This window comes from Rattus norvegicus, chromosome 1 (genome assembly GCF_021556685.1).
Source record: "Rattus norvegicus strain SHRSP/BbbUtx chromosome 1, alternate assembly SHRSP_T2T, whole genome shotgun sequence".
Classification (NCBI taxonomy): Eukaryota; Metazoa; Chordata; class Mammalia; order Rodentia; family Muridae; genus Rattus; species Rattus norvegicus.
In genome coordinates this window covers 208,066,962-208,139,050 of record NC_141534.1, presented here as the reverse complement: position 1 = coordinate 208,139,050, position 72,089 = coordinate 208,066,962, and the positions used below count along the sequence as shown (strand labels likewise).

Here is a 72,089-nt window from a genome sequence, read left to right as displayed (position 1 = left end):
CCACACAAAAAGAAGAGGTTGGCCATGCTCCCATTGAAAAACATCGTGTTTTCCTCAGAAATTAGACTAACCAGCACTTTAGGCAGCACAAAGAACATGCAGATAATGGACATGATGATCAAATTGCACAGAAAAAAGTACTTGGGGCTATAAAGTCCTGTGTGGGACTGACCAAAGGAATAATTCAAGTATTTTCCATGAACATCATGTTATGCAGGGATAAGAAGTAGTTGGTCAGGAATAGTTATAGACTAGGGTACTATAAGAAGCCCTGAGTCATGAAGTCAATGACCAGCATCTGATTAGGGTCAACATTAGTATGAGCTTTGCTCAGCACACTATAATGTCTTCAGGAATCTCAGAACAGATCACAGATCATGATTTCAAAGTTTGGTTTTCCTCCTTGATCTTTTGGAAACTTCCCCTGCTGTCTGTATTTTTCATATTTGTTTGGAACAAGGTCTCACTAAATAGCATAAGCTGACTTAACACTTATGATCTTCCTGCCTCAGACTCACAACTATTGTGATTACAAGCCTGTGTTATAGAACTTAATTTAAAGTAGATTAGGCAAATATTCTCAGACCATTTTCTGGAGAAGACCCCATGAATGAGGGATGCATGTCTATCTCAACATCCAGTCAGTCCCAGACTTCATGGTAGCACCCACAATTTTAACTTCCATAGTCATTGGGCTGGGTATTTCCAAGTGGATATAGGATCCATGTACTCACTATTAAAGGTTGGACCCAGCTCCATGAAGCCAAGCTCCACACTGGTATATCTGATAATATTGGAAAAGTAAGAAGACCAACCTATATATGGATTCCAGTAGCAAGGCTATCTGTAATTATATACCAGATGGTATAATTATAAAGAAGCACTTGAAAGGGAAGAAAGTGGATTCACAGAAATGGTTTAGAACTCCCTGACAATTAAAAGATATCAGATTAATTGTGCTCTATGAGCTAAAAGATAATACACTAAGATTAAGCAAGTTCACAAGCCAATACATAAATAAAATGTTTTTTAAAGAGCAATATACTACAATAAGGAAAAAATCATTAAATAACAAATGCAATGACTGGACCAAAATATTACATTGACAAGTTCAAAGTAGAAAACATGAAGAAGAAGAATCAGTAAACTCAAAGAAGAGCATTTGAGACAGACCTAATTTTGGATCTATAACCTAGAATCTTCTGTGCTTAAACCACCTCTATGCGATAAGGAGCTCCTTCTCATTCCCCATCCTTCTCCAAACCTTCCACTTATACACAAGCCTAGCTCTAGACCTTTCCCTCTGTGACCATTCTTTCTGGTAACTTGTTTTTCCATTTGCCATTCTTTCCCCTAAGTGCCACTATTTCCACACCTACAAGCCAAATCACATACTGTAGCCTGTGGACCCTCTTTGCTCCTGAGATAATTTTTGCTCGGTAAGTTGCTTCCTTTAATTCTAACCTCTATACTCTCATCCTTTCCTAACTCTAGCCATCTCACAAACCACAAACCTTGGTCAAGATCAGTGACCTTTGAATATATTTTCTTCGAGAGATTCCTTTCTGTGAAGAGACACCATGACAATGGTAATTATTATAAAAGAAAGTATTTGACTGAGGCTCTATTGCTTACAACTTAGTCTATTATCATAATGGTGGGAAGCACAGCAGGAAACAGGCAGACGTGGTACTAAGAAGAGGCTGAGAGATCTACATCTGGATCTGCAGATATAGGAAGAAAAAGAGCCTCAAAGTCCACTTCCAGCGGCACATTTCTTCCAACAAGACCACACCTACTCCAAAACTGCCATATTTCCTATAGTGTCACTCCCCAATGACTATACGGGCCTTCCTTATTCCAACCACCACATTCTACTCCCCTGTCTTCATCGGCTTGTAGCCATATCATAATGCAAAATGCATTCAGACTAACTTCAAAAGTACTTATGGTTTATCACAGTCTCAACACTGTTGGAGGTTGTTCTGATATATATATGTCAAATGCTAATTTCCAAACCTCAAGATCTGGCTGCTGCTGAGACAAGTTCATTCTCAAAATATCATTATATTGTATGTAAACCTTGCTCCCCAATTTAAAGTTGATTGGTTCATAAAAAGGCTGGACAACCTATTACTGGGTAGAAGAGAAGTAGATGGAGTTGAGGTTCCTGGGCTTGGGGTCAGAGGTGAATCATACAAGAGGAAAGAGAAAGGAGAGGAGAAATCTGGAGAAATAATGATGCCTGCTAGAGAAGATTCAACACAGACAGGACAAATATTGACAAGTAATTTGGGGTGTGTGGCTGGGTGCTAGTCAGACCAGCTTAGAAAATTAGTTTAAGGATACCTGCCCAGTTTTAAGCCTGTTTGAGTAGATCTCAATTATGTGAAAACTATCTAAATTATAATACATATACATATAATATTAAATATTCAATGACATTAACACTTTTTAAAAGTTCAAAGTCTCTTCTGAGATTTATGGCAAACTCTTAACCATAACCCCCTGTAAAATCTAAATTAAAAAGCAGATTGCATACTCTCAACATACAATACCATTCCACTAAATATTCAAACATATGAGTCTATAGGGGTCATTTTTTTCAGTCCACCACTATTAGTCACTCCTTTCCTCTCCTTCCTTCCTCCTGCTTATTGCTCTCTCTGTACACACAAGCCTAGTTGCAGAGTTGTGGTTTGGGAGAACTAATTTCCTAGTCCACATAAACAGCTCATTCAATAAGTGACCTGGTCTAACTCATGTTGCATATCTCCTGCACTGGCCCAATCTAAGGAACGCCAAATTATCACACCAGACAAACATATGAAGAAAGAAAGAAAGGAAGAAAGAAAGAAAGAAAGAAAGAAAGAGAGAGAAGAGAGAGAAAGAAAGAAAGAAAGAAAGAAAGAAAGGAAGAGAGAGAAGAGAGAGAAAGAAAGAAAGAAAGAAAGAAAGAAAGAAAGAAAGAAAGAAAGAAAGAAAGAAAGAAAGAGGGTTGGGGATTTAGCTCAGTGGTAGAGCGCTTGCCTAGGAAGCACAAGGCCCTGGGTTCGATCCCCAGCTCCGAAAAAAAAAAAGAAAGAAAGAAAGAAAGAAAGAAAGTTAGTTAGTTCACATGCCCAGGACAAATCAGAAAAAACAAAAATAAAAAAAAATGTGAATAACCAAGACAGCATGTCTCTGACAAAGCCCACTAATTCCTAGAGAAATAGTCCCTAACAAGATTGCAGACTGGTACAACCATTCTGGAAATCAGTCTGGAGGTTCCTCAGAAAATTGGACATTGAACTACCTGAGGACCCAGCTGTACCACTCTTAGACATATACCCAAAAGATGCCCCAACATATAACAAAGACACGTGCTCCACTATGTTCATAGCAGTCTTATTTATAATAGCCAGAAGCTGGAAAGAACCCAGATGCCCTTCAACAGAGGAATGGATACAGAAAATGTGGTACATCTACACAATGGAATATTACTCAGCTATCAAAAACAATGACTTTATGAAATTCATAGGCAAATGGTTGGAACTGGAAAATATCATCCTGAGTGAGGTAACCCAATCACAGAAAAACACACATGGTATGCACTCATTGATAAGTGGCTATTAGCCTAAATGCTTGAATTACCCTAGATGCACAGAACACATGAAACTCAAGAAGGATGACCAAAATGTGAATGCTTCACTCCTTCTTTAAAAGGGGAACAAGAATACCCTTGGGAGGGAAGAGGGAGGAAAACAGAGAACAGAGAACACCCATTCAGAACAGAGGCAGAAGAAACACCCATTCAGAGCCTGCCCCACATATGGCCCATACATATACAGCCACCCAATTAGATAAGATGGATGAAGCAAAGAAGTGCAGGCTGACAGGAACTGGAGGTAGATCTCTCCTGAGAGACACACCCAGAATACATCAAATACATAGGAGAATGCCAGCAGCAAACCACTGAACTGAGAACGGGACCCCCATTAAAGGAACCAGAGAAAAGACTGGAAGAGCTTGAAGGGGCTCGAGACCCCATATGAACAACAATGCCAACCAACCAGAGCTTCCAGGGACTAAGCCACTACCCAAAGACTATACATGGACTGACCCTGGGCTTCAACCTCATAGGTAGCAATGAATAGCCTAGTATGAGAACCAGTGTAAGGGGAAGCCCTTGGTCCTGCCAAGACTGAAACCCCAGTGAACATGATTGTTGGTGGGAGGGTGGTAATGGGGGGAGGATGGGGAGGGAAACACCCATATAAAAGGGGAGGGGGAGGGGTTAGGGGGATGTTGGCCTGGAAACTGGGAAAGGAAATAACAATCGAAATATAAATACGAAATACTCAAGTTAATAAAGATGGAAAAAATAAAGATGGAAAAAAATCTGGACTGTAAAAAAAGATTAAATAAAATAAAAATAGTCCCTAACAACAACTACCTAGATGAACCCTAAGATACAAAATTTGAAGAACAATCATAAACTTTATCATAGAATTCAAAGCAATTAAAGAAGTCATAGGTCCCCTATTGAAGGAATCAGAGAAAGAACTGGAAGAGCTTGAAGGGGCTCGAGACCCCAAAAGTACAACAATGCCAAGCAACCAGAGCTTCCAGGGACTAAGCCACTACCTAAAGACTATACATGGACTGACCCTGGACTCTGACCCCATAGGTAGCAATGAATATCCTAGTAAGAGCACCAGTGGAAGGGGAAGCCCTGGGTCCTGCTAAGACTGAACCCACAGTGAACTAGTCTATGGGGGGAGGGCGGCAATGGGGGGAGGGTTGGGAGGGGAACACCCATAAGGAAGGGGAGGGGGGAGGGGGATGTTTGCCCGGATACCGGGAAAGGGAATAACACTCGAAATGTATATAAGAAATACTCAAGTTAATAAAAAAAAAAAAATAAAGAAGTCATGAAAAAAGACCTCATTGTACCCCAGAGGATAACAATAAGTTCTTGAGGAATGTGCAAAAAATACAAATATATGGCTAAATGAAGTAATAAAGATAATTCGGGATATGAAAATGGAATTCAATAAAGAGATAGAAACAATGAAGAGGACATAAACTGAAATGAAGATAGATTAAAAAAATATTTCAACTAGAACACTCATGGAAAACCTTACATAGAATTAATCAAGCATGGATTTGAATACCAGGACTCAAAAATAAAGTAGAGGAGATAGAAAAAAAGCAAAGAAAATGGAAACTTTTGAAAAAGTCCAAGGGATAGAGAGGAAATGGAGACAATCATTAATGACAACACTATCTAATTATGAGCATAGGTAAGGGAGAAGAATGCCAGGCTAATGACATAGACTATATCTTTAACAACACCTTAGACAAAAAAGTCATTAAAACAAAGAAAAAGAACATACTCATAAATATGCGGGTCTCAAGTGTTGCTTTCAGAATTCTGTTTAGCTTTTTTTGTTAGAACAGATAACCCCCATCTAAACAATATTAAAAAAGAAACACACCCTTGGTATATCATAATCAAAATATACAAAACAAAAAAGTATTGAAAGTGGAAAGAGAAAAATCACAAATCACATGAAGGAAAACCAGTTAATAGAACACCTAACATTTCAGTAGAATCTGAAAATTAGAAGAGCCTGGAGCAATACATTCGAATTTCTTTTTCTCTTTTTATGTTTTATTTTTTAATTTTTTATTAGATATATTTCTTTACTTACATTTCAAATGTTATTCCCCTTCCCGGTTTCCTGTCCATAAGCCCCATTCCCTCACCTCCTCCTCCCCCATATGGATATTCCCCCTATACATCCCCCTTATTGCCCTCCCCATATTCCCCTGCACTGGGGGTCCATCCTTGGCAGGACCAAGGGTTTCCCTTCCCCTGGTACCCCAACAAGGCTATTCTCTGCTACATATGCAGTTGGAACCTTGGTCAGTCCATATATAGTCTTTCGGTAGTGGTTTAGTCCCTGGAAGCTCTGGTTGGTTGGCATTGTTGTTTTTATGGGGTTGCAAGCTCCTTCACCTTTTTCAATACTTCCTCTAATTCCCCCCAAGGGTGGTCCTATCTCAGTTCGGTGGTTTGCTGCTAGCATTGACTTCTTTATTGGACATGCTCTGGATGTGTGCTCAGGAGAGATCTATATCCAGCCCCTTTCAGCATGCATTTTTTAACTTCATCAGTCTTATCTAGTTTTGGTGGCTGTATATATATGGGCCACATGTGGGGCAGGCTCTGAATGGCCATTCCTTGAGTTGCTGCTCTAAACTTTGCTTCTGTATACCCTATTATGGCTATTTTCCCCTTTTAAGAAGGAGTGTGAGCATCCACATTTTGGTAATCCTTCTTCTTGAGCTTCCTGTGGTCTGTGGATTGCATCTTGGGTAATTCAAGTTTTTTTGGCTAATGTCCACTTATCAATGAGTGTATACTAAGTGTGTTTTTCTGTGACTGAGTACATTCAAATTTTTTAAGGCTCTCAATAGCCAACCAAGACTACTGTACCCAGAAAAGTTAGCTGCACAGTTAAAGGAGAAAGAAAAACTTTCCATGATCCTAACTGCCAAAAAAATCATATCTAACAACAGTAAAAAGCTAAACAGAATTCTGAAAGCAACACTTGAGACCCACATAGAATAAGCTCAACCATGTTAACCTAGAAACAAGACAAATGAAACTTAAAGTTAATTTTTTAAAGCACAAATAAGAACACAAACTAGCAAACACAATCAAATAACATTGCAATCAAAACATACCTTTAAATAATAACTCTAAATATTAATGGACTTATACATGGACTATGTGAATTAAGAAACAAAATTGGGATTGGGGTTGGGGATTTAGCTCAGTGGTAGAGTGCTTGCCTACCAAGCTCAAGGCCCTGGGTTCGGTCCTCAGCTCCGAAAGACAAAAAAACAAAAAAGCAAACAAACAACAACAACAACAACAACAAAAAGAAACAAAATTATCCATCTCTTGTTTACAAGAAACTCAACACAGCTTTAACCATAGGTGCCATCTTAAACGATGAAAAATAGCATTTCAAGCAAATGAGATCAAGAAGCAAGCAAGCATTGCCATAATAATATCTGACAAAATAAAATTCAAATAAATCTAATCACATAAGATAAAGAGGGACATTTAATCCTAATCAAGTAAACAGTTAACCAAGAAGACATTTCTATCACATATATGTGCCAAACTCTAGGGCAACCAGTTTTATAAAAAAGTACTACTGGATTTGAAGACACAGATTAAAATCAATCCATTAATAGTAGGTGATTCTAATACCCCACTTTCTCCAAAAATCAGGACACCTGAACCATTATTAAACACCAAACAATATACATACTACTCAGCAGCAGATAGAAGCTTTTTTAAAATATATCTCATCCTTAGGCAAAACATAAATCTTTACAAAATAAAAAGATGAAAATAACTCCATATATCTTATCTGACCACAATTCAATGAAACTTAAAATTGACATTTAAAAAATCTCTACTGAAATTAAATTTATGGAAGAAACAAAACAAACATAATACAAAATGCCTTCATGATAAAAGTCATAGAGAATGTAGGGAGAGAGAAAACATACATCAACATAATAAAGGTTATGTACAAGGAGTCCACAGATAACATCATCCTTATTAGAGAGAAGCAGGCATGATGCAATTCCACAGAGGTCATGAATGATATGGAGATGTCAGCTATTCCCATTTTCTTTAAATATTGTACTAGACATACTATCTGAAGCAATAAGGCAGGACAAGGAAATCAAAGGGAAAAAGTCAAGTTATCATTACTTGCTGATGACATATTATACACTAACGACCCCAAAAATTTTACCAGAAAACTTTCATAAATGGTAAATCAATTCAGCAATATGGCAGGATACAGAATCAACTTGCAGAAATCAATAGCTTTTCTGTACATAAGCAACAAAGAGAGAAGGAGCTCATGAATATACCCCAAGTCACAAAAACCTCAAAGAAAATAGAATACTTACAAGAAACCAGAAAAAAGTAGAACCTGTACAATGAAATGTGAAAACATCTGAAGAAAGACACAGAAAGACGTTTGAAAATAAGAATGAATCTCATGTCTATAGATTGGTAGGATTAATATTGTGTAAAGGACCACTTCACCAAAATCTATTTCAGATTCAATGTGCTTCCAATTAAAATTCCCATCTCAAACTTCAGCATAGATAGAAAAAACTACACTAAAATTCATATGGAACAATAAAAGATGAGGTAGCCAAAACTTTTCTGAGCAAAAAGAAAAATGCTGGAGGGATTACCATTCTACATATTAAAATACATTGTCATTTCATAGTGATAAAAGGAATGTGGTCTGGGCACAAAAACAGACAAGTAGACCAATGAAGCAAAACCCAATATCCGAACATGAGCACATGTGACTTCAACCATCTGATATTTGTCAAAAACATAAGCTGTAGAAAAGAAAACGTTTCAACAAATGATGCTTGGAAAACCATGTGCACACACAGGAGAGTAAAATCACCCCTGTGTCTATCACCCTGCACAAAAATTAACCTCAAGTGGATTAAAGACCTAGACCTGAAAACTTAAATTGTTAAGAAGAAAACACAGACAGTAGTGCATATAATATAGATGTATGAAGGGAGTTTCTGAAGAGGACTCCATTTGCCCAACAAATGACAAAAAAGACTTCATAAAACTAAAATGCTTCTGCACAACCAAAGAAAGAATCATCCAGGTAAACAGGATTAATGCTCTAGAACTTATAAAGAACTTGAAAAATGAAGTGACCTATAACGCCATATCAGTGCTCTTGACAAGGTCCCAAGGGAGAGGAAAAGGGAAGAAAATTAGATAAAAAGATAAAAAAGGAAAGAGTCAAAGACTGGGGTCAGGAGGGGTACAGTGACTAATGACCCAGATCAGAAAGTTTATTAGCAACACAGCCCACTGTAGCCCATTGTGTGTGTGTAGGGGGGGGGGTAGAAAACAAGTCAGTGAAAAGCATCAGACAGCAGAATTATAGGGAGCTAAGACATCTCAGGTTCCCCTTAGCAAGATAGATTATGGGATGGCAAACAAAGCATTTCATATCTCAGGGAACATTCAACCACATTCACAAGGGGATGGTGTCAAGGGCCAGTTTCCAGACTATAGTCCCAGAGGCCCTGGCACCAGTTCATAGCTGACCTTGCTTGACATGATCCTGGATAGGAGAGGGGCAAAATGCCCACATGCTAGCCTATTCCTAATAGCTAAGACTTCAGATGAAGTACTCTCAGCATAACACATGGAGTCAATGTAAACCATGGTGAGACCTTCCACACAAGATAGGAGAATCTCAATGATATGATACAATGTTGGTGGGAGGAGGCTATAAGAGGGATAACTGCTTCTATACACAATATGTGACTCCCCTGACCATTGTCTCCACACAAATCTGCAGGGAGCTTGGGTCATGAAGCCATGAGTCTCTGTTAATTGATCCTAAGAGTTTTCTCCTTGAATTTCTGTCCCAGGAGGCACCAGGACAAGTGCCTGCCCATGGACACAAATATGACAGGTATTTCTGAAAGACAGTGACCTCTACACAAAGGAAGACAGAGCTTCATAGGAACATTAAAGACTTGCTGTTTGCAGGAAAGGAGACTCTGTGCTCAGTACAGTGCAGAAGTCATCTGTCACCTGAATTCTCTGTGACATGGAAAGGTGAGTGAAAGCTACTCTTCCACTATGTGACTTTTCTAGCTAACAAGGGAGCTCTGAAGCAAAAGTCTCACTATAAAAGTAACATTTGTCCCACTGTTGGATGTCACCACGGAGACAGAAAGAGAATAGTTATGCTCTCAATTAGACCTGAGATTGAGGAATATCAATGGATCAGAGAACAGATTATCATAGAAAGATTTAGTTTCGTGCTCTATTGTATAAACAGCAGAATGTCCACCTTCTGGGGATCCCCCTATGTTTAAAACCTGGCTTCTTCATTCATCACACACAATACTCACACTAATTTTGAAATGAAAAGAGCAGATTTGGGTTAATCTATGATCTATTTTTATGATTAGATAAGACTTGACTGTTGTCTTTTTGGGCTGTAATATCCACAGAGGGTGGTGAGAAAATGCTATAGAAGAAAATCTCTTCCTCTGTTGTCCCACTGTTGAGGGGCAGAATATGAATTTGACCTTCCATACGGGTAGAAAACACCAGGAGAACACAGCCATCAGGATCAAGTAAGCAGGACTCCTAGGAGCTCACAGAGACTGAAGCATCAATGACAGTACCTGCATGGGTCTGCACTAGGTCCTCTGCCTATATGTTAGAGTTGTGTAAGTTTAGTGTTCTTGTGGAATTCCTAACAAAGGAAGTGAGGGTGTCTGACTCTTTTGACTGCTCTTGGGATGCTTTTCTTCCTACAGGGTTGCCTTACCCAATCTTGATATGAGAGCTTGTGCCTAGTCTTGTTGTATTTTGTTATATCATGTTTAGTTGATATCCCTGGGAGGTTGGTTCTTTTCTGAAGAGAAATAGAGGAGCAGTGAATCTGGTAGAGAAGAGAGACTGGGGGCTGATGGGAGGGATGGAGGAAGGGGAAACTATAATGAAAACAAACAAACAAACAAACAACAAAACCCATCAACCCAGCCTTGATGGTTTTAGCCATGCCCTGTCTGGTGCAAATGAGGGCTGGGATGACTGGGAATCACCTAGAGAAACCATTTCTGTTGTCTGCCTTTAAGTATCATGGAAATAGCCAAGGGAAAGAAGGGGAGGGATGTGATAGCAGGGCTGGAGGGGTAGATGCTTTCTCTATTAGTTTTTTTTTCTTTTTTGACAACCATGGTGTCTGTAGACACTCAAGTTTGTGACCTTGGTGCGTATCTTCACATGGTTGAGCCTCAGCTTCTGAAGGTTTTCAAGTAAGGCTTACTGAGATCTGGGTTACATGTAGCCATGCGTGGTTGTTGAGAATTTGCTCCCCTCAAACTCTCTACCCAGATACCAGATTCTCCAGTGTCCTCTTAGGCACAAATGGGAACACTGCCAATCAAAATTAAATTCCCGAAAGAACCAGATGGAATTATGGAAGGAGGACTTGGGTGGACACAGCTCATCTCTCTGCTTCACAGTGTGTATGGCTGAGCAGTTGGAAAACACTTACAATTTTCCCCTCTCTATAACAGTATCACATCTGAGTAAGATACAACTATCTGACATGCCTATAGGAATGACAGGCATCAAAATATGGCTTGCTAAACCTAGTGCATATAAAAAGAATATTTATGGTTTACCATAAATGCTATTATCCTCTCTGTCATGCATGAAAAATATCCCACAGAAAACCTGCATTTGACTGTTGGGTGCACCAGTGTATGGCATGCCCCAAGTGGCCAGTCCAGGCAAAACAGCAGTCATTGTCCACCAAACAAAGTCTTATAGACGTCTTTTCTTTGTAGTTTATCTTCTACAATGGTACAAATACTAAGGTTCCTCCAAGATACTCTACAGAGGATGCCTAGTTTGATCCATATGAGAAGCCACAACTGATACAGGGCGAAGTTATCTTCCTGTGAAGATAGTGCATATTCTGCAGGGAGCTGAGGCTGTCTGAAAGTCTTGGGTCTAATCCAGACTTTTCCCATCCAGGAATTCATGGTTTAACTGATCTCCTTTACACTGTTTTTTCTTCAACAACAAAGCCTCCTTCAGTTCACTATACAGTCTCAATGTGGAGTGGGGAACCCCAGAATCCCACTTATCTGACATCATTAGTTGTTTCTGTTCTACATTCTTCAAGGGTCACAAACAGGAGCCTTTCATGGGGACACCTGCTTCTCACTCAGTTCCTCCTTTTATCACATCATTACAGGATCTTTCAGGTTCCCTATATGCCTGTGCCTTGGCCTGACCAAGCCTAATTGCCTTTACCAAAGGCCTTGTTTATCAGGCTTCAGCTGTTTGTTGTAACTATTTTTTTTTATTTCTAAGTGTTCTAGGTGGATACCAGTGGGAATGTGTTAGTTTTCAATGTGGTTCTTTAGCTTTGATCAGAAAATTCAGCACACATGCTATGGAATCAGTATTTTCTTGTGTCTAGCACAGACCTGTCACCTTCGGTGTGTTCTCTCTCTCTCTCTCTCTCTCTCTCTCTCTCTCTCTCTCTCTCTCTCTCTCTCTCTCTCTCTCTCTCTCTCTCATATAATGTGAATGCCTGAGTGTAGATATGACCATGAGATTGCACCATTTGCAAAGATACCGAGTTGTGCTGGCCAACAGACCTGTCTCCATCAGACCTCTCTAGTAATAATTCTATTCCACAGGGTCACACCCCCCTTTCTGGTTGGTGACTCCTCTCCACTTTAAGATATGAGACCCCCATTATCCTTAATATCATTCCCATCTGCTCTAACACATATTTTGAGAGCTTTGATCAAAGTAAAATTAACAAGTGAAAGCAATCTTCCTTTATAGTTTTCAAGGTACACTTGAGGAAGAGAATTATAATTTTTAAATCATTTTACAGTTTTGCAGAGTGTGTTCTTTCAGGTAGCCAAGTGCCATGAAAATGCATTTCATCTCATGATCTCTGAAGTCTCACTGCTGTCTTGTTCGGGTCTCAATAATTAAGAGGTAGCATAGATGGGTATTTTCTGCTACAGATAAGGGTTTGGGTACATAACTCCATTTTGAAGTTATTTTGCACATCTTTTTCTCCTAACATAATTATTTTTATTAATTATTTGGGAATTTTATACAATTTGCCTAATCATACTTGCTTCCCATTTCTCCCAGGTCCATCCTCCCACCCTTGACCTTCCCCACAAAAGTGTAGTTCTTCACAGTTGATGGATTCTGGCTGAGGGGGTTAGGGGGTGGAAAAGGACTCAGTTTTCTTTAAGGGGCTGGCCATGAGAGTTTGACCATGATTTAGTGAGTATATGGGCAACATAAATTGGACTTGGTGGTTTGGGGTTTTGGCTTTATTTTCTTTTTTCTTCTTTTTTCTTTTCTTTCCTATTCTGCACATCTTAAATTGTCTATTACATTTGTCTTTTCTGTAATAGATTTTCTGAATTGGTGTGAGAAGAAATCTGCCATGAATGTTGTTAATCCGTGTTGCTATTTGTAACAGAAGGTCACTGCATACGTTGATGAGGCATAGGCTGATATTTCAATATGTTTACACATATTCAAAGTAAATATTTATGTTTCCATGACTTTGTCATCTCTGTCTTTTCAAGCTTTGAGCCCTTCTCTTCTTGTTATTTGGTAATACATAAAATGGTTGTGGAGAGTAGTCACTCCACTATGCAGAGCCCTAGAACTTATTTTTCTGCTCTAATGTGCTTTGCTCTTATTGTCCCGTCTTCCTTAACACGTCCTTGTCTTTGCTATTACCATGTCTATTAATTATTCTTCTATTAAAGGAGAGTTTTCTAGTTTCCATATGTGAGTGACATACAGGGTCTATCCATTTTGCTGTGCATGTGCAAGGGACCATGCTTTTATGGTTGAATAATGTTCCACTGCATGTGTATACTACCTTTCCTTTATCCCTCATCACGAGGTAGACACTGATGTTTATTATTTGTTATTCTGACCGCTTCTCGACAAGGGAATGTTGGTGTCTTTCTGCTATGCTGATTTTATTTCTTTCAGTTACATACCCAGGAGTGAAGTTCTGGTTGGCATGCAAGTTTTAAATCTAGTTAATTAAGAGACAGTCATACAGTTTCCCCAATGGCTATACTAAATTTATATCGGTGTAAGTTTGATTTTTTTTCTTTTCTTTTTTTCTTTAACTAACACTTGTTGTCTTTGATATCCTAATGGCCATTGTGCTAGGAGAGATGACATCTCCTTGTTTGATTGGCCTTCCACTGATGGCTAATGAACCTATTTCCATATATTCTGTAACAGATTGCAATTTTTAGAAATACAAAATCAGATTATGCGTTCACTTATTAAACTGGATTATTTGTCATTTTTACTTTGAAGTCTTTATTCTAGATGTTAATCTCCTATCAGATGATTACTTTGAAAATATTTGTTAGTTTTCATTTGCTCTGTTGACATTTCCTAGGCTGATATAATCTCACTTTTCTATTTTTGCTTCTGTTGTGCTTTGGGAGTCTTATCTGAAAGAATGTGGCTTATTCAGATGATTGGAAATGTTTCTTCTTTCCTTTCAGGCATTAGCTTTGATCTTTGATCCATTTTGGATTGGTTCTTGAAGAGAACAAGGGAAAGATCTTGTATCATTCTTGGGCATGTAAACATCCAGTTTTACCAGCATACACATTGAAGAGGTTGTCCCTTCTCTCCAATATGTTCATGGTAACCTATGTAAATAAAATAGTTGAGGGCATGCTTCTGTGCTTGTTCCTTGGTTCTCTTGTCTTTCTCAGGGTCCACTCTTTCAGGCTGAGATCAAGTTCTCTTGGTCAGGACAGCATGGTGGGTGTCTTGAAACCATGTATAGAAATGCTCATATGTTCTTCTGTTTAGGACTGCTACATTAAGCCCTGACTTCAGGTCTTCCGTGTTTTCATATGAATTTTGAGATTTCAGTTTTCTAGTGTTATAATGGATATTATTGCATTGACACTAAAAATAATTTGGATAATACATACATTTTAATGATATTAATTCTTCCCACCCATTTTCTTCTTTCCTTTCTATCTTTTTCCTTTTTATTATTTTATTTATTTACATTTCAAATGTTGTCCCCTTCCCAGCCCCCCTTCAACAGCCCCCCGCCCCATCCCTCCTCCTCTTAGACACTAAGAGGGTGCTCTGCCACCCTCCCACCCACCCTCACCTCACCTCACCTCACCTCTATAAGCATCCCCATTTGATGGGTTACCAAGCCTCCACAGGATCAAGCACATCCCCTCCCACTGAGGTCAGATAAGACTGTCTTCTGCTACATATCTATATTCCCTGGGAGCTCTGAGGGATCCAGTTAGTTAATACTACTGTTCTTCCTATGGGGTTGTAATCCCCTTCAGCTCCTTCAGCCCTTCCCTGAATTCTTCCTTTGAGGTTCCCAGGCTCAGTTTAAGATAGGGGCTCTCTACATAGCTCTGGCTCTCCAGAAACTCACTATGTAAAGCAGGCTAACCTCATACTCAGAGGAACCCATCCTCTTGTCTCTGCCTCTGAGTGCTTGGATTAAAGACATATGCCACCACTGCCTTCCCTGTTTTGCAATTTTCATTAAAAGTTACTCACATCCTTAGTTAAATCTATTCCTAATATATTAGGAATTTCTCTACCTATTGTGGAAATGATTCTTTTGCAACTTTGTTACTAGCAATAACATCTATTGCTTTGTGAAAATGTGACTTATTTCTTGTGCTCATCTTCTGTCCTTAACATACTTTCTGCTTTTTTGAGGTGTAGTTTGTTGGGGTTTATTTTGTTTTGTTTTTGTTTTTGGGTTTTTTGTCCACCTATTCCCTTTACTCTGTTTATGGTCAAGGTTGACATTGTCAGTGTCTTCTGTGCTGTTTCATTTTTCTCTCTTGGTTTTGAATATCTCATTATTTTCTTCCTTTCTACCATTCACCTCTGTAACTTGATGGTTTAATGTATTGACTGGCAAAGTTTTATTTTTTTAGTTCTTCTTATACATCTGTCCTTTACTGTACTTTACACTTTTTCATAGATATCATTTTTTTCATCTCAAGATATGAGACTACCTTAAAAACATTTTGTAGACTTCCCTGGTGGTTGTGAATTCTTTCAGGCTTGCTTGCATTGGGAAGTCTATATATTTCTTAATGACATTTTTGGACATATTCTTCATTGGAAGTTTTACTCTTAGTCTAGTTGGATTCCCATGAATCTAATGTGTCATTTTTCTTCTGGTTATTTTAGAATTCTCTCAGTGTTTTAGGAATTTCACCGCTTAAGTATGAGGTGCCTAGTGAGGTCATCTTCTCATTATGTCTACTTGCAGTCCTACTGTAACAAGATGTCTTTTACAACATCAAGGCTTTATACGCAATATTTCATTTAATAGGTTCTCTCTGACTTGGCCCTTATTTTATAGCCTTACCATTTGAAAATAGCTGACAGTGATATGGGGTAAAACATTCGCCTATCCTACTATGTCTATTCTTGGACAAGACTAGAAGTTGTGTAGGATCTGTGGCCTAGGTATGAAGACTTTGGTTTCTTCCTGATGCTACACCTCAACTCAGAAGACCTGGCATTGAGTTCCAAGGTGTGTTGGCTAGTTTTATGTCAATGTGACCCAAACTAGACTTATTTTGGAAGAAGAACACTCAACTGAGAAAAAAATTCTTCTATAATTGCCTGCAGGCTAGTCTGGAGTGCATTTTCCTAATAATTAATGTGGAAAGACTCAGATCACCATGGGCAGTGCCACAGAAGGGTTAGTGGTCCTAGGTGCTATAAGAAAGCAGGCTGATAATGACATTCTACTCTATTCATAGATCAGTGTCTTTTGCTTAGTTCTCTCCAGAAAAGCTTCTTCCTGTAGAATATGAAAATGAATACAGTGACCCACAACCAGCTATAATGCAGAGTGTGAGAGAACTTAAAACATTCAGTCCTAAATGGAATATCTCTATCAAATAAACACCTCCCCTCAGGGTTCAGAGAACCTCATAAAAGAGAAGAAAGAAAGGGTATCCCTGGAGAGGATGGGGAACACCAAGAAAATAAGGCCTTCTATATCAACATGATCAAAGCTTGTGTGGACTCACAGAGGTTGAGGTAGCTTGTATAGGGCCTGCATGGGTCTGTGCCATGTCCTCTGCATATGTATTATGACTTCCAACTTAGTGTTTTTATTTCATTCCTGAGTGTGGGAATGCGTGGGTGGGTTTTTATCTCTTGGCTCTTTATCTTCTGTTTGCTTGTCTTGTCCAATTTCAGTGTGTTAGTTTTGTTTTATCTTATTTTACTATAATCCCTTAGAAATCTGTTTTCTAGTAAGAGACAGAAAGGGAGTAGAACCGGATGGTAGGGGAGGTGGGGATAAACTGGGAGGATTGGTGAGAGGAGCAACTGTAATCAGGTTACATAATGTGAGAAAGATCGGTTTTTATTTTGTTCAGCTGGTGAACCAATGAATTTTATTGAGCTTATTTACAGGAATACAGGTAGTTACAGGAACAGTATTGTCTCAAACACAGCTGTATCACCAAAGCCCACCTCAGCATGGATGAAGAAAAGTCTGTTTTTAATAAATGGAATTTTTTAAAAGGTTGAGCAAACCATGGGGCAGGGTTCTTCCATGTTCCCTGCTTCAGTTCCTACCAGGTTCCTTCCTTGGGCTCCTGTCCTGATTTCCCTTGATGATGGACAGGAGTCTGGGAAGGGTGTGTGCACCAAATAAACCCTTTGTTCCCAGGTTGCTTTTCTATCACAATAGAAAGCCCAAAAACGACACAAGGCAAAGGTCTGTGCTTGCTTCCCTGTCTTGCTCCCTCATCAGGGCAATTGTCTTCTCCATTATGCTGCCCCATGTTTAAGAAGATGTAACAGTTGTGGTGCCTTAGTTCCCTAGCTAGTAGTCCAGGTGTTTAACTTTTAGGTTAAGACTGAGGAAAGAAGTCATATGGCTCTGATCTGTAAGGAATTTCATTACTGCAATCTGGTATTGAGCTAAATCCTAAGGGCTTGATTTCTCCTCTGTCTCTCAAATATGAGTCCTCTCACTGGTAACCAGGAGCTCTTTTCTCTATGTCATCTTCAGTCTATAATGTGTTATATTGTATCTATGGCATCTCTCCAGATTCCTTACTTCTTGTAAAGTTAGGTTGGTGAATAAACAGCTTTTTCAATTTGAGCATCATGGTAGATTATAATTGGTGAACCTTAGCCATCACCTTGCTAAATGGGATTTGAACTTCTGGGATTAAAAAATCTTTGTAATCAGAAAGGCTTATTATTTTATATGTTTATTATTTTATATATATTATTCATTATTTTGATGTTTTGGTCCATCTTCAGTATTTATATTACACTCTCCTGTTACATGTTTTCATGGTTTTAGTCACTTGTGCTGGTCTCATAAATGATGGTTTTCTACTGTTTAAACCTCAGTGAAGCTCAGAGCTAAGTAGAACTATATGGCCCTGGGTTTGCTCATTACCTTATTATTCTCCATTAAGTCTTTCCAGTATAACCACTGGTTGGATTTCTAAAGTAACAATTAATTTCTTATGGCTAGAGATGGTTTTGATTTTTTGTTGCTTTTCCAGTGATAGTTGTTTTCAATTAGTCTGTACCATTTTGCATCTTCAAATATGATTGATACATTTTTAAAACATTTACTTTTAATCTCTTGAAGCCCTATTAGATATTTAGACTCTTTCCTCTAATCTTATTTATGCTCATTTCTCTTATTTTAATTTTGATTAATTTCCCAGACTAATATCAGTGTTGCAAACTTTCTAAAGGAGCAATGTATTTTCTCCACTGTTTACTTTCTAGTTCATCATTTTCTTCTCTTCACTTCCTTGTACCACTTTGGATTTAATTGTCTATTATTGTTCCTTAATATGAAAACATAAATCATCGATCTATAACATTTCTCATATTCTTGGTAAATTTGTATTTGATAGACATCATGTCCATAAACTTGTATTTAAGCATTTCTTAGATTATTCCATTGATTAGTATTTCCTTTGGTTATTGTTTTTTAAAACAGTGTCTTGTTATGTAGATCTGGCAAATCTAGAACTACTCTATCTAGATCAGCCTGGCTTTGAATTTCTTGTCTTCCAATAGCTGAGACTAAAGATGTGTTACTATCATACCTAGATTTCCACCAAATTTGAAGTGTTATAATTTTTTAAATAATATTTAATTAATTCTTTGAGAATTTCATACAATGTATCTTTATCATGTTCATGATCCCTCGTAACACTTCCTAGATACACCCTACCTCCTTACTCTAACTTCTGAGATCTCTCTCTCTCTCTCTCTCTCTCTCTCTCTCTCTCTCTCTTTCTATCTCTCTCTCTCTTAAAACTCACTAAGTCCAGTTTATGCTGGCCAACAACTCTTAGGTGTGGGATCTACTTTGGAATGTGGTCTATATACCAGAATTACATCGATTAAATAAAACTGACTGTCTTTCCTACCAGCTATCAGTTGCCAATAGTTCTCAGTGAAGGGTGGAACTATGTGCCCACCTCTTCATCATGCTGGGATTTCCTCTGGATTGAGCTTGTGCAGATCTCATGTGTGCTGTAAAAATCACCATGGCATGTGCATCTGTCCTGTTGTTTCCTGAAAACTATTTCTTTGAAGTCATACACCACCTCTGGCATTTATAATCTTCTTTCCTTGCTCTCTTCCATGAAGATCCCTGAGTCTTGAGGAAAGGGTGTAGTCTCCCATTTAGGCCTGGGCACTGTGACCAGTGTGCCCATAGCTTGCTCATAGGTCTTTGTGTTAATCACCAGCTACTATATGAAGCTTCTCTAACTTTTAAATGAGATGCCTTCAGCAAACCTCTCTCCTTTAGGGTACATGCAGGAAGCTATGCAGATGAGCAGGCAGAAAGACCGTAAGAGCCAGAGGATGTGGATGACACTAAGAAAACTGTGCTCAAGACACGACAGGATTCATCACATATGAACTCAGAGACTGTGGAACCATGCACAGGTACAGGGCCTGTGTAGGCCCAAGCAAGAGGGAGTCCCAGTGCTAAGACAGGAAAGTGGCCACAGGCTCCCATCCCAAAGAAGTAATCTCCTTGACATCGCCTTGCAATAGAAAAATTATTTTTCTTCAATGGATTCTTACTGGGTATGTCAACCACACTTAGGGTAGGTCCCATGCCTAGTGCGTGCCCAACATAAAATAAATCCGTGATGCTCCTGTAGATTTGGTCTTTTGTTGTTGTTGCTGTTGTTTGGATATTTTTAATCTTAATATTCCTTTACCTGTATATTATGGTTTTTAATTTTGCGTTTTCATGGGTTCTGGTTTTGTATATATGTACATTTCTTATCCGTTTTTAAAAATTCTTGTTTATTAGTTTTATTTGCCTACTAATTTTCTAAAGAGAGAGAGATGGGCATGGAGTGGGATGGACAGGGAGTTGGGGATTATCTGGGAGAAAGATGGGAGGGGTCATGATTAGAATATATTATAAGAAAAATTACGTTCAAGTAAAACAATAAAGTAAGAGGAAAGGTTAGAAGATCCAGAGAAAGGCGAAGTAGCAGCAGTAGCTTCTCTGACAAGTATTGGGTGATGTAATTAGAAGTAATTTTAGTGCTAGTTTATTTAGTATAATAACAGTAGTAGATTTTCCCCTACAGCCTGTAACCTATCAAAGGTTATTGGCCTTGTTAAGAGTGACAAGTGTGGGATCCATCTGGGGAGTGGGCCATAAATTTAGTCATAATGTGGTTGGTTGCCCATAACATTTAACCACTATCGAACCAGAAGGCATTTCTTGCCAGGCAGGCTGTTGTAGCTCATGAGGTCCAGACCTGGGTGAGAGTTATGATGATATTTTTCTCTTTAAGTGAAAAGCATTTCAGATCAGTAGCTACTTGGTTTCCCCATGTGTGTTGTTCAAGTAGGTGTTGTCTCCAGCAATAGAATTTTATCAGAGAAATATCCAAGAGCAGTGGCAATGGCATGTAATGTCTGAGGGTCTTTAGGACCCAGGAATTAATATCTCAGGAGATTTATTTGATAGCATGTAGTGTCTAGTTGGGGTACCCCATTATATGGTAACTCCTTTTAAATTCCATTTACATTATGTGTATATATTTACTAGTATATATTACTAGTAAATATATATTAATATATATTATGCATATGTTTACCTACTATAGTAAAATATAATAATGCAATATATATTCTACTACAGTAGGCTTTCATGTGAATTTTCCAAAAGATTTTTAATGCTACCTATCCCTCCCTACGTTGCTTCTTCTACCTTTCCTCCAGCTCTCCACTCCCTTTCATAACTCTTATTTAAATTCCCCCTTTTCCTATTTATACACAGTATTACATCTTCTCTTGCTTAAAAGATCCCTTCTCCCCTATGGTGCCTTACTAGATTGTAATTTCTATAAGTATTCTAAAGGGAATACTACAACTAATGCTGAAAGTATAATATCCGCATGTGAGAGAAGTCGGGTGATGTTTGTCTTCCTAGGTTTGGATTACTTCATTCAGAATAATTGCTTCCAGCCCTATTTTCCTGCAAATTTCATAATTTCATTCTCCTTAAAAGTAGAGTGTGTCCTATTACATACATACCACAGTTTCACCATCCATTCATCCTGATTTCTGGTTTCCAAGCTCTTGTGACTAGATCAGCAATGTACATGAAACAGCACATATCTTTTTAGGAAGATATATAGTCCTTTGGATAAACGCCTAAGGGTGCTACAGCTGGGTCAGGTGGTAGATCCTAGTTCCGTCTTTGTTATGAAACTCCACAGTAATTTGAAAAGTGGTTGTACTAGTTCGCACCCCCACTCAGTGAGCAAGTGTCCCCCTTCCTGCACCTTTGCCAGCATCTGCTTTCCTTGTTGTCTTTGGCTTTGTTTTGTTTTGTTTTTTCTTTATCTTGGCCATTCTGACTGGAGCAAGATCAAATCTCAAAGGAGTTTTCATTTCCAGTTCTTGGCTGGCTAGGATGTTGACTATTTAATGAAATGGCTTTTTTAGCTATTTTTGTTTCATCTTTTGAAAACTGTTTAGTTGCATTCCTCATTTTTGTTGGGTTGTTTGTTTTCTTATTTTTTAATTTTAAATTTTATACATTCTATATATAAACCTCCTGTCAGATATACAATTGGAAAACACTTTTGGCCATTCTGTAGGCTGCTCTTATCACAAATAATGGTGTTCTCTGATCTATGGACACTTTATACTCATATGTGAGGCCATTTGTCAATTATTGATCTTAATGCTTGTGCTACCATGGTCCAGTTCAGAAAGTCCTTCCCAGTGACAATGAGTTCCAGCATATTCCATATTTTCTTCTTTATCATTTCAGGGTGCTGGGTCTTAGGTGGAGATCTTGATCCTCTTAGAGTTGAGTTTGGTCAGAGATAAGGATCCAGTTTTATTCTTCTACATGTAACTGTCCAGTTTGACCAGGATCATTCAGTGAAAATATTGTCTTAAGGTTTTTATCACTATGGTGAAGTACCATGACCAAAGCAACTTGGGGAGGAAAGGGTTTCTTTGGCTTACATTTCCATATCATTGTTCATCATCAACAAACATCAAGGCCAGTAACCTGGAGGCAAAGCTGATGCAGAGGCCATGGAGGTGTGATACTTACTGACTTGCTCCCCATGGCTTTTCTCAGCCTGCTTTCTTTTAAAACCCAGGACCACCAGCCCAGGGATGGCAGCATGTACCATGAACTGGTCTTTCCCCCATTAATCACAAATTAAGGGAATGTTTAACAGCTGGATCCTTCTTCTCTTCCTCTTCTTCCCTTAATTTTTTTAATTTTTTATTATATATTTCATTACTTACATTTCAAAGGTTATTCCCCTTCCAATTTCCGCTTCCCTTCCCTCCTCCACTTTTCCCAGTCCCTCCCTCTTCTTCACCTCTCCCTGTCTCCCCCTCTCTTTCTCTTCAGAAAAGGGAGACTTCCTATGGATATCCACCCACCTTGGTATATCAAGTTGCAGTAGGACTAGGTATGTCTTCTCCTCTTGAGACTAGACGAAGAAGTCCAGTTAAAGAAAGAGGATCCAAAAGCAGGCAACAGAGTCAGAGACAGCCCTGTTCCAGTTGTCCCATGTGAAGACTAGGCTGTACATCTGCTACACATATGTGTAAGTAGCCTAGTTCCATCCCATGAAGGCCTTTTGGTTGGTGGTTCAGTATCTGTGAGTCCCTATAAGCCCAGGTTGTAGATTCTGTAGGTTTACTTGTGGTATCCTTGACTTCTCTGGCTCCTTCAGTCCTTCCTCTTCTACAAGATTCCCCAATCTCTACCCAATATTTGGCTGTGGGTCTTTGCACATTTCTATCAGCTACTATGTGAAACCTCTCAGAGCACAGTTATGATAGAGACTACAGCTAGATCTTATGGAGGCTTTTTCTCAGTTGAGGTTTCCTCCTTTCAAATGACTACAGCTTAAATCAAGTTGACATAAGACTAGCCAGAAGAGATGCTGTCTCTCCTCTAACTTTTGTGCCTCTTTTTCTTCTTTGTAATATATCATGTGTATGTGCATGTGTGTACATATTTATGAGTTCCTAAATCATTAATATGTTTCTGTCATTTCTTTAGAGATATCATTTAAAAATGTATAACCTATTTTCCATGTATTTAGCATTGTATAGATGTGCTATTGGTGTGGTGAAAGTTCTACCAAATAGTAAACATTTTTGACAGATTTCAATTTTTCCAGCTCAGCCTAGAGTCAATCTTCATGAACACTTTCTGTATTGAGAAGCAGGTGAACCCTGGATGTGAGACTTAATACTACCTGTGGGTTATTAGTACTATCAGGAGAGTATTTCAAATTTCAAGTGTGATTTGATTAGTTAGCCAAGTAGAGAAACTGTTAAAACCATTAGAGGAATTTGCTTTTGTAATTCTGTTTCTATAGAGCCATTTGCTTTGCCAAATATTCATTAGATTCTCTAGTGGAATAGAAAGAGAGAAAGGGATGCAGAATGGGGAGAAACATGGTCTGATCTAACACTGTCAAGTGGTTGCAGAGCGAAAATATAGTATATGAACATCTCTAGTTTGAAATGGAGGCAGCTATGTTTATTTTTAATGGTTTTACAAATTTTTATATTGACATTATTCAGAATCATGGAGGAATGAATGGTCATATTATCTATAAATATTAACCCAGGTTTAGCAGGCTACTAAAGTAACCATGATATTTTTATATTCTTTCATCTTTTTTACAATACAGACTTTATCCCTCTCCTAGTCTACCACACCCCACTCCCCACCAGATGTTGCACATCCTACACCTCCTCCCCACCCCACTCCTCATCTCAAGGATGTCCTCAACCCACCCCCACCCCACCAGACCTCCTCACTCCATTGGCCCCCAAGTCTCTCCAGTATTAGATCCATTTTCTGTGACTGAGTCCAGACCCTGGCAGTCCTCTGCTGTATATGTGTTGTGGGCCTCATATCAGCTGGTGTATACTGCCTGGTTGGTGGCTCAGTGTCTGAGAGATCCCAGAGGTCCAGTTTAGTTGAGACTGCTAGTCTTCCTTCAGGGTCGCCCTCCTCTTCCTCATCTTCCTCCAGCTTTTCCCTAGTTCAACCACAAGGGTCACCAGATGCTTGGCTACTGGGGATTCCAATTATAATATTGAGATGGATGGAAGGAGCCCCCACTCCAAATAACAGAGAAGGCAAAGTTACTGAGAAGTCAGGAGGCCAGGTAAAAAAACAAGGTATAAGAGCCATGTCAGTGTGTATCCCTCAAAATGATGCCAGCATGTGGAGAATACCTGCTGTGGAGGCAAGAAGTAAATAAATACTGTGTCTCCAATCACTGTCAGATGACCACAGTGCATGGTGGTGTTGGAGAGGTAAAGCACAGGCAGGCCTGAGTGAGACATGCTCCATTATATCCATGTGTTCAAGAAGACAAGGAAAGGCAAGAATCCCGCTTGATCCAGGTCAGTTGAATGAGAGATTTCAGGGAGAAAATTAAAAGTAAATGAAATATACATGGTTTCCAAAAAGTGTGGTACAGACAAATACAGGACAAAAAAATTCCTGAAGGAAATACATTTACTCCTTTTCTTTCTGACAGCAGAGAATTTTGAGATTATCAAGATTGAAAATTAGATGTACTGATAAATCGTGATATTTTTCTCAGAAGCTGATAAACACAGAAGTGGACTGATACTCTCCATCACGATGGCAAGGCCCAACCAGACAGTAGTGACAGAGTTTGTTCTGCAAGGCTTCTCAGAGCACCCTACTCTAAGGCTGTTCCTGACAGGCTGCTTCCTGTCTCTCTACGCAATGGCTCTAATGGGCAACATTGTGATCATTGCTTTGGTCACCTCCAGCACTGGGCTCCACAGTCCCATGTACTTTTTCCTGTGCAACTTAGCGACCATGGACATTATCTGCACCTCCTCTGTTCTGCCCAAAGCGCTGGTTGGTCTACTGTCTGAGGAAAACACCATCTCCTTCAAGGGATGTATGGCCCAGCTCTTCTTCCTTGTGTGGTCGTTGTCTTCAGAACTGCTGCTGCTCACAGTCATGGCCTATGACCGTTATGTGGCCATCTGCTGTCCCCTCCACTACAGCTCTAGGATGAGCCCACAGCTGTGTGGGGTACTGGCCATGGGTGTATGGTCTGTCTGCGCACTGAATGCATCTATCAACACTGGTCTGATGACACGGCTGTCATTCTGTGGCCCCAAAGTAATCACTCACTTCTTCTGTGAGATTCCCCCACTGCTCCTGCTCTCCTGTAGCCCCACATATGTGAATAGCATTATGACTCTTATAGCAGATGTATTTTATGGAGGCATCAACTTTGTGCTCACCTTGCTATCCTATGGCTGCATCATTGTCAGCATTCTGCGCATGCGTTCTGCTGAGGGCAAGAGGAAGGCCTTTTCTACCTGCTCATCCCACCTCATCGTGGTCTCTGTGTACTATTCATCTGTGTTCTGTGCCTATGTCAGTCCTGCTTCCAGCTACAGCCCTGAAAGAAGCAAAGTTACCTCAGTGCTGTACTCACTCCTCAGTCCAACCCTGAACCCCCTCATCTATACACTGAGGAACAAGGATGTCAAGCTTGCCCTCGGAAGATTCTTACCCTCTTTCTCACATTAAGTGGAGATGTGCAGGCTGTTCTCTTGGCCTGGGCTTTTCCTAAACATGCTTTTCTGAGAGCAGCCTCATGCAGCAAAGTGTACCTATCACTTCTTCAGAAAACCTTTCTCTGATGAATGTACTGTACAATTCCACTCATTGTAACCTCCAAAACAACAGAATTCTTAGCGGCAATGTAAACAAACACTCAAGCTTTATTTTCTGACAAAAAACATCATTTAAAAAGTAATTGAAGTACATCTAAGTAGATATTCCATGTTCCTGAACTAGAAAACATTCTAGTGTCTTCTAGTCACACAGTATGTGACAATATTTGTCACAAAATAGAGCCCATTCATCCAGTGCCTTCCTATAAACATCAATGAACCTCATTTCAGAACTACAGCTAATGAATCTAAACTTCATAAGGAAGCTTGATGGGCCAGCATGATCATGGTCTCTTGGGAAATCCAATGTTGAGAAAATGTTTTTTTCTTTCTGAGCTATGGTAATAAAAGCTGGTGATATTGGCATGGAGAGAGACCTAGGCGATGGAGCAGATATTTGTTCCCCTTTCCCAACTTCTCCCAGACTTTCCATTCAGTGTTCCTCTCTCTCTCTCTCTCTCTCTCTCTCTCTCTCTCTCTCTCTCTCTCTCTCTCCCTATCTCTCTATCTCTCTCTATCTCTCTCTCTCTCTATCCTTGTGACTAAAATACTCTCAAAACATTTACTTTATCTCATGGTTTCTGAACCTTCAGTCCATCACCATTTGACTTTTTGTTTTGTTCTACGGTCAAGCAGGACCTCAAGGCAGTGGGTTTATGTGGTAGAGAAGCTTCCTCTCATTATGGCAACCCAGAACACATAGAAAAACACCTGTGCTCAAATAGCTTTCTCTTTTTCCCTTTAGCCATGGTTTCCAGTCCCTAGTTCCCGGAATGGTGCTTCCTACATGGAGAGTGGATTCCCCACTTCAGTAAATCATTTCTGGAAGCACTGTCACCTGTATGAACAGAAGTGTCTCTTGGTGGTCTCCTAAGTAGCTCTGCATTCAGTTATAGTGACAATAAAGATTAACAACTGTAAATCATTGGCCTGACATGCTTTACCTGTTAGCTTCTTTCACATTGTTTCTTTCATCTTTAAGTCATATTTTGTGCCATTTCTTCTGTTACTAGTCTCATGACTGATATTTAAGCTATAGAACAACTGATAATCACACAAACAATACAAATGCTCCCAAACACACACACACACACACACACACACATACATACATATATATATATATATATATATATATATGTGTGTGTGTGTGTGTATATATATATGCACACATCTCATAAATACTTTATTTGGGGATTCTTTAATAGAGCATGCCTTATGTCATGTTAACATTGCATAATGGAATAGAATATTCCAAGAGAAGTCAAGTCACACAGAACACACCAGACACTGGGGCCTAAGTCAAAATTGTGACTAAGCAGACCTCTGATGTGGCACTGTGTCTAGAAAAGGGCTACTTTGCAGGTATCTGGCTCTGATATGACCTCTCTGTATGTTGAAAGTTCAGTAGTCATCAGAGATTGTCAAGCCCAATCTCCTAATCTTATCTATCTTCTGTAATGGTGTCCTTCTCTTATCTATTCTTTGGTAATAGTGTACTTCCTTTAGCCTGAGATTCAAGCTGTGCTTTAATGAATGTTATAAAATGATAATAAAAAGTAAAGAATCAAACCAGAGCTGCAAGAGCCTACAGGAGGCATGCACTGAGAGTAGAGACTTCTAATCTCTACAACAATATCATAGTGGCTGTTGGAACACAAGTTCAAGGAATTTAATTATGGCTCACTAAAGAACTTATACTCCAGAATTAATTAGCAGTGAGGTTTGGTTCGTGTAGAGCAATTTTAATCCAGAAACATGCTTTGTCAAGGGATCACATCCAAAGTCCTTCTGGGCCTGTGTGATCCAGCTGAAATGCAATACACCTTTAATTCCTCTATCTGGATTGCAGATATGCCTTCAGTATACACCTTTAACCCAAGAAAAGACATCATAGTTGGAGGGCAGTTTAGTAAGCGCAGTTCAGTTAAGTTCACGCAATGCAGTAGAATTCAGTTGAGTTCAATTCAGGGCACTTTGGTGCAGGTCAGATGAATGCAGTTGAGTTCAGCTGAGTTCATGCAGTCCAGTGCAGGTCAGCAGAGGCAGACGAAGCCAGAGAATAAGAAGGAACCAGAAGATTAGAACAGTTGAAAACTTAGTTTGAGGCCAATCAGAGCAATTCAGTAGGAAGTTAAGAGGAGCTAGATTGAATGAGCGTGGAGTTTGAGACAGAACAGCTGAGTTTAACCACCAGCCAGAGTTCAAAACCTCATACCAATACTGTCCAAACTATTGCACAAAGTAGAAACAGATGGAGCACTACCAAAGTCTTTCTATGAAGCCACAATTACACTTATAACTAAACTACACAAAGATGCAACCAAAAAAGAGAACTTCAGACCAATTTCCATTATGAATATTGAAGCACAAATATTCAATAAACTTCTTGTAAACCAGATCCAAGAACACATCAAAACAATCATCCATCATGATCAAGTAGGCTTCACCCCAGGAAGGCAGGGATGGTTCAATATACAGAAATCCAGCAACAAAATCCACTATAAAAACAAACTCAAAGAACAAAACCACATGATCATTTCATTAGATGTTGAGAAAGCATTTGACAAAATTCAACACTCCTTCATGATAAAAGTCCTGAAAAAAGCAGGAATTCAAGGGCCATACCTAAGCATAGTAAAAGTCATATACAGCAAACCAGTAGCTAACATTAAACTAAATGGAGAGAAATGTGAAAAAATCCCACTAAAATCAGGGACTAGACAAAGCTGCCCACTCTCTCCCTACTTATTCAATATAGTACTCAAAGTCCAAGCCAGAGCAATCAGGCCAGGGAAGGAGGTAAAAGGGATACAAATTGGAAAGTCAAAATATCACTATTTGCAGATGATAGGATAGTATACTTAAGGGACCACAAAAGTTTCAACAGAGAATGACTAAGCCTAACAAACAACTTCAGCAAAGTGGCTGGGTATAAAATTAACTCAAATAAATCAGTAGCTTTCCTCTACTCAAAGGATAAACAGGCTGAGAAAGAAATTAGAAAAGTGGCACCCTTCACAATAGTCCCAAATAATATAAAATACCTCGGTGTGACTTTAACTAAGCAAGTAAAAGATCTGTATGACAAGAACTTCAAGTCTCTGAAGAAAGAAATTGAGGAAGATCTCAGAAGATGGCAAGATTTCCCATGCTCATTGATTGGCAGGATTAATATAGAAAAATGGCCATTTTCCAAAAGCAATCTACAGATCCAATGCAATCCCCATCTTAGTTTAATTCAATTCTTCATACAGTTAAAAAGAGCAATTTGCAAATTCATTTGGAAAAACAAAAAAGCCAGGATAGCTAAAACTATACTCAACAATAAAAGAACTTCTGGGTGAATCACCATTCCTGACCTCAAGCAGCATTATAGAGCAATAGTGATTAAAAAAAAACTGTATGGGGTTGGGGATTTAGCTCAGCGGTAGAGTGCTTGCCTAGCAAGTGCAAGGCCCTGGGTTTGGTCCCCAGCTCTGAAAAAAAGAAAAAAGAAAAAAGAAGAAAAACTGTATGGTATTAGTACACAGACAGGCAGGTAGATCACTGGAATAGAATTGAAGACCCAGAAATGAACCCACACACCTATGGTCAACTGATCTTTGAAAAAGGAACAAAAACCATACAATGTAAAAAAGATAGGATTTTCAACAGATGGTGATGGTTCACCTGGAGGTCAGCATGTAGAAGAATGCAAATTGATCCATTTTTATCACCGTCTACAAAGCTTAAGTCCAAGTGGATGAAGGACCACCACATAAAACCAGATATACTGAAACTAATAGAACAAAAAGTGGGGGAAAGTCTCAAACACATGTGAGATTCCACTTCACACCAGTCAGAATGGCTAAAATCGAAAACACAGATGACAGGAGAAGCTGGTAAGGATGTGGAGAACAAGGAACACTCCTCAATTGTTGGTGGGATTGCAAACTGGTACAACCTCTCTGGAAATCAGGCTGGAGGTTCCTCAGAAAATTGGACATTGCTCTACCTGAGGACTCAGATAAACCATATATTTGGCCATATAACCAAAATATTCTCCAACATACAACAAAGACACATGTTCTACTATGTTCACAGCCGCCTTATTTATAATAGCCAGAAGCTGGAAAGAACTCAGATGCCCTTCAACAGAGGAATGGATACAGAAAATGTGGTACATCTACACAATGGAGTACTACTCAGCTATCAAAAACAATGACTTCACAAAATTTATAGGCAAATGGATGGAACTAGATCCTAAGTGGGGTAACCCAATCACAGAAAAACACACACACACTGATAAGTGGATATTAGCCCAAAAGCTCAAATCACCAAAAGTACAATACATGGACCACGTGAAACTCAATAAGAAGGATGAAGATGTTTCACTCCTTCTTAAAAGGGGGAACAAAAATATTCATAGGAGGGGATATGGAGGCAGAGTTTTGAGCAGTGACTGAAGGAAAAGCCTTTCAGAGCCTGACCCACATGTGCCCCATGTGCAGTCACCAGGACTAGATAAAATTAATGAAGCTAAGAAGGGCATGCTGACAGGAACCGGATATACATGTCTTCTGAGAGACACCGCCAGAGCATGTGAAATACAGGGGTGAATGCTAGCAGCAAACCACTGGACTGAAAATGGAATGCCCATTGGAGGAATTAGAGAATGGATTGAAAGAGCTGAAGATGCTTGCAACCCCATAAGAACAACAATGCTAACTAACCATAGCTCCCAGGGTCTAAACCACTACCTAAAGTCTGACTTTAGGACTGATTCATGACTCATATGTAGCAGAGGAAGGCTTTTCTGGGCACCAATGGAAGGAGAAGCCCTTGGTCCTGCCAAGGTTGGATCCCCAGTGTAGGGCACTGTCGGAGGGGGCAGGAACGGGTGAGGATGGGGAGGGGAACACCCTTATAGAAGACGGGGAGTGGGAGGGTGTAGTGGGCTAATGTCTGGGAAACTGAGAAAAGCAATAGCATTTGATATGTACATAAAAAATCCAATACAAAGAAATGAAGGAAGAAAGGAAGGAAGGGAGGAAGGGAGGGAGGAAGGAAGGAAGGAAGGAAGGAAGGAAGGAAGGAAGGAAGGAAGGAAGGAAGGAAGGAAGAGAGAAACAGAAAGGGTGAGCTTATTCAACAGTAAGCCTCTAAGATGACAATTACATCTGGCAAAAAAAAGTTATATTTACAGATTCAGTAAATCATGAAAGTACCTTAATGTTTAAGGGCACAGTACTTACATTCAAACACATTTCAATACATTAGGTACATGAAAATGCATCATTTACTAAAACAAATTTGTAAGGTCAACAAATCCAGTACAAAGCAAAATGTTTTCTATATGTAAACTTTGATAGGTGAACTAGGTAACATCTTTGCCTACATTCTCAATAGTCAGGGGATGCATAAATGAAGTCTTCTTTCTCCTGTTTCCTCTCTAATATTACAGAATTCCTCTCTAATGCTAGAGTCTTCAAATGGAAATAATTTTTGAGGGATGCTTTTACTCCTTGTTTTTCATGGTATAAATGAATGGGTTAAGAGATGGGGTCACAGTGCTATACAAAATGGTTATGGCCTTTTCCAAGGCCAAGCAGACCCCATGTGAGCTGGACATAGGTGCAGATCACTGTGTAGTAATCAGGATGAACACTACTGGGTGGGAAGAACAGGTGGAGAAGGAACATTTTTGCTCTCAACATAGCAGATGAGCAAGATGCTGGCAATGATGAAGCTAGAGGAAAGCATGGTCAATAAAAGTTTATGCCACTCAGGAAGATGTTTGCAAGGACTCTTGTGGCATAATTGATGAAGGTGTGACTACAGTATAACAACAATATTGATGGAAGTTGCAGAAGAACTGTGACATAAAATTGAAGCCACCAAAGGAGAGTGGCAACATAAGACAGGTGAGCGCTAAGTAATTTACAGCACATATGAACTACACAAAAGTTTCTAAGGTCAATAAGTACCTGTATTGTATTCATAATGGTGCCCTAGTATGAATTTGGCAGATGGCCTGGTTATAGGTCATGCAAAGAAGAACAATAGCTCAATACTCCAGACCCAAGTAAAGATAATCACTTGGGTAAGGCAGTTCTGGCTACAAGGCTCTTCAAGACTATGGATAGGATGGTTGCCATGAAGGTCACATCCAGAAGAAATAGGTTGAAGTAGGAGAAATATATGAGAGTGTGGCAGTTGTATCTGAAGCTTGCCTTTGGTTTCTATTCTCTTGTCTCACAATTTGAAATGAAAGAGCATGTTAAGGATATACCCATGAAAAACAGTCTACAAACATGGTTTGACATTGTATATCAAGTCCATGAGCAAATTGTAATATTCAACAATATTCTATACATACAGACATAGATGGCCATGCCCAGTGAGCTGACCATGCGGAGATACCCACAATAGAAATAAAACTCAACATCCCTACCTAGGAACCCTTTACAGGAGCTTGTCCACCCTCTCTGCCTCCATTTCCTGGAGACTCTGAAGATCCTTGCTAGAGACTCAGCCTTGTTTCTTACATCATTCTTTTGTGTCAGTCTCCAATTCATGGAGGCAAACTCACTGGCCACACGGGCCTGGGAATCAGGTAGATGATCTTCACATTCCTTCCTGTACTCCTTTGCAAATTCCTCAGTCTCATCCTTAGCCTGTAGCAGACCTCTTACAGAATTCCACCTTCCCTCTCAAACTGAACTCCCTGGGCACTGCACCAAACCTCACAGTAAACCAAGCTTTACTCCTCCAATTAGGTTCTTTCAGCCCTCTCTTCTAGCCTATCCCTGTTTCTTCCTCTTAGTCCCTAATACTGATAAACATGCTCTCCTCATGACCCCCAGTGGCCACACCTGGCAGCAACTTAAGAGCAGGCCACTCATAGCCGCCACATGTTCCTGGTGGGGAGGTGAGGAACATCTGAGAAGATATGACAATCTATGAAAAACATGTCTCTCAGAACCTAAATCTATAGAATAAAAGGTTCATGGTAGAAAATGGAAAATATGTTAAAATGATGTGGTACAGACTTTAAGGATAAATCATCTCCAATGAGAGAAACACATGCACTCCATGTATTTCTGGCACCAGGGCAAATTTCAAAGTGGTCAGGTAGGAAAACCAACTTTGAAATCATGGCCTGGAGATGGAGAGATGTCGCAACTGTTAAGAGCACCAATTGCTCTTCAAGAGGTCCTGAGTTCAATCATCAGCAACCACATGGTGGTTCACAACCATCTGTAATGGGATCCAATACCCTTTTCTGGCATGTCTAAAGACAGCTACAGTGTACTCATATACATAAAAAAATCATGACCTGTGATCTTTTCTCAGATTCTTGCAATTGTGTACAGTTTATATTGATGTTGAACTCTGTCCAGGCAGGTGACTGAGTTCCTGCTACAGTGTTTCTCAGAATATCCCAGCCTGTCACTACTCCTGACCAGCTATTTCTTATTCTTGTACAGTGTGGCACTCATAGGAACTGCTGTTTTACTCAACTCCAACATGGGGCTTCATAGACACATTTCCATATTTCTTTGTGATCTGGACACCACAAAAGTCATCTGCATGTCCTCTGTGCAATCCAAGATGTTGGGATCAGGAAGACCACACTAATTGGTTGTTCAGTACTAAAGAGTCAATCTTAAAAACATGTTTACAGGTAACATTATAGAGACTGAACAGGTTATAGTGTGTGTGTGTGTGTGTGTGTGTGTGCGTGTGTGTGTGTGTGTGAGAGAGAGAGAGAGAGAGAGAGAGAGAGAGAGAGAGAGAGAGAGATGTAATGACAATTAATATAAAAAGAGGTCCTGAATTTGAAAGGGTGTAGGAGAATCTGTGGTAGAGTTTGGGGTGGGGAGGAAAGTGAAGGAAGAAATATTGTAATTATATGTAATCTTAAAATAAAACAAGTGGGGTATGTAACTAAATTGTGAATTCTCAAATGAAGAAATATAAATGGTCACAATACTCAAACATCTCAAGTATCTATCAATCGGTCAATAAATAGTGAAAATGTGGTACATATATACAATGAAATATTTTTTTAATTTTTCACTAGATATATTTCTTTTTTAAGCTTTTATGAAAATATTTTAATTCCTTAATATATTCTTAACATGTTAATAAAGAGGCAAGGAGACTGTTGGATAGAGGAGATAACAGTTTCTTTTAGCTGTACAGAGATAAAGGTGAGTAACTGAATGTGCTTTCAACAATGAACTGAATTTATACACTAAGGCATTCTTGCATTATTCACAGATTTTCTAGGTCACCCTCCAAATAAAATCAAAAAGCAACTTTTGTACTAAATACTCCATTTAATTTGAAGCAGGGGCAGGTAAAAGTCAAGAGGTGAAAAGGAAGAACCCGCTGAGGGGTCTGCTTACAGCTTTGTCAAAGAGGAATGAATGTAGAAGTGACTGATACCGGGTCCCTGCTAATGCATATTCCCCTAAGATTAGACACAAAAGAAGAGCCAATGAGGATACTGTAACAGGAATTAACTTGTTCAGCTGACAATATTGATACACTTCTCTCAACTCCTAACGGTCCGATTCTGGTTAATTCTGACATGTGTTGTTTCTAGTCTCTGCGTTCAAAACATGGGTAATCTCAGGATTTCCCATAAATGAAATAAGACACACTATTCTCTAACAGAGCAGAAGTTTCCACAAATTTTATTCTGAAATTTTGTCCTCATTAGTCATGTTTCTTATTACTGTGTAATATTGAAAGCTTTGATACATCTAATGACACATCAAGGAAAGAAATTTGGAAAATCTTGGTATTTTTCATCCTTTTCTTCATCTTTATTAGCATGGTTATTTCTTTTTTATCTTTATTAACTTGTGTATTTCTATTTCTTTTATCTTTATTAACTTGAGTATTTCTTATTTACATTTCGATTGTTATTCCCCTTCCAGGGTTCTGGGCCAACATCCCCCTAGCCCCTCCCCCTCCCTTTCTATATGGGTTGTTCCCCTCCCCAACCTCCCCCCATTATCACCCTCCCCCCAACAATCATGATCACTAGGTATTCAGTCTTGGCAGGACCAACGGTGTCCCTTCCACTGGTGCTCTTACTAGGCTATTCATTGCTACATATGCAGTTGGAGTCCAGGGTCAGTCCATGTATAGTCTTTGGGTAGTGGCTTAGTCCCTGGAAGCTCTGGTTGGTTGGTATTGTTGTTAATATGGGGTCTCAAGTACATTCAAGATCTTTCAGTCCTTTCTCTGATTCCTTCAATGGGGTTCCCATTCTCAGTTCAGTGGTTTAATGATGGCATTCGCCTATGTATTTGCTGTATTCTGACTGTGTCTCTCAGGAGAGATCTACATCTGGTTCCTGTCAGCCTGTACTTCTTTGCTTTATCCACCTTATCTAGTTTGGTGGCTGTATATATATGGGCCACATGTGGGGCAGGCTCTGAATGGGTGTTCCTTCTGACTCTGTTCGAAATTTTGCCTCCCTATTCCCTCCCAAGGGTATTCCTGTTCCCCTTTTAAAGAAGGAGTGGACCACCTGGACCTGAAGGGACCAGATCAACAGTTCTCTGCACCCAAATCCCGTGGGAGGGAGAGCCAAACTTTCAGAGGGACAGATATGCAGGGGAAGCCAGAAGAGACTACATTCTGCCCAAATTTCTGACTCCAGAGAAAAACACTTAATGCCATCTGGGACCCCAGTACACGGGGGCTCCCAGAAAAGGAAGTGAAGGCTCTCCTGGTTTCTGCCCTCATGGAGAGCTCAAAAGCAGTCCACCACGAGAAACTTGAGCCGAGGGACCACAGGTAAGACCACCTTTTCTGCTCCAAGCGACCTGCCTGGTCGACTCACGACACAAGCACACAGGAACAGCTGAAGACCAGTAGAAAGGACAGACTACACACCTGAAAGCAGAACACTGTGTTCCCATAACTAGGTGAAAGTAAACAGGAAAACAGCTCTACAGAACTCCGGACACACAGCCCTATAGGATGGTCTAGCCACTGTCAGAAATAGCAGAACAAAGTAACACCAGAGACAATCTGATGGCAAGAGGCAAGCCCAGGAACCCAAGCAACAGAAACGAAGAATCATCAGAGCCCAATTCTCCCATCAAAGCAAACACTGAGTATCCAAACACACCAGAAAAGCAAGATCTAGATTTAAAATCATATTTGATCATGATGCTGGAGGACTTCAAGAAACACATGAAGAACTCCCTTAGGGAAACACAGGAAAACATAAATAAACAAGTAGAAGTCTACAGAGAGGAATCGCAAAAATCCCTGAAGGAATTCCAGGAAAACACAATCAAACAGTTGAAGGAATTAAAAATGGAAATAGAAGCAATTGAAAATGACACAGGGAAACAAACATGGATATAGAAAAAAGGAAGAGACAAGGAGCCATAGACACAAGAATGACCAACAGAATACAAGAGATAGAAGGCAGAATCTCAGGAGCAGAAGATTCCATAGAAATCATTGACACAACTGTCAAAGATAATGTGAAACAGAAAAAGCTACTGATCCAAAACATACAGGAAATCCAGGACTCAATGAGAAGATCAAACCTAAGGATAATAGGTATAGAAGAGACTGAGACTCCCAGCTCAAAGGAGGGTAAATATCTTCAACAAAATCATAGAAGAAAACTTCCTTAACCTAAAGACAGGGATGCCCATAAGCATACAAGAAGCCTACAGAACTCCAAATAGATTGGACCAGAAAAGAAACTCCTCCCGACACATAATAGTCAAAACACCAAATGCACAAAACAAAGAAAGAATATTAAAATCAGTAAGGGGAAAAGGTCAAGTAACATATAAAGGCAGACCTATCAGAATCACACCAGAATTCTCGCCAGAGACTATGAAAGCCAGAAGATCCTGGACAGATGTCATACAGACCCTAAGAGAACACAAATGCCAGCCCAGGTTACTGTATCTTGCAAAACTCTCAATTGACATAGATGTAGAAACCAAGATATTCCATGACAAAACCAAATTTACACAATATCTTTCTGCAAATCCAGCACTACAAAGGATAATAAATGGTAAAGCCCAACATAAGGAGGCAAGCTACACCCTAGAAAAAGCAAGAAACTAATCGTCTTGGCAACAAAACAAAGAGAAGAAAAGTATACAAACATAACCTTACATCCAAATATGAATATAACAGGAAGCAATAATCACTATTCCTTAATATCTCTCAACATCAATGGTCTCAACCCCCAATAAAAAGACATAGATTAACAAACTGGATACACAATGAGGACCCTGCATTCTGCTGCCTACAGGAAACACACCTCAGAGACAAAGACAGACACTACCTCAGAGTGAAAGGCTGGAAAACAAATTTCCAAGCAAATGGTCGGAAGAAGCAAGCTGGAGTAGCCACTCTAATATCGAATAAAATCAATTTCCAACTAAAAGTCATCAAAAAAGATAAGGAAGGACACTTCATATTCATCAAAGGAAAAATCCACCAAGATGAACTCTCAATCCTAAATATCTATGCTCCAAATACAAGGGCACCTACATATATAAAAGAAACATTACTAAAGCTCAAAACACACATTGCACCTCACACAATAATGGTAGGAGATTTCAACACCCCACTCTCAACAATGGACAGGTCATGGAAACAGAAATTAAACAGAGACATAGACACACTAAGAGAAGTCATGAACCAAATGGATTTAACAGATATTTATAGAACATTCTACCCTGAAGCAAAAGGATATACATTCTTCTCAGCACCTTATGGTACTTTCTCCAAAATTGACCATATACTTGGTCAAACAACAGGCCTGAACAGATACAGGCCTGAACAAATATAGAAATAATCTCATGCATCCTGTCAGACCACCACAGGCTAAAGCTGGTCTTCAATAACAATAAGGAAAGAACGCCCACATATACATGGAAGTTGAACAATGCTCTACTCAATGATAACCTGGACAAGGAAGAAATAAAGAAAGAAATTAAAGACTTCTTAGAATTTAATGAAAATGAAGGGACAACATACCCAAACTTATGGGACACAATGAAAGCTGTGCTAAGAGGAAAACTCATAGCTCTGAGTGCCTGCAGAAAGAAACAGGAGAGAGCATATGTCAGAAGCTTCACAGCACACCTAAACGCTCTAAAACAAAAAGAAACAAATACACCCAGGAGGAGTAGAAGACAGGAAATAATCAAACTCAGAGCTGAAATCAACCAAGTAGAAAAAAAAAGGACCATAGAAAGAATCAACAGAACCAAAAGTTGGTTCTTTGAGAAAATGAACAAGATAGATAAACCCTTAGCCAGACTAACGAGAGGACCCAGAGAGTGTGTCCAAATTAACAAAATCAGAAATGAAAAGGGAGACATAACTACAGAATCAGAGGAAATTCAAATCATCAGATCCTACTGCAAAAGTCTACATTCAACAAAACTTGAAAATCTGCAGGAAATGGACAATTTCCTAGACAGATACCAGGTACTAAAGTTAAATCAGGAAGAGATAAACCAGTTAAACAACCCCATAACTCCTAACGAAATAGAAGCAGTCATTAAAAGTCTCTCAACCCACTGGAAAAAATTTCCTGAACAAAACACCAATGGCTTATGTTCTAAGATCAAAAATCGACAAATGGGATCTCATAAAACTGCAAAGCTTCTGTAAGGCAAAGGACACTGTGGTTAGGACAAAACGGCTGCCAGAGGTCCTATATGGTTTCCTCTTAAGCCAGGGATGTCGGCAAGGGTGGTCAGTATTGGTGGTCTCTCCCACCCTGCATTCTCAGTAGTGCCTACCTTTCTGGGTGGTGAGCTCTCTCTCCCACAGTGTTTGGGAGCAGGGAGCTGTGGGCTGGGATCATTGAGGTTTGGTCTCCAGCTAAAAGCTGGAAGCCTCCGGTCTCAGAGGAATTTTGCCTCTGTGTCCTGAGTCCACCAGGTAGGTCACTTGGACCAGAAAAGTTGGTCTTACCTCTGGGCCCGGGCCTGAACTTGCTCCTGGGTGGCTGCGTTTCAGTTCTCCGTGAAGGCAGCAACCAGAAGGGCCTGCCTGCCACACCTTTTCTCAGGTCCCAGTGCACAAGGATCCCAGATGGCGTTAGGTGTTTTTCCTCTAGAGTCAGAAATATGGGCAGAATGTATTCTCTTCTGGCTTCCCAGGTGTGCTGGCCCCTCTGAAGGTTTATCTCTCCCTCCCATGGGATTTGGGGGGCAGGGAGCTGTTGACCGGGTCCCTTCAGATCCAGGCGGTGTCTCGATATATTTCTTTAATTACATTTCAAATATTATTCCCCTTCCTGGTTTCCTGTCCATAAGCTCCATTCCCTCCCCTCCCCCTCCACCATACGGATATTCCCCCTATACATCCCCCTTAATGCCCCCCATATTCCTCTGCACTGGGGGTCCAACCTTGGTAGGACCAAGGGCTTCCCCTTCCCCTGGTACCCCAACAAGTCTATTTCCTGCTACATATGCAGTTGGAGCCCTGAGTCAGTCCATGTATATAGTCTTTCGGTAGGGGTTTAGTCCCTGGAAGCTCTCGTTGGTTGGCATTGTTGTTTTTATGGGGTTGCAAACTCCTTCAACTCTTTCAATACTTCCTCTAATTCCCCCCAAGGGGGTCCTATTTTCAGTTCGGTGGTTTGCTGCTAGCATTGACCTCTGTATTGGACATGCTCTGGATGTCTCTCTCAGGATAGATCTATATCTGGTCCCTTTCAGCTTGCATTTTCTAGCTTCATCAATCTTATCTAGTTTCAGTGGGTGGATATATATTGGCCACATGTGTGTCAGGCTCTGAATGGCCATTCCTTGAGTCGCTGCTCTAATCTTTGCTTCCATATCCCCTCCTATGGATATTTTTCCCCTTTTAAGAAGGAGTGGGAGCATCCACATTTTGGTCTTCCTTTTTCTTGAGCTTCCTGTGGTGTGTGGATTGCATCTCATCCTGAGTGAGGTTACTCAATCACAGAAAAACAGACATGGTATGCACTCATTGATAAATTAATATTAGCCAAAAAGCTCAAATTACCCAAGATACAATGAAATATTATTAACCTAAAAATAAAAACAAAATTATGAAATTTGCAAGTAAAAGGATAGACATGCAATAATAATTTTGGCTAAGATGACAAAGACCCAGAAATATGACTACGACATGTTCCCCCTCGTGTGTGTGTGTGTGTGTGTGTGTGTGTGTGTGTGTGTGTGTGTGTGTGTGTGTGTAGAAATACTGAAAAAAGTCAGAGAATTAGAGAGAGGCCATGTAAACAATATCATGAAAAGGAAAGAATGCAGATAATATGAAGGGGGAGGGGAAACAATGGAAGAGGAAGCTTATACAGGATTAGACATGAGAGGACCAAGTAGCAGAAGGAGTATGGGGCGAAATGGGAATTTCCAGCTTTGTAGAAGACTCTGCTGGGTTGTGATGTTTTTCTGGAAACTGTCTTTGAGAGGATATTTTGCTGAAGCAGACACGTGAGAGGATGTTTTGCTGAGAACAGACATGTAGTGCTTTTCTGGAAACTCCCTGGTGAAAAGCATGTGATGTTTTGCTGGAGCAGTTGCTTGAGAGGACATGTGATGTTTGGAAAGAGGATAAGTATAACCCAACAGAGAGTAGACAACCCTCTTGCATTGATTCACCTTGCAAATCTTTACTAGCTTCATTAGGCTTCTCTGAGGCTGGTCCTCACTGAGGGCGCTCTTGTATTGGTTCACCTTCCTTTCTTCACCGATCTTTGTCATGACTTTGTAGTGAGAAACACACCAATGAATGTCCAGTGTTATTCTGGCTGCTTCTTGCTACTTCTGCAGACTCAGCCAACTGGCTAAGCCTCATGATTTCTTCTGGATCAAGCTACTGATTTGCGTTTGGTGTTTGCCAAGTAGACTGGACAGCCACTAGCGATGTGTTTGGTGTTTTGCTAGTGGACTGGCCTGCTGACAAAAAAGACTGGAATCTCCCCAAAGAACTATTTCTAAACAGGTTCACAACCCTCATTTCCTATTAATCTTTCTATTTCCCCGCCTCTGGTAATTGGTGGGCTAAAAAGGAGGTTGAAGCAATTAAAGAACCATAATTAAAATAAGTTTTGAAAAATCTAAGTCTACAATGTGCAGGGATATCTAAAACTAAAGACATTTGAAAAGCCATATGTAAACTTACTACTTCAGAAATTTCCAAAATATGGATATATACACACATTAAAGATGCTCAAGTGGAATTACTATAGTAGAGAGACAATGCTTTTCCCAGATACCATAGGTTTTCAAGTTTGAAAGGCCAGTGCCAAGCATAAATAACCTCTTTTTGACTTGCTGGTCAATGGGGTCATATAACTTCTCATACTACAGGATATCATTATTGCTCTTGCTTATCATCCAGAACTTGGTGGACCCTACTACCAAAGATACAACATACTTAAGTCATTGGGCATGAAGAAATCAATATGGCACTGACCTAGAAACTTTATTCCTACTGGGTAGCTTTCATGATGCTAGAAGGTTCTATGGTACTCTTAGGAAAGAAAAGTAATCAAAGGACTTGCCTATCTGTGAATCCTGTGAATTACAATGAATGTCCAGGCAAGGTATCCACTGGTAAAAAAAATGTTATGAATGCTATAGGAGTAACCAGTCACTTTAGGACTGGATTTAAGACCTACTCCACAGGATGAAACTCACAGCTGACACCATCAATTGGACCAAAACCCTTCCTTAGGGGAGAATCTAACATTATTTTACTAAATATACACAGTAATAAGCTGCCTTCTAAGTTCTTAGTTTTATATGCATAGATTAGAGCATCCTTCAACTCTCATCAGAGAAACTTCTTTTTGCAGATGATATAGAGGCTGCCAAAGAAAAAAAGCAAAGAAGGTCTTTGCCACTGTGATACATGTGAACCACAGCAAGTAACAGCATAATAAGATATTCTTAAAGATACAACAGTAGCACTTATATAGGGGTCATAACTAACAGATGTCTAATTGGACTTACGGTCTACTCAGAAGACAAAATGCCTGGTACTATAAATCTAGCCAACTACCTCTTATTGGACAGGTCACAGACATAGAAAAGAACCTACTAATGCTACTTTCCCAAACCAATATGATCTCTTACATTAGTCATCATAATATCCTTATACAAGCAGTAGCTCCCACTCCTCATCAACGAAGATTCTTTTTGCAGCAGAGACCAATAGAGAAAGTCACAACTCATCAAAATACAGAGATCAACTGACTGTGAGTTGCCTAATGTATTTATCTTCAGCTCAACCTTCATGTCTAAATCCTAAGAAACATCAGAGGACTGGCAAAATTATGACCCAGAAGAACAAGTTTGCTGCAACATTAACATAAGTTGAGGAAGCTATATCCATGAAACTTCAATAATATGGTCACTTAAAGAGACTTGAACAATGACAACTCCAGTTAGCATGCTAGCATGGATGCTAGCTGAATGGCTATAGACAATTAATAACTTCACACAAAGAGAATGAGCCTTCCCCATAGACTAGACCCCTACTGGGTTGTCTAGTACCAAGTGGTCAGCTCTAAATGCATATAAATAGGAATAATACTAAATTAACTTAGTATATTTTATTTGCATATTTATTCATGTATATGTAAAAGCAGCTTAAATAAAGAAAAAGAAGCCGTGAAATTGAAAGGAAGAGGTCATAGAAAGGGTTGAAAGGAGAAGGGGACATAATAAAAATACTATACATATGTAAAATTAAAAATAATTTTAAATACAATAATTATTAGTTAATTCAATAAATATTGCAAGGAGAATAAAAGCATCATTGAAGGGAACAAGAGTCAACCAGGAGGAGACAAAGTGGTCAAAATGTCATCATAGTGTAGCTCATGAACTTAAGACAGCCCAGAGCAGAAGTGAGGATTTGGATCGTCCATTAAAGGTTTCTGAATGTTTCAAAAAGTCAATAGCTGCTGAAGGACAACAGTTATGTTCCCTCTCACAGTTCCTTTTCTGGCCACATCCTCTTAAACAACATGCCTCCAAGCACACAGCACCCCTGCTGCATTACTTCACAGTGGAAAGGCCCTGGCACCAAGAACCCTGAAACATCTAGCAAAATTCTGCTGACACCTTCCTGCCAGTTTTGCCAGGAAAGCTGCTCCGAAACATTGATGGTTCATATTGGACAGGATGGAAGGCAAAAGCAGGCCTTATCTTACCACACACTGCCACAGAATGCCCACAGCGTAGCAAGCATCTTCCTGAAAAATCCCTTTCAGAGGTATATAAAAAGTGAAAGGAAATAAAAATTTTCAGATATTTCACTTATAGTAATATCAATTGTCCTAAACTCCCAGAATCCCTTAAGCCCCCAGGTACCCTGCCTACATGCCAGTCACAACCAAGGCTGAGTAACATTTGTGGGTAAAAAGTGATCACAGGCATAAGGCAGTATCTACCCAAAACTCCTGGCTCATTTGATTGCTGTAAGCAGAAAGGGCTAGGAATAGGCTGCATCCACATTCGATGTTTTGGGGGATTTAACCACTGAGATCCACAACCTCCTAGATACTCCATGATCCTACAAGGTATCAAGTACTTCTTCAGGGCTTCTCCTCTATGAAGGGCAACAATTGAATACTTGTCCCTTGTGGTTCAACAGAATGTGTCCTCAGGAAAGGCACAGATACCTCTACCAAACCTGTGATCTCCTAGTCCTATAGATCTGAAGGCACTGGTGCTGGCAAGGCTCAGGAGCAGGATAGAAGTCTCCGGAGTGCAACTTTGACATCCTTGTTTCTCAGAGTGTAGATGAGGGGGTTCAAGGTGGGTGCCACCGAGGTGTAGATGATGGACACCACCTTATCCTTGTTCAGTGAGTAGCTGGATGCAGGGCGAATGTAGGTATAGATGACAGTGGAGTAGTACATGGTGACCACAATGAGGTGTGCAGAGCAGGTAGAAAAAGCACGTCGCTTGCCTTCAGCTGAACGGATCCTCAGGATACTAACCACAATAAAGCCATAGGAGAGGATTGTCACAGAGAAGTTCCCTACAGCCAGGAACACATCTGCAGCAAAGGCCATGGCCTCATTCAATTGTGTTGGAGCACAGGAGAGTTTCAACAGTGGGGGAATCTCACAGAAGAAGTGCTCTATCACATTGGAGCCACAGAATGGTAGACGCAACATCAGGCCTGTGTGCACGCTGGTGTTAGTTATGCTGATGGACCAGACAAGGCCAGCCAGGAATGCACATACCCTAGGGCCCATCCAAGCACTGTAGTGCAGGGGACAGCAGATGGCCACGAAGCGGTCATAGGCCATAGCTGAGAAGAGCAGAAGCTCTGCCCCCAGGGACCATGTGAAGAAGAAGAGCTGGACCATGCAGCCCCCATAAGAGATGCTCCTCCCTGCCATCATGCTGTCCAGTAGCTTTGGTAGGATGGTGGAGGTGCAGAGGATATCCACCATGGCCAAGTTGACCAGGAAGAAGTACATAGGGGTATGCAGGGCTGGGCTGGCACTGATTGTCACCATAATAAGCAGGTTTCCTGAGATTGCAGCCATGTATAGGCAGAAGAAGCTGAGGAGAAGTGGTACCCGAAGGTGAGGCATTTCTGAGAATCCCAGGATGAAGAACTCAGTGACCAGTGTCCCATTCATCATAAAGCTGGAGAGGACTCAGGATTCAGGGGCAGTGGGTTTTCTGTGGAAGCTCTGATAGTATCTGAAAATGAAAGACATGCTCCAGTTTGTACCAACTCAGATGTGGTGAGACTCACCTAGAGTCCAAACCTCAATATTACATGGGGTAAGAATAGAGCTCTGTGCCAGCCAAGGCTGCAGGCTTCATTCTAGATGCAGTACTTCTAGGAGACTGATGTGGCCACTCATAAACCTTAGAGGTGCAGGAACTTTCTCCATTGGGAGTGTGCTTTCCACAAACTTTAAGGAGAATGGAGCAGGACCAGGAGTAGTCCTCGGGATGGACATCAGTCTGTCCTGGTAACATGGGAGAGATGTGGTCATTTTCAAACTCAAGAGCTCTCAGACAGTGAGTGAGAACAGAGAAGGAAGAAGGAAGACGGCATGTAAAACACCATCAACCAAAGTCTTCCCCAAGTGGGGGGCTGACTGGTGCACTCACCTACACAAACGATAGTCATCCATGTGTGTGCCACAGCCACATATTTTCTCAGAGCCAAAACTCTATGGCTGAGTATGCTTGAATGTCTAAGTGCCAACCTCCAAGCAGTGAGGTAAGAGTACTGTGTAGCCTCTAATATAAACTACTGCTTAAATTTAGAAGCACTGGAGCTCAGAGTTTACCTTTTCAGATAGTTCACTAGATTATATTCACTTTAGAAATTATTTTTTCATGTATCTATATATAGCCAGCATTATATCACACAATCTCCTGGTTTGGGCTTAGACCTCAACTCTCATACCTACCTCTAGCAATGTTTGGAAAGTAGATACACCTATCTTACTATTACAAGGCTGTGTCATGGTACGGGTGGCTAGATGACACCAGACCCATACCCTGTGGAATGAGCTCCCTGGCTCAAGAGATGCTTGCTATACATTTGAACATGAAAACTGAGACGGGTAACAGGGAAAGAAAGAAGAGGTGAGGAAAGAGAGTTAGAAAGAGACGTAAACATGGGGATATAAAGGCAGTGAGGCAAAGATGGGGAGAGACAAAACTATTTTTTCTCTCACACACACAAAGCTGGGGAGGGAGGGAGAGAGGGAGGGAGAGAGAGGCATATAAATAAATATACATATACATATATACATGTAGTAAACATAGATATAAAGCAAGACATAGAGGTGCCAATAAAGAAAAAAAATGAACACCCAAAAAACTTGAGAGAAAGAGGCAGAAACAGAAACAGATAAAGGTAAGATCTGAGAAGCCATTATGATATGATGTATCCAAGTAGTTCATTTTTTTTCAGTTACTTTCAGATCTGTCTCAAAAATGACAGCTAAAATGATTTCATAACTGATACCTATTACCAAAACATGGTCATTAATACTCAAATGCATGTACAAGTACACTCAATATGAAACTCACATGGTAAGCCTACAGCAAGAAACTTCCCAGGTGTCCTCTCCAGAAATTTTCTTCTAGCATATCTCTCTCTCTCTCTCTCTCTCTCTCTCTCTCTCTCTCTCTCTCTCTCTCTCACACACACACACACACACACACACACACACACACACACATACACACACACACACACACATCAACTTTCATTAGAACCAGATTATATTAAAAACATTTAAAAAGTGTGTGTGACATCTCTAAATATAAAGGGGATGTTAGGCTGTTGGTGTGAGAACCAGGAGCCTTGTGTCCTCTATTATAGAAGAGGTAAGTGCTCACAGGGAGGAGCCAGTCCCTGAGAGACCAATTAGGCAGAACCACAGTGGCTTACTGAGCAGGACTGGCTGGGGAGATGACCAAGCCTCTTCTCAGACAACACAATACACACTTGTAGGACTGGTGACCCAAGAGCAGCTTGTCTGTCCTGTTACCCAGGGACTTGCTGTCTACCAATATCACCAGTGGCAGCAGAGGACAGAGGGAACACTCGAGCAATCAGGTGATGACTTTTGTGCCTTGAGCCAATTAACTCCCAAAACCACAATTTTCCAATCTCTAAGAGCCCCTCTTTCCAGATAGAAACAATTGAGAGGCCGAGGTCAGAGCTCTTTCCCCAGCCCTGTCTGCTGTCCTCTGGTACTGACTATCACTGGTCACCATGCAGTTTCATCCACTCTAAGTGGATAATGTCCTTGGGTTGGAGCAGCTGTCAGAATTTGGCTCTTTCATGTCCACTTTCCTCACTCAGTGAGCAAAAGCAAACTTCATCTAACCACGATAACATCCCATCCCAGACCCGAAGTGGCCTGCCCTTAGCAAATTGTGCTAGACTAGTGCTGGTCTGGGTCCAGGAAGCTGCTCTCTCCCCCAGAAAGGTCACATGACTGCTGTGGCCTTCAGGCACAAGAACCATTTTATGTTGCAATATGGCTAGCTGGATCTTCTATGGTCATAGCAAACTACAGACCTTGTCTGACACTTGGGCTCTGGCCAGGGCACATCTCCAGGCTGGGGCTGGACCTTGACAACAAACACCCCTTGTCTCAGTAAACTGATTCATGCCCAATTACATCTCATTGAGCTGCTTGAAGGAATAAGGGCTGGTGTATTAGTCTACCATCTTCCTCCAGCCCTTCCCTGCTTCTGTCTACTCTACATTCTCCACACTACCAACATATGTACACTGAATTTTGTGCGCCAGTGCACATGATCTCAGCCTGTGGTCTAGTCATCTTTGTGATTAATCACAATTTTCTGGTCACAGCCATGAACCATTTCCCAAAGGAATCTGGGAACACTCCTGGGATTGCCTCACTAGGACCCTCCCTACTCTGCAAAATGAATGAGGCATGGCCAGCACAGTGAGGGAGAGGCTGCATTGGTGATGTAAGCACTTTAGCCATGCATTCTAACTGCTCGACTTTCTCCTATGTCTGTGATCAAAACTTCAATTCCAAATACCATGTCATATGTTGATACAAAGATGCAATATAAGGACACTCTGCCCACATTTCTGAATTCAGAGGAAAATACCTAACACTATATGGGACACCTTGAACGGGGGCTCCCGGAAAAGACAGCGCAGGCCCTCCTGGTTGCCGCCCTCAAAGAGAGCTCAAAAGCAACCCGCCACGAGCAAACTTGAGCCACGGGATCACAGGTAAGACCAACTTTTCTGCTCCAAGCGACCTGCCCAGTGGTCTCAGGACATAGGCCCACACAAACAGCTGCTTCACTCCTTCTTTAAAAGGAGAACAAGAATACCCTTCGCAGGGAATAGGGAGGCAAAGTTTAGAACAGAGGCAGAAGGAACACCCATTCAGAGCCTGCCCCACAGGTGGCCCATACATATACAGCCACCCAATTAGACAAGATGGATGAAGCAAAGAAGTGCAGGCCGACAGGAGCCGGACGTAGATTGCTCCTGAGAGACACACCCAGAATACAGCAAATACAGAGGCGAATGCCAGCAGCAAACCACCAAACTGAGAATGGGACCCCCGTTGAAGGAATCAGAGAAAGGACTGGAAGAGCTTGAAGGGGCTTGAGACCCCATATGAACAACAATGCCAACCAACCAGAGCTTCCAGGGACTAAGCCACTACCTAAAGACTATACATGGACTGACCCTGGCCTCCAACCTCATAGGTAGCAATGAATATCCTAGTAAGAGCACCAGTGGAAGGGGAAGCCCTTGGTCCTGCCAAGACTGAACCCCCAGTGAATGTGATTGTTGGGGGGAGGATGTTAATGGGGGGAGGATGGGGAGGGGAAACCCATATGGAAGGAGAGGGGAGAGGTTTGGGGGAATGTTGGCCCAGAAACTGGGAAGGGGAATAATAATCAAAATGTAAATAAGAAATACTTAAGTTAATAAAGAAAATTTAAAAAAAGTAAAAATGGGGTTCAGAGCTAAACAAAGAATTCACAGCTAAGGAATGCCAAATGGCTGAGAAACACCTAGGGAAATGTTCAACATCTTTAGTCATAAGGGAAATGCAAATCAAAACAACCCTGAGATTTCACCTCACACCAGTCAGAATGGCTAAGATCCAAAACTCAGGTGACAGTAGATGCTGGCGAGGATGTGGAGAAAGAGGAACACTCCTCCATTGTTGGTGGGATTGCAGACTGGTACAACCATTCTGGAAATCAGTCTGGAGGCTCCTCAGAAAATTGGACATTGAACTACCTGAGGACCCAGCTATACCTCTCTTGGGCATATACCCACAAGATGCCCCAACATATAAAAAAGACACGTGCTAAGACTGAACCCCCAGTGAACGTGATTGTTGGGGGGAGGGGTGATGCGGGGAGGATGGGGAGGGGACCATCCATATAGAATGGGAGGGGGAGGGTTAGGGGGATGTTGGTCCGGAAACCGGGAAGGGGAACAACAATCGAAATGCTTTTGAGCTGTCCGTGAGGGTGGCAACCAGGAAGGCCTGCGCTGCCTTTTCCGGGAGCCCCCGTGCACCGGGTCCCCAAATGGTGTTAGGTGTTTTCCTCTGGAGTCAGAAATGTGGGCAGAGTGTAGTCTCTTCTGGCCTCCACGGCCTGACTGCCCTTTGAAGGTTTACCTCTCTCTCCCATGGGGTTTTGGTTCAGAGAACTGTTGACCGATTCCCTTCAGGTCCAGGCAGTGTCTGGACTGGGGGGGAACCTATCGATCGAGTGCCCTGGTGTAATTATTATAGGGCCTTTATCTCTTATTGCTTTTAATATTCTTTCTATGTTTTGTGCATTTGGTGTTTTATATATTATGTGATGGGAGGAATGTCTTTTCTGGTCTAATCTCTTTGGAGTTCTGTAGGCTTCTTGTGTGTTTATGGGCATCTCTTTTTTTAGGTTAGGGAAGATTTCTTCTATAATTTTGTTGAAGATATTTACTGGCCCTTTAATTTGAGAATCTTCTCTCTCTTCTGTACCTACTATCCTTAGGTTTGATCTTCTCATTATGTCTGTGATTTCCTGGATGTTTTGGGTTAGGAGCTTTTTGCACTTTACATTTTCTTTGACAGTTGTGTCAATGTTTTCTCTGGTATCTTCTGCCCCTGAGATTCTCTCTCCTATTATCTCATGTATTCTGTTGGTGATGCTTGCTTCTATGACTCCTGATCTCTTTCCTAGGTTGTCTATCTCTCGGGTGGTCTGCTTTTGTGATTTCTTTATTGTTTCTAATTCCATTTTTAGATCCTGGATGGCTTTGTTCAATTCCTTCATCTGTTTGCTTGTGTTTTCCTGTAATTATTAAATGGATTTTTGTGTTTCCTCTTTAAGAGCTTCTACTTGTTTACCTGTGTTGTCCTGTATTTCTATAAGGGAGTTATTTATGTCCTTCTTAATGTCCTCTATCATCATCATGAGATGTGAGATTAAATCCAAATCTTGCTTTTCCAGTGTGTTTAGATATCCAGTATTTGCTTTGGTGGTAGAACTTGGCTCTGATGATGCCAATTAGTCTTGGTTTCTGTTGCTTAGTTTCCTGTGCTTGCCTCTCACCATCAGGTTGTCTCTGATGTTAGCTGGTCTTGCTGTCTCTGAAAGTGGCTTGACCCTCCTCTAAGCCCATGTGTCACCACTCCTGGAGACTGGCTTTCTCCCAGCAGAATCTGTGTACAGAGAGCTCTGGGACCAGGTCAGTTCTGAGCACAGGCAAAAACTGGAAGTATCCTGCCTCTGAGTGCTCCTGCGTTTCTGTGCACTGAGGGTTCCAGGTGGTTCCCTTGGGGCAGTAATGGTGGTCTTATCTCTGCTCTCAGGTGTGTCAGTACTCCTGGTGCCTGGCTTTCAGCTCTGGGCACAGGCAGAGACCAGAATGACCCTGTCCCTGACTGCTCATAGGTTCCTGTGTCTAGAGGGCTCTAGGTGGGTTCCTCTGGGGCCAGGAATATGATCAGAAGTGGTGGTCTCCCCTGAGCTCTCAGGATTGTCCACACTTCTGAGAGTCCAGCTCTCTCTCTCATGGGATTTGGTTACAGAGCCAGAAACCAGGGCCTTGCACTTGCTAGGCAAGCGCTCTACCACTGAGCTAAATTCCCAACCCCCAAATCTAGACTTTTATGGTGGCTGTAAACCAGGAAATTTTCCTGACTTTTACATATGAATTGTCCAGCTGAAGGTGGTGAATTATTTCTTAAGTTAATGTGTTAATAATATTTAAAACAAAAGAGGGACTCCTACTTTCCCTAAATTATTTTATGGCTCCACGTGGACTCCCCAGTATTTCCAGTATCACATTTTCCCTGCTGTTTATAATTTCATCAGTGAAGAAAATTAGCCCATTCCTGCACATACAGGAGGCATCAAACCTTTCATACACTTTATAACCTGTTGAATAGTAATACTTCCACACTCCCTATAACCTCCATGAGAACATTTTATGTATCTAGAATATCCTTTGCTTCTTGAAAACAATCCTTACCTAACCCCATGAAATTGTAAAGGCCATTACTTAGCCTCTGAATCCCATCACAATTGCTGTAATGGGAGATGATATGTGAGAGAAAGTAATATAGCCTTCTCTTGTAAAGCTTGACACATCTATTGCCACTCTGAAGCACAGTGGCTGCAATGACCCATTGAGAGTTTGGCCTACAGCAATGGCAATGAACTGAGCAGAGTGATAGAGCATGGAACTAGATCTGTAGTAATGGGGCTGACATTCTTCACTCTTCACCGGAAAAGGTCAAAGGGTGCCCTCCTGGAAATTCAATCACCAGCCTTTTCTGCCTATCTATACAAATCTTAGAGATGCTAACATGTATAAATAACAAAATTAACTAGGTGTGGGACTTTTGATTAATGCAGCTACCCATAAAAGCATTCATTCACCAAGCTAGCCTTGACAGAATCTTTCTTTGGTCTGCCACCCTCTTGAGAATTTGGAATGAGTAGATGATGCTTTAACAGTCTCTCCTATTATGTCACATCTCTGGTAGCATATATTCAGTCCAGTCTACCACCATATGCCTTCAATGCACTCAAACTTGACTGGTCACAGAAGCTAAAACAATCAGGCCTGGTTTATACTCAACATGGGGTATCGTATATACTGAGTAACACCACTGGAGTCAAGGAACAGATCCTCTTAAGATTGTTTCACTGTTTGTTGGGAGGAGGGTGGTAATGGGGGGAGGATGGGGAGGGGAAGCCCATATAGGAGGGAAGGGGGAAGGGTTAGGGGGATGTTGGCCTGGAAACCGGGAAAGGGAATAACAATCGAAATGTAAATAAGAAATACTCAAGTTAATAAAGATTTAAAAAAAAAGATTGTATCACTGCAGGAAGATACCCAGAGACCTACTCACAATGTATATGTAGTAGAGAGATGGGAAAGAGAAACAGAACAGTTTGAGCACGATGAGGACAGATGTTACTGGAGATGAGAGAATAGTGAGGAAGAGTCTGATGTGTGTAATCTGCCCTGCCACCTGAGGCCATGGTGAAGTGCATGTCTGGGTCTCTGGCCATGCAGGAGCACAGGGTCTATATTGATATCAGTGACCCATGTTACCACCTAAGGCCATGGGGATGTCCCTAATCTGGGATGGTGCCTAGAACCATATTCATGTCCAGGGCTATGTAAACCTGGCCCATCCTCTACTGGCTGCAGTACTCCAGAGTTCAGTCCCCCTTCCCCTTTCCCAACTTTGCCTGGGCAGCACAGTAGAGGTAGCCCTGCTGGCTGGGGTACAAATGAACTAGCCCCAAGTACACAAACATGAGAGAGCTTCCTATGCCTATGATGTCTGCTGTGAGTTAGTATGGGAGAGAGAAAGATGCCCTCCCAATCCCTGGCATCTTGCCACCTCTGACAGGCAAGACAGCTGGTTCTGAGATCATGAAAGCAGGAGAAATGGTCCCACCCCTTCCTGAGTAAGCCAGGGAAGATGGTTCTGGAGAACTTGTCTTGGTGATATAGGTGAGGGAAAGCCCAACTCAGCTGCTACTCAGGCCCAGATCCAGGGATTTGAGTTGCCCCACCCAATGCCTACCCCATCTATAAACTGCTAGAGCGTGTAAATCTATTGGTCCTACAGATCCATGACACAGGGCAACAACAGGATATCCCAGTGAGGATCCAGTATTTGTGGAAGCCAGAGGCCTCAACCAGATCAATGACTAAAAAAAAAATTTGAGCAAAAGAGTATACTGTATGATATGCTGTGACACACTGAAGTTTCCATAGTAAGATTTTTTGTCTTTTTTTCCTACTGAGGGGAAGGGAGAGTGCAAGGACAGAAGGTGGTTACTAAGGGATGGGGACATGAGTCAGACTGGGATGCATGATGTGAACTCATAAAGAATACAAAATTTCAAAAAGAGGCTATTGTAATACATGTCATATACAGAAAAAGAAAGACAGGTTTCTTACCATGAAAAAACAGCAGCAACTTTTGAATACTGAAAAAAATCACTCAGGCTTCTATACACAACAAAGTTACCTTTTATAAATGAAATGACCACAGTAAATACAATCAGAATATCTCAATCAGCTATTGCATATTTTTCAGGTTGCAGAATGAAGCATAATCAGGCTATATGTTGCCTACAGAAATATATACTTAAAATATAGAAATAAATTAGGCTGGAAGTAAAATAATGAAAAAATATACCACACTAACAGTTGAAGGAAAACTAGAGCAAATAACTGCTTCAATATCAAATATTGTTAATCTCAGAGCAGAAGTTAGTAGCATGTTTGGACGTTATTTCTTGATGAGAAATAGTGAGTGTAACAGAAAAACCTAAAACATGTCTGTCCCAAGCAACAGAACTATTAGACACAGGAAGAGAAACTTATTTAAGTACAAGACAAAGTAAACTGGTTCATTACAGTTGGCTATCTCAATCCTCTCAGTAATGAACAGAACAAGAAGAGAGACAACAGCAAGGACTTTCAACCTCCAGAGTAGTGCATGAGCGCCACACACAATGACAGGACACAGGGACATTATGAGGTCTCTCTGAACTTTTACCCCATGCTCGACCATAAAATAAATCTCAACACAATTAAAAGGGTATAAGTGATATTATATATATGTATGTATGTATGTATGTATGTATGTATATCTATATAGACACAGAGAGAGAGAGAGAGAGAGAGAGAGAGAGAGAGAGAGAGAGAGAGAGAGAGAGTTACAGAATTAAAGCCAATTGTAAGCACCAGCAGTTACATACTGAGCCAGGATATTCTGATCTGTGATGTGAGCGACATATAAAAACGAGACAAGGATGGAGGGGTCTCAGAAAGACTGAGGATGAGACAAGTTTACTACAATCAGATTTTGTATACCCCTATAAGGAACAGTGTATAATGGCAGTTGCCAGGAAGAATATAATTGTAGTTGTCAGGATACACTGTTTGCAAGCTATACAGAGTATACAACATTAATGTAATTGTCCTGTTGAGACTTTTAGGGACAGAGTCTGAATGCTTCACTGCCTGTGGAAATGCCTCAGATACTCAGGAACTGAAAGGCACATGGTTCTCCAAGAGCAACAGACTCCAAAGAAGCTGGACCAAGCCAAATCCATGACTCTTTGCAATCAATAACAGTGCCAGCTGGGAAATGCCTAAATATTTAGAATTTAAGTACTGCCTTCCTAAGCCACACAACAAATAATTCAACAGGGGTGTTAATGAGCATGGGGGCAGAACAATGTGTGAAGCAGTAGTTGGGGTAGTTGGTAGGGCTGCTCCTCTGCAGTAAAGAAGGCAGTGCAGGCCATCCCCAATGTCAGAGTCACTCCAGGAGCAGCAGGGAGTCTCTCAGGAGCTGAGCAGGAGTTAGGGATGATTAGGCTTCAGTTCTGAGCCTCTTTCTGTCAATGGCTGTAGGTGGTGGTAAATACCAGCAGAAACCCCATTCACTGTTGCTGAGGGTGAAGAGTAAAACCCCAATAAAATCTTTGCTACAAAACTCAGCGAACCACACCCTGAGACCCCACAAAGCCATTCACAGTCACTAGGAGGAAAGAAAAGCACAGAAGAGGATTTATACAATTATCTATGGAAGCTGGATAATAAAGTGTGCTGTAGCCTTAGAACTTAGTGCTCACTAAAATAAAAAAGAGCAAAGTACTTGTTACACGGACATGAGAACTGGAATGAATCTTTAAAATACTGTTCTGTAGCTGGAAAGATGGTTCAGCAGTAAGGAACACTTATTGCAGGGTTTGGACCATGAGAGGTCAAGCTAAAATCTTGAAGCCACAGAGGCCCTGAAGGACAGTAGGACCTTAGCCTGCTCCCAGCACAAGGCCCCTGTCACATAGCCATAGACACCCCCCCATAGATTTGAGGCCATCAGTCACATATGGGCACCACCTGATCCCTTCCACAGTAGATGAGGCATCCCTAACATCTCAGACCAAGACAATAGGAAAAGAGAAATGGCCAGAGTCAAGTAGGCTCATAACAGAGTTCTCCATGCTAATGAGTTACCTAGAGGTGCAGAGAGTGTGCCAATAAGTTTCCCTACCCAGACTTTCCTCCCTGCAAAAGGTATTTAATCTCAGTCCCACCCTGAGAAGTGGGGTATGGTTTTGTACATACATTTTTCACCATGATAATAATCAACTGTTTGGAACCATGGTCTGCCTCTTTTCATCCAGATCCACCATGGGGAGCCATGGAGAAGGCCTTTTCCTACAGAGCCACAGCCTAGCCTCTGGTAGAAGGCCTCTCCACATTGCCAGCCACAATTGTCACCAAGCAAACTTCCATCAAGCCAAGGACTCGACCCAGTGTGACCAGCCAGAGCTCTTGTCCCCGATAACCCCTCCCTGGGCTAGACCCACCCCACGGGCCCCCACTTTATTCTCAGCTCTTCCTCGCCCCCCAGTGACACATGGATGTTCAAGAGCCTAATTACCCCATAGTCCCGACTTCATTGCAGGCTAAGGAACTGTTGAGCCAGCTCCAGCTTTCCCACATCGCAGAGTGTACTTTCACACCCCCAGGTGGTGTCTCGGCACCTTCATACTGCTCAAACCCCATCCTATATAAGTGCACTCAAACTCCCCATGTCCCACTTCCCCAAGTGGCTGTGCCTTATGATGGAGCAGATGTGGGCCCACAATCCTATGACACACTGCTCATGCAGATGAATGGGGTTCTAGTCCCACAACCATAGGTTGATTAGAGCCATCTATCACTTCATTCCAGGGGATCCAATACAATCTCCTGACCTCCAAGGGCACCAGGGATGCTTGTGGTGCACATACATACACCCAGTCAAAACATTCATACATATACATAAAATTTAAAAATAAAAAACACTGTGCTATGAAAGAGGACACCTGTCAGAATGTGAGTTGCATGATGCCTTGTGTACAAAGTTCTATAACACACAAAACTGACCTGCAGCTGAAATATCAGGACAGCAATGACTACCAGAAAGGGCACTGGTGACCTCAGACCCAATAACAGCCCTGGATAAAATGCTCAACATTAAAAGCTACTATCTCCACTCTCTGTGGAGACTTGCATTACATAGCTGTGTGAATTTGTCAAAACTCAGGAAATGATATTCTGACTCACGCATTTCACTGTCTGAATTTTTTTCCTTAAGAATCCCAGGCCAGAAAAATCTATAAACAAATGATTGCCTCTGATATGCATGTGGAACTATTTAAGGGAGAGTGAATTAATGTTTGCAGCTTGTTTTGAGAAGAGTGAAATAGAAGGGCACATAGATAAACAAATTAGGAAGTAGATATAGACCACGAATTCAAAAGTAGAGCAGTAGAGACAAGCTCTCTGACTAAATCCTATCCAATCCACTCTGCTTGCACTCTTTCAGTAAGGCACTGTGGACATTAAACCCTGGATACAGGGTAGAAAACACATCTCAAGGTCACATATGTAGGGTCCCTGAGATGTCTCCACAGATAAAGGTGTTTGCTGCCAACCTTCACAACCTACATTAACTTCTAACAGCCCCCTTAGTAGAAAAAGAGCTGGTTTCTGTAGTCTGATCTCTGATGAACATGAATGCTATGACATTGACAGATACGGTCATGTGCTTGTAGTCTGAGTGGAGGGTATCCGGTCATTCACAGAGGCTTCCAAGTATCATAAGTAGACCCTTGAGGAGAGAAAACAATCATGACCTGGCACAGAGTTGGTCAAAACAATAGACTCTAACAAGTGTTTTGGAACAAGCAAAAAAATCAAGGTCTTCAAAAAGCAGCTATACCAGCAGATTCAGAGGTGAAGAATCACAGAGGCAGGTGTGCATTTGGAGGTTGCTGGCAACATCATCAAACAGCACAGGGTTTAATCATAGCCTAGAGGAAACTGTGTGGAGAAGGGAAGAGAGTCTAGGAGGATGCTGTGGCATTCAGAGGCCAGAGGGAGACTGACCTCCTACTCAGGATGCCGAGGCTTCTGTCCAAACCAAGAAAACGCTGGCATCCTCCACTATGATGGCAAAGCATCACAGCTGAAGAGAAACAAATGAGTCAACCCACACCTCCCTGGGCATTGCTGCTATGAGAATCAGATTGCTTGTTCTCTCTCCTCTCAGAGGTGTAAGGACCATGGTGCCACTGGACACAGTTCTCAATCCAAGCTAAGAGGAATTCGTCGAATATTGGGGTCTGGGTAATTTTTTCCAATGCATGATACCAAAAAACTCTCAATCAGAGATAGCTATCCAGTATATAAACACACAGTCTGCCTCAAACCTAGATGGCCACACTTCCAAAGGGAAATGGCTAGTGGCTCCTCCAAGTAAAGCACACTATATGGACATCTATCACATAAATTACCTTCCTGATCTCTGCCTTGACATCAGATTCTCAGTCATGCATTCCAACTACTTCATCAACAGCTGGATCTAGTCACATTGGTGCCTTGTGACTCCTCAATGGACATACACAAATAACTTTCTGAGGGCTACTTTGACATCCTTGTTCCTCAGAGAATAAATGACAGGGTTCAGGGTAGGGCTGACTGCTGTGTACAATAAGGCAACCACCTTGCCATTCTCCAAGGAGGATCCAGAACCAGGCTGCAAATAGGTGTAGATGACAGTGGAGTAGTACAGGATGACCACCACCAGGTGGGCAGAGCAGGTGGAGAAGGCGCGCTTCTTGCCCTCTGTGGAGCGGATGCGCAAGATACTGGCAATGATGAAGCTGTAGGATATCATAGTCAACAGAAAGTTGACCACACCAAAATAAACATCTGCGATGACAATCATGATGTTGTTGAGGGTGGTTGGGCTGCAAGACAAAAGCAGCAGTGTTGGAACTTCACACAGAAAGTGACGAATTTGGTTGGGGCCGCAGAAATTGAGTTGTGCCATCAGGCCAGTGTGCACAGATGTGCTGGCTGCACTGATCACCCACACACTGCCAGCAAGCAGGACACAGATGGGCCAGCTCATCAGCATGCTGTAGTGAAGTGGGCGGCAGATGGCCACATAGCGGTCATAGGCCATGGCAGTGAGCAGCAGCAGCTCAGCCCCTAGAAACCAGGTCAGGAAGAAGAGTTGGGTCATGCATCCCTTGTAAGAGATGTGGCTGCTCTTAAGCACCAGACCCTCCAGCAGTTTGGGAAGAACAGTGGATGTACAGACAATGTCCAACAGAGCCAGGTTTGCAAGGAAGAAATACATGGGAGTATGAAGACTTGGGTTGAGGCTGATAGCTATGATGATGAGGGTGTTTCCTGCAAGAGCCAGGATGTAAAGAAACAAGAAAAAGAACAAGAAGAGAGCCTCAAGCTCAGGATCCCCAGAGAGTCCCTGTAGGACAAATTCTATCACAGTTGTATAGTTGTTTATTGCCATTTGAGAGTGAGTCCTAGGAGATACTGGCTGTTACACAGCTGAGGATGATCAAGAAGACACAGGGTGTTGGGTAACCATCATTTCACACAGGATCCAGCCAGCTGTGAGTAGGAGTGCTTGTCATGGGCACTGTTGCTGTAAGAATGATGATATCATCTATCAACATAGTGTGGCAGTGTGAGCATGAACTCTTCACTATGCACACAAAGGACCCAGAAAAGAGAACACCTCTGCCAGTGATGGGCATTATCCTTCTACAGCCTCTATTTGCTTTAACATGGAACATGTCCTATGGTACCCTGAGAACTAGAGCTTCTCTAACCATGTATGATGTCCTGTTAAGGTGTACCAAGGGGAAATCATTTACCAGGAAAAAAAATTGTACCTAAAAAGGATCAGCCTTGTCAATAGATGGGCCAGGCTTCTCAGGCAGAAAAACAGTTCTAGGGAGTATTCTTGGGGGTCTGTATGGGTTTAGAACATGGAGCTGTTACAGAATAGCATGCAGATGGTACAGATGGCCCTGGCTCTTTGTGGAATGAATATATCACTTTTGTAAACACTACAATTGTCTATTTCTACATTATCACTCTAAGTCACTCCCTGTGTATGATAAACCCAGTGAGGCAGTGAGGCCAACAAGTATCACTCACTTCTCTGAGAAGGCTTCTGCCTGACGGAGGAAATATCAGACTCTGCCAAGGCTGGAAACAACATGAAAGGCATGGACCCAGCTTCAACACAGGTGCCAAATGTCTAGGCTATCATTCCTACCCAGCTTCAAGTTTGTCTTCCCTTCACCTGATACGCATATATATCTCTAATCATCCAGGACTATCCAAGCATATGTGCCTCTCAGGCAGAGAATGTGGACTGATCGGCATGCAGAGAAAGAGCTCTGCTCACTTCTATGGTCTGATGGGAGTGAGCATCAGACCCATCCTGGAGACTCCATGAGTGAGATGTTGAATACATGAGAACAAAGAACTCACAGATATGTGCTGAACAAGGAAGACATTCTTCCCCTGTGAGTGCACAGATAAAGGCCTTTGTCCTACAATGTGAACATGAGAGCAAGGCCTGAGCTTTTGATAGTCTCATCTCCTCCCACTGAAAGTTAAGTTATGTATAGAACCTACAGGACCCATACTTGTCTCCACAAAAGCGAAGATGGATCCATCAGCATTCCCTGCAGATACCCAAGGGCCTCATACAGAAGGCAGGGCGTCTCAACTGAACTTCCAAATTCTCTCTGTCTACATCTCAGCCTTAGAACTCATCTGCCTCTAACTCTTCAGACCACAAGTGGCTCTGAGCTCTGAACACTGTACCAAATTCACAGGAAGCAATCATGCTTCTCTAGAGATCCAGATCTGCCTCTGAGCCAAGCCGCAGGGCAAGATTTCTATTCACTCTAATCAACTGCCCAGATATGTCATAAAAACAGGCCTATAGAGCCATGTATTTAAAATCTTAAACTGAAGCTATGAATCAAAGTGATTTTTTTCATTTTTAAATACTGAAATAGATAAGAGTAAAACCAGATCTCTTTTGAGAATCATCCCTCCCTCACAGAAGACAGACAAAAGAGAGAGAGACAGAGACAAAAACAAAGACAGAGACAGAGAGGAGGGAGAAGATGGGTATCCAAAAGGAAGAAGTGAATAGAGGAAGGGCAACTTACATGGAAGGAGAAGCTGTCCTGGGATGCCCATCTAAGCCCAAGATGTCTACATGTCATGGAGAATGTACAGTATGGTCACAAAGTTAGAGCCCTGTGTCTCTTTTGTTTGCTATTGACCTTAAAGTGGGATCTGCCCCATGGGGTGGACACTGCGATTGATAGGGAGAGGCCCTCAGAGAGCAATTACCCAAAGTGAGGTAAACAGGAGTCCCTGTGGGCCATGGTCCCCAAGCTGAGACACCAGGAACCTAAGGCCCGAAGTCATGTGCACAGCTCTAGGACACTGAACCCAACCCCTGTTGTGACTGCTTCCCTGAGGATGCCCTCAAAACAGCGTGGTTGGGAGTCATGTACCCTTGAACCCTGTAGGAAGATATATTTCTTTTTAACAAACTGGTCCTCAGCATAGTCTATGAGTTTCCTTCATCTCATTTTATCGTTACATCATTACATCATTACATCATCTTGTTGTGGCATAGTACTATCAATAAACAAACACCGATCAGTTACGTCATCACTAGTGGGGACAGAAAGTATGGAACACTCTCAATCATTGCCTCAGGAGGGCATAGTCACTGTACTAAATCATAATTAAGATTGAACCTGAATGGATGCAGCTTTTCACTGCAGTTTCAAATATTCCCTTGATGACAAAGTGTGTGGATACTGTGCAGGTGGATATCAGCAGCAGTGTACATGACTTGAAGTCCACCATGCTCTGTGGCATGAGCCCTTAGCAGCAGATTGGCTTGCCTGCATACCCAGGAGACTCCCAGCAGGGGTGAACCATCCCTTGGAGTCACAGAACACTGCAGAAGTAACCCATTCAGAAGCGGTCATTACAGGAAATGAAAGGAGCTAAAATATAATCCAAACTCCTCAAAACCAAATGATCTCTAGCCTTAAGTTCCAAACCCTCCAATGTCCTTGAACTCTGTCAATATACATATTATCAATCTCTCCCAAACGTCACCCGCTTAACAGAACAACAAACGCAACACTTGTAGAACAACTCAAGATCTGAGCAATTCCTAAAGCACATTAAAATGAGATAAGAGCTTCAATAACATTTGATCTTTCTAGTCAATTTGACATAAAGGGACAAAACTGAATGATAAAGCTAATAAGTATATACATGGAAGTTGAACAATGCTCTACTCAACGATAACCTGGTCAAGGAAGAAATAAAGAAAGAAATTAAAGACTTCTTAGAATTTAATGAAAATGAAGTTACAACATACCCAAACTTATGGGACACAATGAAAGCTGTGCTAAGAGGAAAACTCATAGCTCTGAGTGCCTGCAGAAAGAAACAGGAGAGAGCATATGCCAACAACTTGACAGCACACCTAAAACCTCTAAGCAAAAAGAAGCAAATATACCCAGGAGGAGTAGAAGGCAGGCAATAATCAAACTCAGGCAGAAATCAACCAAGTAGAAACAAAAAGGACCATAGAAAGAATCAACAGAACCAAAAGTTGGTTCTTTGAGAAAATCAACAAGATAGATAAACCCTTAGCCAGACTAACGAGAGGACACAGAGAGTGTGTCCAAATTAACAAAATCAGAAATGAAATGGGAGACATAACTACAGAATCAGAGGAAACTCAAAAAATCATCAGATCCTACTACAAAAGCCTATATTCAACAAAATTTGAAAATCTGCAGGAAATGTACAATTTCCTAGACAGATACCAGGTACTGAAGTTAAATCAGGAATAGATAAACCATTTAAACAACCCCAAAACTCCTAAGGAAATAGAAGCAGTCATTAAAGGTCTCCCAACCAAAAAGAGCCCAGGTCCAGACAGGTTTAGTGCAGAATTCTATCAGACCTTCATAGAAGACCTCATACCAATATTATCCAAACTATTCCACAAAATTGAAACAGATGGATCACTACCGAACTCCTTCTATGAAGCCACAATTACTCTTATACCTAAATCACACAAAGACCCAACAAAGAAAGAGAACTTCAGAACAATTTCCCTTATGAATATCGACGAAAAATACTCAATAAAATTCTGGCAAACCGAATCCAAGAGCACATCAAAACAATCATCCACCATGATCAAGTAGACAACATCCCAGGCATGCAGGGATGGCTTAATATACGGAAAACCATCAACGTGATCCCTTATATAAACAAACTGAAAGAACAAAACCACACGATGATTTCATTAGATGCTGAGAAAGCATTTGACAAGATTCAATGCACTTTCATGATAAAAGTCCTGGAAAGAATAGGAATTCAAGGCCAATACCTAAACATAGGAAAAGCCATATACAGCAAACCAGTCGCTAACATTAAACAAAATGGAGAGAAACTTGAAGCAATCCCACTAAAATCAGGGACTAGACAAGACTGCCCACTCTCTCCCTACTTATTCAATATAGTTCTTGAAGTTCTAGCCAGAGCAATCAGACAACAAAAAGAGATCAAGGGGATACAGTTTGGAAAAGAAAAAGTCAAAATATCACTATTTGCAGATGATATGATAGTATATTTAAGTGATCCCAAAAGTTCCACCAGAGAACTACTACAGCTGATAAAAAACTTCAGCAAAGTGGCTGGGTATAAAATTAACTCAAATAAATCAGTATCCTTCCTCTACACAAAAGAGAAACAAGCTGAGAAAGAAATTAGGGAAATGACACTCTTCATAATATTCCCAAATAATATAAAGTACCTCGGTGTGACTTTAACCAAGCAAGTAAAAGATTTGTACAATAAGAACTTCAAGCCTCTGAAGAAAGAAATTGAAGAAGACCTCAGAAGATGGAAAGATCTCCCATGCTCATGGATTGGCAGGATTAATATAGTAAAAATGGGCATTTTACCAAAAGTGATCTACAGATTCAATGCAATCCCCATCAAAATACCAATCCAATTCTTCAAAGAGTTAGACAGAACAATTTGCAAATTCATCTGGAATAACAAAAAACCCAGGATAGCTAAAACTATCCTCAACAATAAAAGGACTTCAGGGGGAATCACTATCCCTGAACTCAAGGAGTATTACAGAGCAATAGTAATAAAAACTGCATGATATTGGTACAGAGACAGACAGATAGACCAATGGAATAGAATTGAAGACCCAGAAATGAACCCACACACATATGGTCACTTGAGTTTTGACAAAGGAACCAAAACCATCCAATGGAAAAAAGATAGCATTTTCAGCAAATGGTGCTGGTTCAACTGGAGGTCAACATGTAGAAGAATGCAGATTGATCCATGCTTATCACCCTATACAAAGCTTAAGTCCAAGTGGATCAAGGACCTCCACATCAAAACAGATACACTCAAACTAATAGAAGAAAAAAATGGGGAAGCATCTCGAACACATAGGCACTGGAGAAAATTTCCTGAACAAAACACCAATGGCTTATGCTCTAAGATCAAGAATCGACAAATGGGATCTCATAAAACTGCAAAGCTTCTGTAAGGCAAATGACACTGTGGTTAGGATAAAACGGCAACCAACAGATTGGGAAAAGATCTTTACCAATCCTACAACAGATAGAGGCCTTATATCCAAAATATAAAAAGAACTCAAGAAGTTAGACCGCAGGGAGACAAATAACCCTATTAAAAAATGGGGTTCACCAGAGAACGTGATTGTTGGGGGAGGGCAGCAATGGGGGGAGGGTGGGGAGGGAAACACTCATAAAGAAGGGGAGGGGGAGGGATTAGGGGGATGTTTGCCAGGAAACCAGGAAAGGGAATAACATTCGAAATGTAAATAAGAAATACTCAAGTTAATAAAAAAAATAAAAGAATGGGGTTCAGAACTAAACAAAGAATTCACAGCTCAGGAATGACAAATGGCTGAGAAACACCTAAAGAAATGTTCAACATCTTTAGTCATAAGAGAAATGCAAATCAAAACAACCCTGAGATGTCACCTCACACCAGTGAGAATGGCTAAGACCAAAAACTCAGGTGACAGCAAATGCTGGCGAGGATGTGGAGAAAGAGGAACACTCCTCCATTGTTGGTGGGATTGCAGACTGGTACAACCATTCTGGAAATCAGTCTGAAGGTTCCTCAGAAAATTGGACATTGAGCTACCTGAGGACCCAGCTATACCTCTCTTGGGCATATACCCAAAAGATGTTCCAACACATAACAAGGACACATCCTCCACTATGTTCATCGCAGCCTTATTCATAATAACCAGAACCTGTAAAGAACCCAGATGCCCTTCAACAGAGGAATGGACACAGAAAATATGGTACATCTACACAGTGGAATATTAATCAGCTATCAAGAACAATGACTTCACAAAATTTATAGGCAAATGGATTGAACTAATAAATATCATCCTGAGTGAGGTAACCCAATCACAGAAAAACACACCTGGTATGCACTCACTGATAAGTGGATATTAGCCCCGAGGCTCCAATAACCCAAAATACAATCCAGAGACCACATGAAACTCAAGAGGAAGGATGACCAAAGTGCAGATGCTCCACTCCTTCTTAAAAAGGCAACAAAAATATTCATACGAGGGAATATGGAGGCAGAGTTTGGAGCAGTGACTGAGGGAATGGCCATTCAGAGCCTGCCCCACACATGCCCCATATTTATACAATCACCAAAACTAAGTAAGAATGATGAAGCTAAGAAAGGCATGCTGACAGCCAGAGCATGTCAAATACAGAGGCCAATGTTAGCAGCAAACCACTGAACTGGGAACAGGATCCCCATTTGGAGGAATTAGAGAAAGGATAGAAAGAACTGAAGAGGCTTACAACAATGCCAACCTACCAGAGTTCCCACTACCTAAAGACATGGACTGACCCATGGCTCCACCTGCCTATGTAGCAGAGGAAGGCCTTGTTTGGGCACCAATAGAAGGAGAAACCCTTGGTCCTGACAATATTGGACCCTGAGTGTAGGGGAATGTCAGGAGGCAGAAAGGGGGTGAATGGGGTAGGGAATGCCCTTATGGAAGAAGGGGATGGGGGAAAGGGTGGGGGCAAATATCTGGGAAGCTGGGAAAGGGAATAACATTTGAAATGTAAATAAAAAGTCTAATAAAAAAAGAAACAGAAGGGTGAGCTTATTCAACAGTAAGCCTCTAAGATGACAATTACATCTGGCAAATAAAAGTTTCATTTACAGGTTCGGTAAATCACAAAAGTAGCTTAATGTTTAAGAGCACGGTACTTACATTCAAACACATTTGAATGCATTAGGTACATGAAAATGCATGAGTTCCTACAACAAATTTGTAAGGTCAACAAATCCAGTACAAAGCAAAATGTTTTCTATAGAGAGACTTGGATAGGTGGACTAGGTAACATCTTTGCCTACATTCTCAATAGTCAGGGGATGCATAAATGAAGTCTTCTTTCTCCTGCTACCTCTCTAACATTATAGAATTCCTCTCTAATGTTAGAGTCTTCAAATGAAAAATAAATTTTGAGGGACACTTTTCATCCTTTGTTTTTCATGGTATAAATGAGGGGGTTGAAAGATGGGCTCACAATACTATACAAAATGGTTATGGCCTTTTCCAAGAGCCCAGCAGACCCCACGTCAGCTGGACATAGGTGCAGATCACTGTGTAGTAATCAGGATGAACACTACTGGGTGGGAAGAGCAGGTGGAGAAGAAACATTTTTGCTCTCAACATAGCAGATGAGCAGGATGCTGGCAATGATGAAGCTAGAGGAAAGCATGGTCAATAAAAGTTTATGTCACTCAGTAACATGTTTGCAAGGACTCTTGTGGCATAATTGATGAAGGTGTGACTACAGTATAACAACAATATTAATGGAATATTGCAGAAAAACTGTGACATAAAATTGAAGCCACCAAAGGACAGTGGCAACATGAGACATGTGAGTGCTAAGTAATTTACAGCACATCTGAACTATACAAAAGTTTCCAAGGTCAATGAGGACTGTGTTGTATTCATAAAGCTTGCCCTAGTACTAAGTGGTCAGATGTCCAGGTTATAGGCCATGCAAAGAACAATAGCTCAATATTCCAGATCCAAGTAAAGATAATAACTTGGATGAGGCAGTTCTGGCTATAAAGCTCCTCAAGACTATGGGTAGGATGGTTGCCATGAAGGTCACATCCAGCAGAAAGAGGTTGAAGTAGAAGAAATACGTGAGAGTGTGGCAGTTGTCACCTTTAGTTTCTATTCTCTTGTCTCACAATTTGAATGAAAAAGCATGTTAAGGATATACCCATGAAAAATAGTCTATAAGCATGGTTTGACATTATATATAAAGTCCATGAGAAAATTGTAGTATTCAAGAAAGATCACACTACCTACAGACATAGGTGACCATGCCCAGTGAGCTGGCCATATGGAAATGCACACAATAGAAATAAAACTCAAGGCCCTTCCAAGTGGATCAAGGACCTCCACATAAAACCAGATACACTCAAACTAATAGGAAAAAAGTGGGGAAGAGTCTCAATCAAACACATGGGCACTGGAGAAAATTTCCTGAACAAAACACCAGTGGTTCATGCTCTAAGATCAAGAATCGACAAATGGGACCTCATAAAACTACAAAGTTTTTGTAAAGTAAAAGACATTGTCATTAGGACAAAACAGCAACCAACAGATTGGGAAAAGTTCTTTACGAATCCTACATCGGATAGAGGGCTAATATCCAAAATATAAAAAGAACTCAAGAACTTAGACTCCAGAGAGCCAAATAACACTATTAAGAAATGGGGTACAGAGCTAAACAAAACATTCTCAGCTGAGGATTATCAAATGGCCAAAAAGCACCTAAAGAAATGTCCAACATCCTTAGTCATCAGGGAAATGCAAATCAAAACAGCACTGAGATTCCACCTCATACCAGTCAGAATGGCTAAGATCAAAAAACTCAGGTGACAGCAGATGCTGGCAAGGATGTGCAGAAAGAGGAACACTCCTCCATTGTTGATGGGATTGCAAATTGGTACAATCACTCTGGAAATCACTCTGGAGGTTCCTCAGAATATTGGACATTTCACCACCTGAGGACCCAGCTATACCTCTCTTGGGCATATACCCAAGGGATGCTCCAATATACAACAAAGACACATGCTCCACTATGTTCATAGCAGTCTTATTTATAATAGCCAGAAGCTGGAAAGAACCCAGATGCCCTTCAATAGAGGAATGGACACAGAAAATGTGGTACAGCTACACAATGGAGTCAGCTCAGCTATCAAAAACAGACTTCATGAAATTCATAGGCAAATGGAATGAACTAGAAAATATCATCCTGAGTGAGGTAACTCAATCGCAGAAAAACACACTTGGTATGCACTCACCGATAAGTGGATATTAGCCAAAAAGCTCAAATTACCCAAGATGCAATCCACAGACCACAGGAAGCTCAAGAAGAAGGATGACCAAAATGCAGATGCTCCCACTCCTTCTTAAAAGGGGAAAAAATATCCATAGGAGGGGACATGGAAACAAAGTTTAGAGCAGCAACTGAAGAAACAGCCATTCAGAGCCTGTCCCACATGTGGCCCATATATACAGCCACCAAAACTAGATAAGACTAATGAAGCTAAAAAATGCATGCTGAAAGGGACCGGATATAGATCTCTCCTGAGAGATGCATCCAGAGCATGTCCAATACAGAGGTCAATGCTAGCAGCAAAGCACCAAACTGAGATTAGGACCTCCTTGGGGGAAATCAGAGGAAGTATTGAAAGAGTTGAAAGAGCTTGCAATCCCATGAAAGAAACAATGCCAACCAACCAGAGCTTCCGGGGACTAAATCACTACCGAAAGACTATACATGGACTGACCCAGGGCTCCAACTGCATATGTAGCAGAGAATAGCCATTTTGGGGTACCAGGGGAAGGGGAAGCCCTTGGTCCTGCCAAGGTTGGACCCCCAGTGCAGGGAAATATAGGGGGCAATAAGGGGGATGTATAGGGGGAATATCCATATGGTGGAGGGGAAGGGGAGGGAATGGGGGCTTATGGACAGGAAACCGGGAAGGAGAATAACGTTTGAAATGTAAGTAAAGAAATATATCTAATAAAAAATATAAAAATAAAAACCAAGATAAAATATTAAGAAGGTGGCAAAGATCAGAGCATCTGAGACTGTAAAATCTCAGTTCCTTTTTAGTTGAACTGAGTGAAATAAATTTGTCTCAATTTTTCCATTTCAGTACAAAAGCATTTATATTCAGTCACAGTACTCATTTGATACTTTCTGGAGAATTCTTTAGCTGTGCTCAAGTGTTTGTTTTCATAAAGAACTTTGAAAAAATTGATGCAGTAAATAATTTCAGTAGTAGTTGTCTGCTTTTATTGTGGAAAGCACGGTTATGTTATTTAAATAAATTTATTTAAATAAAAAAAAAGAAATAAACTCAATACCCCTACCTAGGAACCCTTTACAAGAGCTTGTTCACCTTTCCCGCATCCATTTCCTGGAGACTCTGAAGATCCTTGATGGAGACTCAGCCTTGTTTCTTACATCATTCTTTTGTGTCAGTCTCCAATTCATGGAGGCAAACTCACTGGCCACACGGGCCTGGGAATCAGGTAGATGATCTTCACATTCCTTCCTGTACTCCTTTGCAAATTCCTCAGTTTCATCCTTAGCCTGTAGCAGACCTCTTACAGAATTCCACCTTCCCTCTCAAATTGAACTCCCTAGGCACTGCACCAAACCTCACAGTAGACCAAGCTTTACTCCTCCAATTGGATTCTTTCAGCCCTATCTTCTAGCCTATCCCTATTTCTTTCCCTTAGTCCCTAATACTGATAAACGTGCTCTCCTCATGACCCCCAGTGGTCACACTTGGCAGCAACTCAAGAGCAGGCCACTCACAGCCACCACATGTTTCTGGTAGGGAGGTGAGGAACATCTGAGAGGATATGAGGGAGGGAAAACCTTGATCACAATATACTCTATGAAAAACATGTCTCTCAGAACCTAAATTTTTAGAATGAAAGGTTCAGAGTAGAAAATAGAAAATATGTTGAGTATCTCTGGTTGTCAAAATGACTTTAAGGATAAATCATCTCCAATGAGAGAAACACATGCACTCCATGTATTTCTGAGACCAGGGCAAATTTCAAAGTGATCAGGTATGAAAAAACCAACTTTGAAATCATGACCTGGGGCTGGAGAGATGGCTCAGCTGTTAAGAGCACCATTTGCTCTTCTAGTGGTCCTGAGTTCAATTACCAGCAATCACATGATGGCTGACAACCATCTGTAATGGAATCCAATACTCTCTTCTTGTGTGTCTAAAGACAGCTACAGTGTACATATACATAAAAAATTATGACCTGTGATCTTTTCTCAGATTCTCACAATTGTGTACATTTGATATTGATATTGAGCTATACCAAGACAAGTGACTGAGTTCCTATGGCAGTGATTCTCAGAGTGCCCCAGTCTGTCACTTCTCCTCAGCAGCTATTCCTTATTCTTGTGGCACTCACAGGGACTTCCATTTTACTCAACTCCAACATGGAGCTTCATAGACACTGTCCTTTTTTCTTTGTGATCAGGCCACCACGAATGTCCTCTGCATCTCCTCAGTACTACCCAATATTCTGGGACCAGGAAGAGCACATTAATTGGCTGCCCAGTACTAAAGAGTCAGTCTTGAAAACATGTATACAAATAACATTATAAGACTGATATATATATATATATATATATATATATATATATATATCTCCTGTTCAGTCTTAGTGTGAGTGTGTGTATGATGTAATGACATTAATGCAAAAAGAGTCCATGAATTTGAAGGGGAGTAGGAGAGTCTGTGGTAGAGTTTGGATGGAGAAAAGGGAATGAAGAAATATTATAATTATATGTAATCCTAAAAATAAAACAAAGGGAATATGTAACTAAATTGTAAATTCTCAAATGAAGAAATACAAATGGTCAAGGTATTCAAATATCTCAAGTATCTATCAATTGGCCAAAAAATAGTGAAGATGTGGTACATATATACAGTGAAATATTATTAAACTAGAAATAAAAACAAAATTATGAAATTTGCAAGTAAAAGGATGGACTGGCAATAATGATTCTGGCTAACATGACAAAGACCCAGAAATATGACTACGACATGTTCCCTCTCTACATATATATATGTGCTCAAAACTCAGGGAATCAGATAGAGGCCATGAAAAGGGAGGATAAGAATGCAGATAATATGAAGGGGGAAGGAAAATAATGGAAGAGAAAGCTTAAACAGGATTAGACATGAGAGGACCAAGTAGCAGAAGGAGTTTGGGGTGAAGTGGGAGTTTCTGGATTCGTAGGAGACTCAGCTTGGTCATGTGATGTTTTTCTGGAAACTGTCTTTGAGAGGATAATTTGCTAAAGCAGACACGTGAGAGAATGTTTTGCTGAGAACAGACATGTAGTGTTTTTCTGGAAACTCTCTGGTGAAAAGCATGTGATGTTTTGCTGGAGCAGTTGCTTGAGAGGACATGTGATGTTTGGAAAGAGGATAAGTATAACCCAACAGAGAGTAGACAACCCTCTTGTATTGGTTCACCTTGCAAATCTTTACTAGCTTCATTAGGCTTCTCTGAGGCTGGTCTTCACTGAGGGTGCTCTTGTATTGGTTTGCCTTTCTTTCTTTCTTTCTTTTCTTTCCACATACATTTTTATTGGATATTTTTTATCTACATTTCAAATGTTATTCCCTTTCCTGGTTTCCCGGCCATATGCTTCCTGTCCCACCTCCTTCCCCTTCTTCTATAAGGATGTTCCCCCTCCCCAACCAACCCTCCTTCTCACCCACCCCCAATATTCTCCTACACTGGGGTGCCCAGCGTTGGCAGGACCAAGGGCTTATCCTTCCACTGGTGCCCAAAAAGGGCATCCTCTGCTAGATATGCAACTGGAGCCACGGGTCTGTCCATGTATAGTCTTTGGGTAGTGGTTTAGACCCTAGGAGCTCTGGTTGGTTGATATTGTTCTTATGGGGTTGCAAGCCCATTCAGCTCCTTCAATCCTTTCTCTAATTCTTTCACTGGGGACCCTGTTCTCAGTTCAGTGGTTTGCTGCTAGCATTTGCCTCTTTATTTGACACAGAAACTGAAGGAATGGCCATTCAGAGCCTGCCCCACATGGGAATACAGCCCATATATAAACATACATATATATATACAGCCACCAAAACTAGATAATATTGATGAAACTAAGAAGTGCATGCTGACAGGAGCCTGATATAGCTGTCTCCTGAGAGGCACAGCCAGAGCATGTCACCTTGCTTTCTTCACCGATCTTTGCTTGTCATGACTTTGTAGAGAGAAACACACCAAAGAATGTCTGGTGTTACTCTGGCTACTTCTTGCCACTTCTGCAGACTCACCCAATTGGCTGAGCCCATGATTTCTTCTGGGTCAAGCTACTGATTTGCTTTTGGTATTTGCCAAGTAGACTGGACAGCCACTACTGATGTGTTTGGTGTTTTGCTAGTGGACTGGGTTGCTGACAACAAAGATTGGAATCTCCCCAAAGAACTATTTCTAAACAGGTTCAAAACCCCCATTTCCTATTAACCTTTCTATTACTCTGCCTCTGGTGGGTGGTGGGCTAGGAGAAAGGTTGAAGCATTAAAGAACCATAATTAAAATAAGTTTTGAAAAGTCTACAATGGGGGGGTATATCTAACAATAAAGACATTTGAAAAGCCATATGGAAACTTACTACTTCAGATATTTCCTAAAATATGGACGTATACATATCAAATATTCTCAAATGACAATGCTTTTCCCAGATACCATAGGTTTTCAAGTAAAAAAAAAAGGCCAGTGTCAGGCATAAATAGCCTCTTTTTGAGTCGTTGGTCAATGGGGTCATATAACTTCTCATACCACAGGATATCATTATTGCTCTTGTTTATCATCCAGAACTTGGTGGACCCTATTACCAAAAATACAACATACTTAAGTTATTGGGCATGAAGAAATCAATATGGCACTGACCTAGAAACTTCATTTCTACTGGGTAGCTTTCATGATGCTAGAAGGTTCTATGGTACTCTTAGGAAAGAAAATTAATCAAAAGACTTGCCTAGC

General features: G+C 41.0%; 3 protein-coding genes and 4 pseudogenes across 3 annotated transcripts; 2 read left to right on the top strand and 5 right to left on the bottom strand.

Moving 5' to 3' along the window:
- Window positions 1-298, bottom strand: part of Olr296-ps (olfactory receptor pseudogene 296) — a 328-nt pseudogene extending 30 nt beyond the window's left edge.
- Or13a27 (olfactory receptor family 13 subfamily A member 27) lies at window positions 24,867-25,799 on the top strand. The gene has a single exon (NM_001000233.1). It carries the CDS (start codon window positions 24,867-24,869, stop codon window positions 25,797-25,799), a length of 933 nt encoding a protein of 310 aa, NP_001000233.1.
- On the bottom strand, window positions 31,408-32,169 carry Olr294-ps (olfactory receptor pseudogene 294; annotated as a pseudogene).
- Olr293-ps (olfactory receptor pseudogene 293) lies at window positions 33,320-33,553 on the top strand (annotated as a pseudogene).
- Window positions 43,686-44,603, bottom strand: Or12j2 (olfactory receptor family 12 subfamily J member 2). The gene is given in 1 exon segment (NM_001000232.1): window positions 43,686-44,603. A coding segment is annotated over 1 exon segment (918 nt).
- A 12,822-nt stretch (window positions 44,604-57,425) lies between these two features.
- Window positions 57,426-58,355, bottom strand: Or13a19 (olfactory receptor family 13 subfamily A member 19). The gene has a single exon (XM_087610419.1). The coding sequence runs from the start codon at window positions 58,353-58,355 to the stop codon at window positions 57,426-57,428; it is 930 nt and encodes a 309-aa protein (XP_087466545.1).
- On the bottom strand, window positions 65,485-65,932 carry Or13o2-ps1 (olfactory receptor family 13 subfamily O member 2, pseudogene 1; annotated as a pseudogene).

Bases quoted from the DNA above. Each gene is read 5' to 3' on its own strand.
- Or13a19 (XM_087610419.1), bottom strand. From the start codon at position 58,355: ATGGCAATAAACAACTATACAACTGTGATAGAATTTGTCCTACAGGGA.
- Or13a27 (NM_001000233.1), top strand. From the start codon at position 24,867: ATGGCAAGGCCCAACCAGACAGTAGTGACAGAGTTTGTTCTGCAAGGC.